Source organism: Arachis hypogaea, chromosome 1, assembly GCF_003086295.3.
Source record: "Arachis hypogaea cultivar Tifrunner chromosome 1, arahy.Tifrunner.gnm2.J5K5, whole genome shotgun sequence".
In the NCBI taxonomy this organism is placed as follows: Eukaryota; Viridiplantae; Streptophyta; class Magnoliopsida; order Fabales; family Fabaceae; genus Arachis; species Arachis hypogaea.
Window position 1 is genome coordinate 37000659 of NC_092036.1, and position 72089 is coordinate 37072747.

General features: G+C 39.4%; 2 protein-coding genes and 4 long non-coding RNA genes across 7 annotated transcripts; 2 read left to right on the top strand and 4 right to left on the bottom strand.

The window, feature by feature from the left end:
* Window positions 1-33866: 33866 nt before the first annotated feature.
* LOC140173511 (uncharacterized) lies at window positions 33867-36549 on the bottom strand. Of its 2 annotated transcripts, XR_011862624.1 has the most exons (7): window positions 35954-36549; window positions 35567-35622; window positions 35350-35448; window positions 35184-35233; window positions 34904-34947; window positions 34775-34825; window positions 33867-34144 (listed from the first exon to the last, which is right to left on the bottom strand). It is a non-coding gene; the product is annotated as an uncharacterized lncRNA (long non-coding RNA). The 2 variants fall into 2 exon arrangements; XR_011862623.1 differs by lacking the exon at window positions 33867-34144 and having other exon boundaries at window positions 34586-34825; window positions 35954-36404.
* Window positions 36493-38510, top strand: LOC112802256 (uncharacterized). The gene is made up of 3 exons (XR_003202248.3): window positions 36493-36925; window positions 37282-37438; window positions 38034-38510. It is a non-coding gene; the product is annotated as an uncharacterized lncRNA (long non-coding RNA).
* A 781-nt stretch (window positions 38511-39291) lies between these two features.
* LOC112802261 (uncharacterized) lies at window positions 39292-40228 on the bottom strand. The gene is made up of 2 exons (XR_011862627.1): window positions 40090-40228; window positions 39292-39636 (listed from the first exon to the last, which is right to left on the bottom strand). It is a non-coding gene; the product is annotated as an uncharacterized lncRNA (long non-coding RNA).
* Window positions 40229-40451: 223 nt separating this feature from the next.
* On the bottom strand, window positions 40452-41705 carry LOC140173029 (uncharacterized). Its single transcript, XR_003818397.2, has 2 exons — window positions 41431-41705; window positions 40452-40766 (listed from the first exon to the last, which is right to left on the bottom strand). It is a non-coding gene; the product is annotated as an uncharacterized lncRNA (long non-coding RNA).
* Window positions 41706-57601: 15896 nt separating this feature from the next.
* LOC112715027 (protein FAR1-RELATED SEQUENCE 5-like) lies at window positions 57602-58798 on the bottom strand. Its single transcript, XM_025766793.1, has one exon. The coding sequence runs from the start codon at window positions 58796-58798 to the stop codon at window positions 57602-57604; it is 1197 nt and encodes a 398-aa protein (XP_025622578.1).
* A 3963-nt stretch (window positions 58799-62761) lies between these two features.
* LOC140181832 (protein FAR-RED IMPAIRED RESPONSE 1-like) lies at window positions 62762-63645 on the top strand. The gene is made up of 3 exons (XM_072227287.1): window positions 62762-62984; window positions 63074-63252; window positions 63313-63645. The coding sequence occupies exons 1-3, from the start codon at window positions 62762-62764 to the stop codon at window positions 63643-63645; spliced, it is 735 nt and encodes a 244-aa protein (XP_072083388.1).
* Window positions 63646-72089: the final 8444 nt, after the last annotated feature.

The following is a 72089-nucleotide window of genomic DNA, read 5'->3' on the forward strand; positions in this document are numbered from 1 at the left end:
AAATTTGGAGGCACAAGTGGGTCAACTGAGCAAGAAAATTACTAAACTCCCTCCTAGTACCCTTCCAAGCAACACAGAAGAAAATCCAAAAGGAGAGTGCAAAACCATCAACATGGCCGAATTAGGAGAGGAGGAAGAGGCAGTGAACGCCACTGAGGAAGACCTCCATGGACGTCCACTGGCCTCCAATGAGTTCCCCAATGAGGAACCATGGGAATCTGAGGCTCAAAATGAGACCATAGAGATTCCATTGGACTTACTTCTGCCATTCATGAGCTCTGATGAGTATTCTTCCTCTGAAGAGGATGAGTATGTCACTGAAGAGCAAGTTGCTAAATACCTTGGAGCAATCATGAAACTAAATGACAAGTTGTTTGGTAATGAGACTTGGGAGGATGAATCCCCTTTGCTCACCAAAGAATTAGATGACTTGTCTAGGCAGAAATTACCTCAAAAGAGACAAGATCCTGGGAATTTTTCAATACCTTGTACCATAGGCACCATGACCTTCAAGAAGGCCTTGTGTGACCTAGGGTCAAGTGTAAACCTCATGCCTCTTTCTGTAATGGAGAAGCTATGGATCTTTGAGGTGCAACCTGCAAAAATCTCACTAGAGATGGTAGACAACTCAAGAAAACAAGCTTATGGACTTGTAGAGGATGTTCTGGTAAAAGTTGAAAACCATTACATCCCTGCTGATTTCATAGTCCTAGAGACTGGGAAGTGCATGGATGAATCCATCATCCTTGGCAGACCCTTCCTAGCCACAGCAAAGGCTGTGATTGATGTTGATAGAGGAGAATTGATCATTCAAGTGAATGAAGAATCCCTTGTGTTTAAAGATCAAGGATATCCCTCTGTCACCATGGAGAGGAAGCATGAAAAGCTTCTCTCAAAACAGAGTCAAACAGAGCCCTCACAGTCAAACTCTAAGTTTGGTGTTGGGAGGCTGATGAGCGGATATTTTATACACTTTTTGGGGGTAATTTCATGTAGATTTTAGCATGTTTTAGTTAGTTTTTAGTAGAATAATATTAGTTTTTAGGCAAAAATCATATTTCTGGACTTTACTATGAGTTTGTGTGTTTTTCTGTGATTTCAGATATTTTCTGGCTGAAATTGAGGGAGCTGAGCAAAAATCTGACTTAGGCTGAAAAAGGACTGCTGATGCTGTTGGATCCTGACCTCCCTGCACTCGAAATGGATTTTCTGGAGCTACAGGAGTCCAATTGGCGCGCTCTCAACGGCGTTGGAAAGTAGACATCCAGGGCTTTCCAGCAATATATAATAGTCCATACTTTGAGCGAGGATAGACGACGTAACTTGGCGTTAAACGCCAAGTTCATGCTGCTGTCTGGAGTTAAACGCCAGAAAAACGTCATTATCCGGAGTTGGACGCCCAAAACACGTCACAACCTGAAGTTTGACGCCAAGAAAGGCCTCCACACGTGAAAAGCTTTAGTCTCAGCCCCAGCACACACCAAGTGGGCCCCAGAAGTGGATTTCTGCACCAATTATCTTAGTTTATTCATTTCCTGTAAACCTAGGGTACTAGTTTACTATTTAAACAACTTTTACAGACTTATCTTGTACCTCATGACATTTTCAGATCTGAATTACATACTTTGTGACGGCATGAGTCTCTAAACTCCATTGTTGGGGGTGAGGAGCTCTGCAGCGTCTCGATGATTTAATACAATTCCTTTGTTTTCCATTCAAACACGCTTGTTCTTATCTAAGATGTTTATTCGCGCTTAACCGTGGAGAAGGTGATGATCCGTGACACTCATCACCTTCCTCAACCCATGAACGTGTGCCTGACAACCACCTCCGTTCTACATCAGATTGAATGAATATCTCTTAGATTCCCCAACAGAATCTTCGTGGTATAAGCCGGATTGATGGCGGCATTCATGAGAATCCGGAAAGTCTAAACCTTGTCTGTGGTATTCCGAGTAGGATTCCGGGATTGAATGACTGTGACGTGCTTCAAACTTTAACCTGCTGGGCGTTAGTGACAGACGCAAAAGAGTGATTCTATTCCAGTAGGAGCGGGAACCAACCGGTGATTAGCCGTACTGTGACAGAGTGCGTGCATAGTTTTCACTGCGAGGATGGGAAGTAGCCATTGACAACGGTGACACCCTACATAGAGCTTGCCATGGAAGGAACCTGCGTGTGAGAAGAGGATTTCAAGGAAGAGTTGAAGTCAGAGGGCAAAGCATCTCCAAAACTCCAACATATTCCCCAGTACTGAAAATCAAGTAACTCTATTATTTTAACTTACAATTTTATGAAATTTGCAGTTTGGCTTTTTACAAATAAATCCAAATAATCCTATTGATATCCTGACTAAGACTAATAAAATAAATATTGATTGCTTCAAACCAATAATCTCTGTGGATTCGACCCTTACTCACGTAAGGTATTACTTGGACGACCCAGTACACTTGCTGGTTATTTGAACGAAGTTGATCTTGGACCAGCTCTATTATCATATTCCATAAAGAGATACAATTTCGTCCACCAGAGGCCACGACCAACTTCTAAGTTTGGTGTTGAACCCCCACATTCAAACTCTAAGTTTGGTGTTGGGAGGTTCCAACATTGCTCTGAGCATCTGTGAGGCTCCATGAGAGCCCACTGTCAAACTAATGACATTAAAGAAGCGCTTGTTGGGAGGCAACCCAATGTTATATTTTATTTATTTTCCTTTGTTACTTTATGTTTTCTGTAGGTTGATGATCATGAGTAGTCACAAAATCAATTGAAAAAGCAAAAACAGAAAGAAAAATAGCACACCCTGGAGGAAGAACCTGCTGGCGTTTAAACGCCAGTAAGGCTAGCAGATGGGCGTTTAACGCCCAGTCTGGCACCATTCTGGGCATTTAACGCCAGAAAGGGGCACCAGACTGGCGTTAAACGCCAGAGAAGGGCAAGAACTTGGCGTTAAACGCCAGAAATGGGCACCAGCTCGGCGTTTAACGCCAGATTTGGCACAAAGAGCAATTTTGCTCGCTACTTGGTGCAGGGATGACTTTTCCTTGACACATCAGGATCTGTGGACCCCACAGGATCCCCACCTACCCTACCACTCTCTCTCTTCTTCACCCATTCACCAATCACCTCAACACCTCTTCCCCAAAAACCCTTCACCTATCAAATCCCATCTTTCTCTTCACCACTCACATCCATCCTTCATAAAACCCCACCTACCTCACCATTCAAATTCAAACCACTTTCCCTCCCAAACTCACCCTCCCATAACCGAACCATAACCCTCCCCCCACCCCTATATAAACCCATCTTCACTCCTTCATTTTCACACAACCTAAACACTACTTCTCCCCCTTTGGCCGAAACACATAGCCATCTCATTCTACTCTATTTCTTCTTCTTCTACTCTCTTCTTTCTTCTTTTGCTCGAGGACGAGCAAACCTTTTACGTTTGGTGTGGTAAAAGCATTGCTCTATTCCTCACAGTCATTTGTGAAGAGGGCGCCCAATGGAAGAGAGATTCAAGAGGAAAGCCGGTTCAATTGAGAAGGCATGACCTCAAACCCGTGGCTAGAGGATGGTTAGAGTTTATCCAACGCTCAATCATTCCCACTAGCAACCGGTCTGAAGTTACTATAGACCGGGCTATCATGATTCATAGCATCATGATTGGAGAAGAAATAGAAGTTCATGAGGTTATATCCCAAGAACTTTATAAGGTGGCGGACAAGTCCTCTACCTTGGCAAGGTTAGCCTTTCCTCATCTCATTTGTCACCTCTGTTATTCAGTTGGAGTTGACATAGAGGGAGACATCCCCATTGATGAGGACAAGCCCATTACTAAGAAGAGAATGGAGCAAACAAGAGACCCCTCTCATCATCAAATCCCTGAGATGCCTCAAGGGATGCACTTTCCTCCACAAAACTATTGGGAGCAACTAAACACCTCCCTAGGAGAATTGAGTTCCAACATGGGACAACTAAGGGTGGAGCACCAAGAACATTCCATCCTCCTCCATGAAATAAGAGAAGATCAAAGAATCATGAGAGAGGAGCAACAAAGGCAAGGAAGAGACATTGAGGAGCTCAAGCACTCCATAGGACCTTCAAGAGGAAGAACAAGCCGCCATCACTAAGGTGGACCCGTTCTTTAATTTCCTTGTTCTTTATTTCCCTGTTTTTCGAAAATTTATGCTTATGTTTATCTATGTTTGTGTCTTGTGATCATTAGTGTCTTAGTGTCTATGCCTTAAAGTTATGAATGTCCTATGAATCCATCACCTCTCTTAAATAAAAAATGTTCTTAATTGAAAAAGAGAAGAATTGCATGAATTTTGAATTTTATAATAGTTTAATTATTTTGATGTGGTGGCAATATTTTTGTTTTCTGAATGTATGCTTAAACAGTGCATATGTCTTTTGAATTTGTGGTTCATGAATGTTGGCTCTTGAAAGAATGATGAAAAGGGAGACATGTTACTGAGGATCTGAAAAATCATAAAAATGATTCTTGAAGCAAGAAAAAGCAGTGAATACAAAAAAAATTTAAAAAAAAATTTTCGAAAAAAAGAGAGAAAAAGAGAAAGAAAAAGAAAAAGAAAGAAAAAAGAAAGAAATAAAGTTGTGATCCAAGGCAAAAAGAGTGTGCTTAAGAACCCTGGACACCTCTAGTTGGGGATTCTAGCAAAGCTGAGTCACAATCAGAAAAGGTTCACCCAATTATGTGTCTGTGGCATGTATGTATCCGGTGGTAATACTGGAAGACAGAGTGCTTTGGGCCACGGCCAAGACTCAATAAGTAGCTGTGTTCAAGAATCATCATACTTAACTAGGAGAATCAATGACACTATCTAGATTCTGAGTTCCTAAAGAAGCCAATCATTCTGAATTTCAAAGAATAGGGTGAGATGCCAAAACTGTTCAGAGGCAAAAAGCTAAAAGCCCCGCTCATCTAATTAATACTGATCTTCATAGATGTTTTGGGAATTCATTGCATATTCTCTTCTTTTTATCTTATTTGATTTTCAGTTGCTTGAGGACAAGCAACAATTTAAGTTTGGTGTTGTGATGAGCGGATAATTTGTATGCTTTTTGGCATTGTTTTTAGTATGTTTTTAGTATGATCTAGTTAGTTTTTAGTATATTTTTATTAGTTTTTAGTTAAAATTCACTTTTCTGGACTTTACTATGAGTTTGTGTGTTTTTCTGTGATTTCAGGTATTTTCTGGCTGAAATTGAGGGACCTGAGCAAAAATCTGATTCAGAGACTAAAAAGGACTGCAGATACTGTTGGATTCTGACCTCCTTGCACTCGAAGTGGTTTTTCTGGAGCTACAGAAGCCCAATTGGCGCGCTCTCAACGGCGTTGGAAAGTAGACATCTTGGGCTTTCCAACAATATATGATAGTCCATACTTTGCCCAAGATTTGATGGCCCAAACCGGCGTTCAAAGTCACCCTCAGAATTCCCAGCGTTAAACGCTGGAACTGGCACAAGGATGGGAGTTAAACGCCCAAACTGGCACCAAAGCTGGCGTTTAACTCCAAGAAGAGTCTCTACACGAAAATGCTTCAGTGCTCAGCCCAAGCACACACCAAGTGGGCCCGGAAGTGGATTTTTATGTCATTTACTCATCTCTGTAAACCCTATGCTACTAGTTCTCTATATATAGGACCTTTTACTATTGTATTTTGATCTTTTAATCATGTTTTTATGATTGAACCCTCATTGGGAGGCTGGCCTCACGGCCATGCCTAGACCTTGTTCTTATGTATTTTCAACGGTGGAGTTTCTACACACCATAGATTAAGGTGTGGAGCTCTGCTGTACCTCGAGTATTAATGCAATTACTATTGTTCTTCTATTCAATTCCGCTTGTTCTTGTTCTAAGATATCACTTGTTCTTCAACTTGATGAATGTGATGATCCGTGACACTCATCATCATTCTCACCTATGAACGTGTGCCTGACAACCACCTCCGTTCTACCTTAGATTGGGTGGATATCTCTTGGATTCTTTAACCGGAATCTTCGTGGTATAAGCTAGAACTGATGGTGGCATTCAAGAGAATCTGGAAGGTCTAAACCTTGTCTGTGGTATTCTGAGTAGGATTCAATGATTGAATGACTGTGACGAGCTTCAAACTCGCGATTGTGGGGCGTTAGTGACAGACGCAAAAGAATCACTGGATTCTATTCCGACATGATCGAGAATCGATAGCTGGATAGCCGTGCCGTGACAGGGTGCGTTGAACATTTCCACTGAGAGGATGGGAGGTAGCCACTGACAACGGTGAAACCCTTGCATACAGCTTGCCATGGAAAGGAGTAAGAAGGATTGGATGAAGACAGTAGGAAAGCAGAGAGACGGAAGGAACACAACACCTTCATACACTTATCTGAAATTCCCACCAATGAATTACATAAGTATCTCTATCTTTATCTTTATGTTTTATTCGTATATCACCCATACCCATTTGAGTTTGCCTGACTAAGATTTATAAGGTGACCATAGCTTGCTTCATACCAACAATCTCTGTGGGATCGACCCTTACTCGCGTAAGGTTTATTACTTGGACGACCCAGTACACTTGCTGGTTAGTTGTGCGAAGTTGTAGTGATCACAATTTCGTCCACCAACCTTCGTAGTAGAAGCAGGCAAATTCTTAGGCTTCATGCTCACACAAAGGGGAATTGAAGCAAACCCAGACAAATGTCAAGCCATACTCAACATGAAGAGCCCAACTTGTGTCAAAGAAGTATAACAACTCAACGGGAGGTTGGCCGCCCTATCCCGATTCTTAGCAGGAGCTGCGATAAGATCTCTCCCCTCCTATGCTACTTTAAGAAAGGGAAAACAGTTCGAATGGACGACAGAATGTGAGCAAGCCTTCCAAGACTTCAAGGAGTTCTTAGGACGGCCACCTATCCTATCTCGACCACGAGAAGGAGAACCGCTCATATTATACCTCGCAGTAGGAAGCCGGGCAATAGCCTCAGCACTAGTCAGAGAAGACGAACATGGGCAACAACCCGTCTACTTCATTAGCAAAGCACTACAGGGATCCGAGCTGAACTACCAGAAAATAGAAAAATTTGCTTATACCCTCATTCTAACATCTCGACGACTTTGCCCGTACTTCCAGGCTCACACCATTAAGGTTCGAACTAATCAACCCATAAAAGGAATATTACAGAAAACAGATCTGGCAGGCAGAATTCTACAATGGGCAGTCGAGTTGTCAGAATTTGACCTCCAATATGAAGCTCGGACGGCCATCAAATCACAGTATCTGACCGACTTTATCGCAGAATTCACAGATGCCCTAGAAACCCCCACAGAATGGAATCTTTACGTGGACGGTTCTTCAAATAAAACCGGAAGTGGCGCGGGCGTGATAATAGAAAGCGACCAAGGAACCCAAGTTGAGCTCTCCCTCAAGTTTGGGTTCCCGGCCTCAAACAACCAGGCAGAATAAGAAGCATTATTAGCTGGTTTGAAGCTGTCTACAGAGATCGGAGCTCAAAAACTCAACATTTACAGTGATTCACAAGTGGTCACATCACAAATAACAGGGAGCTACCAAGCCAAAGATCCCACCATGAAAAAACATTTGGATAAAACCAAGGAACAGCTCGGACAAATTGGGGAGTATAAAATCTGTCACATACCCCGCGAGCAAAATGCCCGAGTGATGAGTGGATAATTTATACGCTTTTTGGCATTGTTTTTAGTATGTTTTTAGTATGATTTAGTTAGTTTTTAGTATATTTTTATTAGTTTTTAATTAAAATTCACTTTTCTGGACTTTACTATGAGTTTGTGTGTTTTCTGTGATTACAAGTATTTTCTGGCTGAAATTGAGGGACCTGAGCAAAAATCTGATTCAGAGACTAAAAAGGACTGCAGATGCTGTTGGATTCTGACCTCCCTGCATTCGAAGTGGATTTTCTGGAGCTACAGAAGCCCAATTGGCGCGCTCTCAACGGCGTTGGAAAGTAGACATCCTGGGCTTTCCAGCAATGTATAATAGTTCATACTTTGCCCGAGATTTGATGGCCCAAACCGGCGTTGCAAATCAGCTTCAGAATTCCCAGCATTTAACGCTGGAACTGGCATAAAAATTGGAGTTAAACGCCCAAACTGGCATAAAAGCTGGCGTTTAACTCCAGGAAGAGTCTCTACAAGAAAATGCTTCAATGCTTAGCCCAAGCACACACCAAGTGGGCCCGAAAGTGGATTTTTCTGTCATTTACTCATTTCCGTAAACCCTAGATCACTAGTTCACTATTAATAGGATCTTTTGACATTGTATCTGTACCTCATGACACTTTACACGTTTCTTTGTGTACTTCCTACGGCATGAGTCTCTAAACCCCATGGTTGGGGGTGAGGAGCTCTGCTGTGTCTTGATGGATTAATGCAATTACTACTGTTTTTCATTCAATCATGCTTGCTTCCATTCTAAGATATCACTTGTTCCCAAACCTGATGAATGTGATGATCCGTGACACTCATCATCATTCTCAACTATGAACGTGTGCCTGACAACCACCTCCGTTCTACCTTAGATTGAGTAGATATCTCTTGGATTCCTTAATCAGAATCTTCGTGGTATAAGCTAGAATTGATGGCGGCATTCAAGAGAATTCGGAAGGTCTAAACCTTGTCTGTGGTATTCTGAGTAGGATTCAAGGATTGAATGACTGTGACGAGCTTCAAACTCCTGAGGGCTGGGCGTTAGTGACAGACGCAAAAGAATCACTGGATTCTATTCCAACCCGATTGAGAACTGACAGATGATTAGCCGTGCTGTGACAGAGTGCGTTGAACATTTTCACTGAGAGGATGGGAGGTAGCCATTGAAAACGGTGAAACCCTACATACAGCTTGCCATGGAATGAGCCTTGCGTGCTTGAAGAAGAAGACAGTAGGAAAGCAGAGATTCAAAAGATGGAGCATCTCCAAAACCTCAACCTGTTTCCCCATTACTGCAAAACAAGTACTCACTTCATGTTCTTTTGCTTTTTACAATCAACCTTGATAATTATTGATATCCTGACTAAGAGTTACAAGATAACCATAGCTTGCTTCAAGCCGACAATCTCCGTGGGATCGACCCTTACTCACGTAAGGTATTACTTGGACGACCCAGTGCACTTGCTGGTTAGTTGTGCGGAATTGCAAAAGTGTGATTGCAATTTCGTGCACCAAGTTTTTGGCGCCGTTGCCGGGGATTGTTCGAGTTTGGACAACTGACGGCTTATCTTGTTGCTTAGATTAGGACTGTTTTATTTTAGTTGGTTTAGAGTCTTTTATTTGAGTTTAGTTTCATATTTTAAGTTTGGTGTCAATTGCATGCTTTTGTTTTCTTTTGAATTTTTCGAGTTTGCATGTCCCTAGTCCCTTTTTTATCTTTAAAAATTCTAAGTTTGGTGTCTTTTTTTTGTTTTCCTTTAAGTTTTCGAAAATTTCTGTCTGATTTTCTAAAATTTTAAGTTTGGTGTCATTTGTTGTTTTTCTCTTTCCTCATTTCAAAAAAAAATCAAATCTTTTTAAAAATAATTTTCAATCATATCTTTTCAATTGCTAATTTCAAAATCTTCTTAATTGACTAATTGATTTAGTTTTCAATTTGCCTTGATCTTATTTTAGTTTTCGAAATTTTATTTTATTTTTCATTTATTTTATTTTGTTATTTTCGTCACTTTTAATTAAATAAAAAAAATTTTACTTTACTTGTGAATCCATATCATATTCCCTTTCTCCATCATGGACCTAAGTGGAATTAAGCAGTCCAGAAGGACTCTGGGGTCATATGCTAACCCCATTACAGCTACATATGGGAGTAGCATCTGTATACCTCCCATTAAAGCAAGCAGCTTTGAGCTAAATCCTCAACTCATTATCATGGTGCAGCAAAATTGCCAGTATTCCGGTCTTCCACAGGAAGAACCTACTGAGTTTCTGGCATAGTTCTTACAAATTGCTGACACAGTACGTGATAAAGAGGTAGATCAGGATGTCTACAGACTATTATTGTTTCCATTTGCTGTAAAAGATCAAGCTAAGAGGTGGTTGAATAACCAACCTACAGCAAGCATAAAGACATGGAAACAGTTATCAGACAAATTCCTGAATCAATTTTACCCTCCAAAAAGGATGACACATCTAAGGCTAGACATCCAAGGCTTTAAGCAAGAGGATAATGAATCCCTTTATAATGCCTGGGAGAGGTATAGAGGTATGCTAAGAAAATGCCCCTCTGAAATGTTTTCAGAGTGGGTACAGTTGGACATCTTCTACTATGGGCTTACAGAAAAAGCTCAGATGTCTCTAGACCACTCAGCTGGTGGATCTATACATATGAGGAAGACGATTGAAGAGGCTCACGACCTTATAGATACTGTTGCTAGAAATCAATATTTGTACTCTAGCAATGAGTTCTCTACAAAAGAAGAAGTTATGGCAGTAGCCACTGATCCTAATCCTCAAGAACAGATGGTTGAGCTAAATCAGCAAATACACCTGATGACAAAACAGTTAGCAGAATTTAAAGAGATGCTCCAAGAAACTAAAATTGCTAACAAGAATATGGAAGCACAATTGAATCAGACAAGACAACAACTATCTAAACAGATAACAGAAGAATGCCAAGCTGTTAAATTAAGGAGTGGGAAGACATTGAATGTATCAAATCAAAGCAGCAAAAAGCTAAGAAAGGAACAACTAACAGAGGATGATCAACCAACTACCCAAAATCCCTCTGAGGACAGTAAGAGCCCAGAGAGGAATGATTCTGGCATTCAAACGCCAGAAAAGGGTTGCAATCTGGCGTTAAACGCCCAAAAAGCACCCAATCCTGGCGTTCAAACGCCACAAAGGGGTCAGACACTTGCAAGTGCTGATAACAACCCCCTTAAGCAGGCTTCTCCAACCACTTCTGTAGGAAATAAACCTGTAGCAACTAAGGTTGAAGAATATAAAGCCAAGATGCCTTATCCTCAGAAACTCCGCCAAGCGGAACAGGATAAGCAATTTGCTCGCTTTGCAGACTATCTAAGGACTCGTGAAATAAAGATTCCATTTGCAGAGGCACTTGAGCAAATACCTTCTTATGCTAAGTTCATGAAAGAGATCTTAAGTCATAAGAAGGATTGGAGAGAAACTGAAAAAGTTTTTCTCACTGAAGAATGCAGTGCAGTCATATTAAAGAGCTTACCAGAGAAGCTTAAAAATCCTGGAAGCTTTATGATACCATGCACATTAGAGGGTACTTGTACCAAGAAAGCTCTATGTGATCTTGGGGCAAGTATCAACCTAATACCTGCATCCACTATCAGAAAGCTTGGCTTGACTGAAGAAGTCAAACCAACCAGGATATGTCTCCAACTTGCTGATGGCTCCATTAAATACCCATCAGGCATAATTGAAGACATGATTGTCAAGGTTGGGCCATTTGCCTTTCCCACTGACTTTGTAGTGCTGGAAATGGAGGAGTACAAGAGTGCAACTCTCATTCTAGGAAGACCTTTCCTAGCAACTGGACGGACCCTCATTGACGTCCAAAAAGGGGAATTAACCCTGAGAGTCAATGAGGATGAGTTCAAGTTGAATGTTGTCAAAGCTATGCAGCATCCAGACACATCAAATGACTGCATGAGCACTGATATTATTGACTCTTTGGTGGAGGATGTCAATATGACTGAAAGTCTTGAATCAAAGCTAGATGACATCTTTAAAGATGTTCAGCCTGATCTGGAGGAAATAAAGGAAATAAAAGAAATTCTGAAAATTCCTCAAGAAGAAGATAAGCCTCCTAAACCCGAGCTCAAGCCACTACCACCATCCCTGAAATATGCATTTCTGGGAGAAGGTGACACTTTTCCAGTGATCATAAGCTCTGCTTTAAATCCACAGGAAGAGGAAGCACTAATTCAAGTGCTAAGGACACACAAGACAGCTCTTGGGTGGTCCATAAGTGATCTTAAGGGCATTAGCCCAGCAAGATGCATGCACAAGATCCTATTGGAGGATGATGCTAAGCCAGTGGTTCAACCACAAAGGCGGCTAAATCCAGCCATGAAGGAGGTAGTGCAGAAAGAGGTCACTAAGTTACTAGAGGCTGGGATTATTTATCCTATTTCTGATAGCCCCTGGGTGAGCCCTGTCCACGTTGTCCCTAAGAAGGGAGGCATGACAGTGGTTCATAATGAAAAGAATGAACTTGTTCCTACAAGAACAGTTACAGGGTGGCGCATGTGTATTGACTACAAAAGGCTCAATACGGTCACCAGAAAGGATCATTTTCCTTTACCATTCATAGACCAGATGCTAGAGAGACTAGCAGGTCATGAATACTACTGCTTTTTGGACGGCTACTCAGGTTACAACCAAATTCCAGTAGATCCTCAGGACCAAGAGAAAACAGCATTTACATGTCCTTCTGGAGTATTTGCCTATAGAAGGATGCCTTTTGGTCTGTGCAATGCACCTGCAACCTTTCAGAGGTGCATGCTCTCTATCTTCTCAGATATGGTAGAGAAATTTCTGGAAGTCTTCATGGATGACTTTTCGGTATTTGGAGACTCATTCAGCTCCTGCCTTAACCATCTAGCACTTGTTCTGAAAAGATGCCAAGAGACCAACCTAGTTTTAAACTGGGAAAAATGTCACTTTATGGTGACTGAAGGAATTGTCCTTGGGCATAAAATTTCAAACAAAGGAATAGAAGTGGATCAAGCTAAAGTTGAAGTAACTGAAAAATTACCACCACCTACCAATGTTAAGGCAATCAGAAGCTTTCTGGGGCATGCAGGATTCTACAGAAGGTTTATAAAGGATTTTTCAAAAATTGCCAAACCTCTGAGTAATCTGCTAGCTGCTGACACTCCATTTATTTTTGATAATGAGTGTCTGCAAGCGTTTGAGACTCTGAAAGCTAAGCTGGTCACAGCACCAGTCATCTCTGCACCAGACTGGACATTACCATTTGAAGCTGGTTTGAAGCTGGCTACAGAGATCGGAGCTCAAAAACTCAACATTTACAGTGATTCACAAGTGGTCACATCACAAATAACAGGGAGCTACCAAGCCAAAGATCCCACCATGAAAAAATATTTGGATAAAACCAAGGAACAGCTCGGACAAATCGGGGAGTATAAAATCTGCCACATACCCCGCGAGCAAAATGCCCGAGTGATGAGCGGATAATTTATACGCTTTTTGGCATTGTTTTTAGTATGTTTTTAGTATGATTTAGTTAGTTTTTAGTATATTTTTATTAGTTTTTAATTAAAATTCACTTTTCTGGACTTTACTATGAGTTTGTGTGTTTTTCTGTGATTTCAAGTATTTTCTGGCTGAAATTGAGGGACCTGAGCAAAAATCTGATTCAGAGACTAAAAAGGACTGCAGATGCTGTTGGATTCTGACCTCCCTGCATTCGAAGTGGATTTTCTGGAGCTACAGAAGCCCAATTGGCGCGCTCTCAACGGCGTTGGAAAGTAGACATCCTGGGCTTTCCAGCAATGTATAATAGTTTATACTTTGCCCGAGATTTGATGGCGCAAACCGGCGTTGCAAATCAGCTTCAGAATTCCCAGCATTTAACGCTGGAACTGGCATAAAAATTGGAGTTAAACGCCCAAACTGGCATAAAAGCTGGCGTTTAACTCCAGGAAGAGTCTCTACAAGAAAATGCTTCAATGCTTAGCCCAAGCACACACCAAGTGGGCCCGAAAGTGGATTTTTCTGTCATTTACTCATTTCCGTAAACCCTAGATCACTAGTTCACTATTAATAGGATCTTTTGACATTGTATCTGTACCTCATGACACTTTACACGTTTCTTTGTGTACTTCCTACGGCATGAGTCTCTAAACCCCATGGTTGGGGGTGAGGAGCTCTGCTGTGTCTTGATGGATTAATGCAATTACTACTGTTTTTCATTCAATCATGCTTGCTTCCATTCTAAGATATCACTTGTTCCCAAACCTGATGAATGTGATGATCCGTGACACTCATCATCATTCTCAACTATGAACGTGTGCCTGACAACCACCTCCGTTCTACCTTAGATTGAGTAGATATCTCTTGGATTCCTTAATCAGAATCTTCGTGGTATAAGCTAGAATTGATGGCGGCATTCAAGAGAATTCGGAAGGTCTAAACCTTGTCTGTGGTATTCTGAGTAGGATTCAAGGATTGAATGACTGTGACGAGCTTCAAACTCCTGAGGGCTGGGCGTTAGTGACAGACGCAAAAGAATCACTGGATTCTATTCCAACCCGATTGAGAACTGACAGATGATTAGCCGTGCTGTGACAGAGTGCGTTGAACATTTTCACTGAGAGGATGGGAGGTAGCCATTGAAAACGGTGAAACCCTACATACAGCTTGCCATGGAATGAGCCTTGCGTGCTTGAAGAAGAAGACAGTAGGAAAGCAGAGATTCAAAAGATGGAGCATCTCCAAAACCTCAACCTGTTTCCCCATTACTGCAAAACAAGTACTCACTTCATGTTCTTTTGCTTTTTACAATCAACCTTGATAATTATTGATATCCTGACTAAGAGTTACAAGATAACCATAGCTTGCTTCAAGCCGACAATCTCCGTGGGATCGACCCTTACTCATGTAAGGTATTAGTTGGACGACCCAGTGCACTTGCTGGTTAGTTGTGCGGAATTGCAAAAGTGTGATTGCAATTTCGTGCACCACCGAGCTGATGCACTCTCAAAACTAGCTAGCACCAAACCAGGAGGCAACAATAGGAGCCTCATCCAGGAAATGTTGCAAAACCCGTCAATCTCGGAAGAAGAAAAAGTCCTGACTATAACAAGTCAGGGCCAAGGATGGATGACCCCCATAATCAACTACCTCAAAACAGGAACGCTCCCCGCAGAAGAAAAGGAGGCAAAGAGGTTAAAAAGGGAGGCACAGTACTACACCATCATAAACAACATCCTGTACAAAAGAGGAATCTCAACACCTTTACTAAAATGCGTGCCGACCTCCAACACAAGGGAAGTGGTAGAAGAAATACACGGCGGCATTTGTGGCAATCATCTCGGAGCACGAGCTCTCGCCAAAAAAGTACTCCGGGTGGGATTTTATTGGCCAACTCTACAGAAAAAAGCTACAGAATTTGTAAGACATGTCCACAATGTCAGAAACATGCCAACTTTCACATCGCCCCGCCAGAAGAGCTCATTAGCGTGACCTCGCCTTGGCCGTTTGCAAAATGGGGACTCGATCTTCTCGGCCCCTTCCCACAGGGATCAGGACAAGTTAAATTCCTCATAGTAGGGGTAGATTACTTTACAAAGTGGCTCGAGGCAGAGCCCCTAGCCAATGCCACCGCTCAGAGAAGCCGAAAATTCTTATATAAAAACATTGTCACAAGGTTCGGGGTTCCATATTCAATAACCACAGACAATGGCACTCAATTCACAGATGCAGGCTTCAGAAAATTAGTGGCTGACTTGAATATAAAGCACCAGTACACATCCGTCGAACATCCATAAGCCAATGGACAGGCTGAAGCCGCTAACAAAGTCATATTGGCTGGATTAAAACGGAGATTACAAGACACAAAGGGAGCCTGGGCAGAGGAGCTTCCACAGGTTCTATGGGCATACCGAACGATGCCACATTCCACCACAAAGGAATCCACTTTCCGATTAGCATACGGAATGGAGGCAATGATTCCAGTAGAAATGGAAGAAGGATCGCCCAGAGTAGTTCACTACAATGAGGAAGCAAACTCCCAACATCAGAGAGAAGAGCTCGACTTGCTACCCGAAATCCAAGAAAGAGCTCGGATCAGGGAAGAAGCTCTAAAGCGCCGAATGGCCTCCAGATATAATCAAAGGGTAGTGCCGAGAAGTTTTCGACCAGGAGAAGGAAAGTTGGCAGCAAACTAGAAAGGACCCTACCGAGTTGTAAAGGTACTTGGAAAGGGTTACTACAGACTGTCTGAACTCGATGGACGAGAGCTTTCTAGGTCATGGCACGCCTGCAACCTAAGAAGGTACTACAGCTAAGACAAAAGATCTCATCATTTGATGCACTCTTTTTCCTGAAAAGGTTTTTTAATGAGGCACTATGTTGAAGATCTAGGTCATGCCCGACTTAAAGGGATAAGAAAATTCCCGCATGTATATATTTGCATTTTTTCTTTGAATAAAGTCTATTTAGATATTCTACAAAGAATCCAAGACGCATTAATCTGAAGTATTCATCGTCCGATTATAAAGCGACAGATCGGCAGAAAGTGAAAAACAATTTCACTGCACGACCACGATAAAGATAAATCGTCTGATAAAGGTGAAAACGCGATTCACCCAAAGGACGATCTAAAGATGCCAACCACTTTCTACAAATTGTCAAAGATGAACACATAATAATGTAAGAAGTTATCGAAAGTGATCTAAAAAAGAACCTGACGAGGTCTTACGGATCGCTAAAATAATAACTTAAGGACTGGTCGAACGAACCAAGTCAAACCAAGTTATAAGTAAACCCTGGAAAGAGGTCTGGCCAGCCCTATTAAAGAGGATTACTTTAACTTAGAAGGGCCTGACCTAACAAAGTCAGCCCAAAATAGAAAGTTATACATGTAGTCCCTGAAAGAGATCTAACAAAGATCCAAGAAAGAGGACTACAAAAAATAACTTAAAGGAGACCGACATAACCAAGTCAGACTCCTATCACTAAAAAGTTATACAAGTAGTACCTGAAAGAGATCTAACAAAGATCCAAGAAAGAGGACTACAAAAAATAACTTAAAGGAGACCGACATAACCAAGTCGGACTCCTACCACTAAAAGTTATGCGAAGTAGTCCCTGAAAGAGATCTGACAAAGATCCAAGAAAGAGGACTACAAAAATAACTTAAAGGAGACCGACATAACCAAGTCGGACTCCTACCACTAAAAGTTATGCGAAGTAGTCCCTGAAAGAGATCTGACAAAGATCCAAGAAAGAGGACTACAAAAAATAACTTAAAGGAGACCGACGTAAACCAAGTCGGACTCCTACCACTTCAAAGTTATCAAAGTAATCCCTGAAAAGAGACCTAACAAAGGTCCAAAAAGAGGATTACAGAAATAACTAAAAGAGGGACCAGCGCAAAAGACCCATCAAGAAACAAGTTGGACCCCTGAGTCACAACCTCAAAGGATCAAAGCTATAAACGATAAAATAAAACAATCCGAGGAGGTCAAGCTTCAAGATTTCAAACATCAGCAAGAAGATGCCAAGTCAAAAGACTACTTTTTTTTAAAAGGCCATGAAAGGCCACCAAAACCTACTATCAAAAGACCGTAAGCTATTGTTCAAAATATAAAAGTTGCTAGATAAAGCAACTAAGAAGAGTCAGCAATTGAATAAAAAAGATTCAAAAGCCCACAAGCCGGGCCAGCTACAGATCAAAAAGCTTCAGGAACTTTCATGGCATCATCAGGACAAGGAGAAGGCGGACGAGTCTGAATAGGCACGGCATCTATAGTTCCGTCCTCCCGGTTCAGAACTTGGCAATCCGAATCAGGTGCAACCGGAGGAACAGAAGAGGTCGACACTTTGGCAGAGGACACAGGAGGAGGATCAGCATCATCATCACCCTCGTCATCAGTGACAATCTTGCCATCTCTGACAACATTGTCTAAACTGAAAAGGGTGAGATCGGCCTCGGGAGCAATTACCCGAACTTGCTCCTTCAAGTTCTCGTAAGCAGCAGTCACGCTGCCGACAAGATGACCTTGGAGCTCAGAATAATCCTCCCGAGCACTGTCTAACTCCCCCCTCAGACGCATCACCTCCCGATAAGTTGTAACATAACTATCTTTATGCATCAGGGCTGTGTCCTCGGCCAACCGCAAAGAAGCCGCCAATGAAAGGGAACTCGCCTTCTCATTCTCTAGATCCTTCTCTAACTTGGTCACCTTTAATTTGAGCTCCTCCTTCAGCCCCTTCATCCGGTCAAACTCTTGCTTTGCCTCCTCCATAAATGCCTTGGTGGCATGAAGAAGGAGACTTTGAGCAGTCCGGTGTATAGCGGCCGCCATAAACGCCATCTACATGTGATTCCGGGCCATAAATTCCAAATGGTGGAGGATGGACACATCGTCCATCGAGAGGGTACCATAGGGCCCAATTTGTTGATCTATGAACTCGATGGCATTGAAGTCAGGGGCATTAAGGTCGAAAGGTTCAACCGTCTTTTGCTTCTTACTTGGAGGGGCAGCAGATGGAACGGCAGAAGTAGGGTGAGGATCCACCAAGCGGACCCGAGGTGTCGAAATCACTTTCTTCACCATGGGGGAACTCGGCACTGATGGCTTCTCGCGCACTTGGGAGGACCCCTCCCCAGCCGCCTTGGCGGCAATATTCCTGGCAGCAGTTGCCTTCTGCGCCCTCTTAAAAGCTTTCATTGATTCATTATTCTTCATCGCCTCTGAAAATAAAACAGAAGTCAAGCTACAAATCGAACAAGTCGGAAATACAGCTACAAGTAACATAAACAAACAGCAAAGAAAACACAAGATACCCAGTTCAGTTTGAAGAAGAGAAGGATTGGTTAGAAATTTCTTTGTATCAAGATGGGGAGGTTGACCCCAGCGTTCTTCCAAAAAAGTCACAAAGGCTCGCTCAGCCTCGTCCAACATGTCCCAATAATACCTGGAGACCCTCACATCTTTTTTCCATTCCAGGGGAAAGGCAGGCTCATCATTTTCGTCCAGAAAAAAGGGCCAAGTTCCTTTAACAGCTCGGACCTTGAAAAAGTAGTTTTTAAAATCGCAGAATGACTCGTCAAACATGGAAAAAACCTTCTTTTCCTGGGTGGAACAAAAGGAGACCCAAGCTGCTTTCTTTTTCACCACTCCAGGCTTAGTCAAGACAAACAAGTAGAAGAAGAGAGATTGGGAAGCAGGAATACCAAAGCCATTACACAACAATTGGAAAATTTTTATAAAACCCCAGGAGTTGGGGTGAAGTTGAGAAGGGGCAACATTACAAGACCATAACAGGTCGATTTCAAATTGAGTAAAAGGAAGGGTGATACCCAGCTGACCGAAGAAAAAGTCGTAAGCATAAAAGAAAGGGCGACCATCAATAACCCGAGTTGAAAAACAGACTCTCTCGTCAGAAGAAGGAGGGACAAGTTCATAGTTCTTCTCATCACCAGAATTGCTACAGACACTATGAAACTGCCTAAGCTGAGCACAAAACTCAGAATCAGCCAGCGAGACACACAGGAGAACCATAGAGTCCACCTAATCGGCCATACCCGCAGGAACCTGGGAAGGCATCTCTACAACGTTATTTCAGGAAGACATGAGGCCAACTAAATCCTACAAAAGAAAAGAAAAGTGGATTACTTAAAAACATCTCGGACATGGGTCAAAACATCTCGACGGAAGGATATACCAAAAAGGGAAAAACCCCAAGACTCAAGAGAAGAAGTCTTGGAGCATCCCTTGGAGGCAGTAAATAAGAAGGGTCTTCAAAAACATTTCTACAGTCTACATCTTGGCACTCATCAAAATAAAATCCAGAAAAGAAAGCAAGGGAAGCAAAGAACGCAAAAGGTCCACCCTTCTATAGTTTATCAAGAAAAGCATTGCTCCTACAGTTTACCAACACTACTGCTACAGTTTATCAGAACACCAAAGAGACCAAACGGAAAACAGCAAAGGCACAAACTTTTCAAAATCAAGCAAAAAATCATCAGCCAAGGCACAAACAGAAACGGCGGCAACATGCAGAAGAAAAATATTCAAGCAACAAGAAAAAGGTTCACACCAAAATATTCCAGAGCATGCAAACAAAGTCAAGCACGATAAAAACAGAAAAATCCAAACTTTCTCCAAAAAAGAAGATTAAAGGGAAAACTTCATCCTAAAAGCTAAAAACAAAATACGAAATGGGACTAACCTGGAGACTAAAAAGGCTTCGAGGAAGAGTGGAAGCGTAGAGATAAAGGCTGCCCAGAAGAACGCCAAGCGACGCCACAAACACAAGAAAGTAGAGGAGCAAGCGAAAGACAGAGAGCAGATGAGAGAAACAGAAAAACGAGAGAGTAAAGGGAGGAGTTACGGAGAAGAAGTGAAGAAGAGAAACCGTTTTTTTTTTATTGAGGGATTCAAAATAAAAGCCAAGAGAGAATGGGGCAATTAAATGCCAATTAAATGCGGATGTTAAAACCGCTTGCGTTCCCAAAAAAGCGCTAATACAAAAGTGCGCGCTTTTAGAGGAAAACGTTCTACAAAAGACTCTACAAAGAAAAGGAATCGACAAAATGCTTGAGTTTGACTTCACTTAAGAAGGACCGAAGTCAAAGACTCGACCTCCAAAGGAAGAACCGATCTCAAGCAGGGGCACTGTTCATACCCTGGATCGAGCTGACCGACCCGGGATGTTTAGCGACAAGGCGACCGACCTCTTCAAGTCAGACTATCCAACCTCTTCTCAAAGAGCTCGGCCAAATCAACAGGAAAGCCCAATAAAGGGTCCAAATAGAGGAACACGACCCAAATCCAGAGGCAATCCCAGCCTACAGAGATAAAGGCGGTTCCGTTGAAGATAAGCTGACCTCACCCAAAAGATAAGATAAGATAAGATAAGATAACTAACTTATCTTATCTAGAAAGGTCACTTCTCACCATTATAAATACACTGGAGCACCCAGGTATAACTGATACTCTGATTCTACTCAATACCTGCTTAATACCCTTGCTAACTTAAGCATCGGAGTCCCTTGCAGGTACCCCCGACCCTCCGGGGACAGAGGAATCAGCACCACCACCAAGTCCAACAAGTCGGACACAACAGCTCCGGCCGTCTCCCACCAGCCGGACACGTTAGCATCGACCAGCACAGAAGATCTCATCCGAGATCGACCTCCAGTTTCAGGTAACCCTCGGAACACTTCTCAACCATGCACATAATAATATTCAACTCTACTAATTAGTATAACAATGAAAGCTTGATATTAAAATGGAGACTTATTACACCCAATTTCAATAATGATAAAGTAATTATCTAACATTTTGTATACAAGGAGGGGATTTTTTCCCAGAAAAATATATTAGTGTTAAGTTGTTAGCACTTAATTAGCAGCATTCAGGCGCATTGATATGGAAGGAAACCTTATGCAAATAGACCTAATTAACTCAAATGTGTCATTGTAGAAACTAGAAACTAGAAATATTGTGATATTGAAACCGACAATGGACATAAATGCAAAAGAAAAAAGAAACTAAATGGCTAACGTGAAAAGAGCACCTAGCATGTCTAATCAAATCAGCATGAACACAAATATTGGATTATGATAGGGGTGAAAAACTGAAAATTAAAATCTAGATAAAGAGGTTGCAGAGACAAGAGAACAATGATTCAATTGTGTAATCTTCGGAGGACCTTACAATGAGTCGGCGACGGTGAAGACGACGGCGGAGAAGACCAAAGGCGGAAGAAGAGAAACAGAGGTGAGGCCCGTTCAACTTTGAATGAGACAATAGGATGCCGGTGCCAGTTGCCTGCTCCAGTGCCAGCTGCGGCAGAGACTACCCAGTCGAAGGAGAAGAGGCGAAGGAGAAGAGAAACTGGATTTCAGAATTTGTGCGGGTTAAGTTCACCGAATCAGAAATCCAGAATTAGGATTTTTTTAGATTTGGATCTTAATTTGGATCTGGATTTGGATCCGGATTTAAAACCGTTTAAATGGATTGGATCAAAAACCAAATTATAAAATAAATATAATTTGCTTTGGATTTTTTTGTTTAAAATTGGTTTTTTTTTTAAATGGTTTGGTTTGGATTTGGTTTAAAATCCAAAATTTGGATCTTTTTGCCCACCCTACACGTCATCGTTCCGATGAGCCTTTAAGAGTTCGGATTTAAAATCACTCGAGATCTGTAATCGACTCAAACATAGAGTTCCAGACTCTTCCTGAACACCGATCTTCAAACTCTCAAATGCCTTGAGCAACTCCTCTTCTTGAAGCACCATCTAAGTGGCATACAACGATTTTTGACTTAGCGCATCCGCTACAACATTCCCTTTCCCCGATTGATAATTCAACTCAAAATCGGAGTCTTTCAGCAACTCCATCCACCTCCTCTGTCGCATATTAAGCTCTTTCTGGTCAAAGAAGTATTTCAAGCTCTTATGATCAGAGAAAACTCAGAACTTAACTCCATAGAGGTAATGCCTCCACACCTTTAGCGCAAACACAACCGCAGTAAGTTCCAGGTCGTGCATTGGGTAATTAACTTCGTGGTCTCAACTACCGTGAGGCATAAACCACCACATTCTGGTGCTACATCAGCACGCACCCCAGACCCTTTAGTGAGGCATCACAATACACCTCAAATGGTTCATTCGGTTCAGGTAACACCAACACAGGCACGGTAGTCAGCTTTTGCTTCAACGCTTGGAAACTCTCCTCACATCAGAAGTCCAGACAAATGGCGCGTGCTTGCGGGTTAACTTGGTCAACAGCAAAGCTATCTGTGAGAAGCCTTTAATAAATCTCCGATAGTATCCAGCTAAGCCCAGGAAACTTCTTATTTCAGTCACTGAGGTCGGTCATCCCCACTCCATCACTGCTTCTACCTTAGAAGGATCTACTGCTATCCCCTGTTTACTCACCACGTGACCCAGAAACTTCACCTCCCTCTTCCAGAATTCACATTTAGATAGTTTCACATAGAGTTTCTTTTCCTTTAGTATCTGCAACACGGTCCTCAAGTGTTCTTCATGCTCTTCTTCAGTCTTGGAATAAATCAGTATGTCATCAATGAAGATGACAACGAATTTATCCAGAAACGGACGAAAAACTCTATTCATATACTCGTAATGACCAACCTAAAAGACATTACAGTATACTCGTAATGACCAAAATGAGTCTTGAAAGCGGTCTTAGGAATGTCCTCCTCTCTCACCCTTATCTAGTGATAGCCGGATCGCAAATTAATCTTGCAGAAAACTCCAGCTCCTTATAACTGATCCATGAGACCGTCAATCCTCAGAAGTGGGTACTTATTCTTTATTGTGACCTTGTTCAGTTGTCTGTAATCCATACAAAGTCGCATACTCCCGTCTTTCTTCTTCACTAATAACACCGGTGCTCCCCACGGAGAAACACTAGGGCAGATAAAGCGCTTACTCATTAAATCTTCCAACTGAGTCTTGAGCTCAGCCATCTCCAAAGGTGACATTTTGTAAGGGACAATCGAGATTGGCCCTATTCTCGACACCAACTCAATCGCAAATCCAACCTCTTGGCTAAGAGGGAATTTCTCAATGTCATCAGGAAATACTTTAGGAAACTCACATACAACCGAGATTTGTTCTAATTTTTGGTCATCACCCGAAACACCCGCAGTTAATAACAAAATACCCTGACACTCGGTCCCAGAACAATTCATCACTATAGAATTCAAGTAATAGCCATTCACCACAACTGTCCTTTCTATATCCTCGAGTATAAAGTACACTGATTTTGCAGAACAGTCGAGCAGAACATGGTTCTTAGATAACGAGTCCAACCCTAAGATAAGATCAAGATCGGTCATCGGCAAACAAATCAAGTCATGTATAAAATCACGCTGCTTGACCCTAAATGAAACTTGCGGGCATCCTAGCCTAGTTACCATGGCTTCATGGGTGGCATTATACACCTTTAGGTCATACCCCCAAAACCACAATCTTCAGTCCTAACTTACTAACCTTCTCAAATGCAATGAATGAATGCGATGCTCCAGAATTAAACAACGCATTTAAAATTTGACCAGCCATTTCACATTTACCTCGGATAAGTGTCTCTGACCCCTTGGCACCCACGGCTGATATAGTAAACACTCGACCAGGCTGTTGTGCTCTCCCAGCATCCTGTCTCTGCTTCTCTGGACAGTTGCAGGCTTTATGCCCCGGCTTGCCACATGAGTAGCACAATCCGCATCTAGCCTTGCACGGAATACCAGGATGGTAACTCCCACATTTAGCACATGCCTGCTCATTCAGAGGCTGCTTTCCAAATCTCCTCCCCAAAATATTGTTGTTGTTGGGCCTTCTGAAGTTATTCTAACCCAGAGTCCCATGTGGTACGAAGCCTCCCTGCTTGAAGGGTAGACCTCTAGGAGCAAAACTCTTCCCTCGGTTTTGTGGGAATGGTCCCCTCTAGCTTCCCCTCTCTGCAGTTGCCTTCTTCACACATTCGTTGGCAACTCTGCTCTTGTTTACCAACTCGGAGAAAGTTTTGATCTCCATAGGCCCTACGGGACTGTAGATGTCACTTCGGAGCCCTCCTTCATACTTGATACACTTTCACTCCTCAAAGTATCCTGGAGCTCCTTGACGCATGCGGGAGAATCTAAACAACTCCTTAAACTTGTCTGTATATTCTGATACAATCATGGCACCCTGCTTCAGCTGCAGTAGCTCAAGTTCCTTTACCGTCCGGGAGGAATTCGGAAAGTACTTCTTGTAGCATTCCTCCTGGAAGGCATCCCAGGTGATAGGATCATCACTTGCTATAGGAGACGTCGGGTTCCCTGCCACCAATGTGATGCTTCCCTAGTAAGAAGATAAGTAGCAAACTCAACGCACTGCTCTTCAGGCACTAACTGCACTTGCAGTGCTCGCTCCATAGCTTGAAACTAAGTGCCGGCTTCAGTCGGATTGGTGGTTCCCTTGAATTTTGGAGAATTAACTTTTAAGAAGGTCGCCAACGTCATCTGACCTTGAGTCCCGTTTCCGCCATTTTCCCCATTATTATGGTTGTTCATCTGCTATTCGAGTGCCTCAACAGTGGCCTGCATAGCAGCAGCCATGTTCTGCAATACAGTCATGAAGTTCACCAAATCGTTCGGGTTAGTTTCCAGCACGTCTTCTCCCACGCCTCGACCGTGTACACGAGGCACCATCTGGTCCCTATACACCAAACAATCGATATCAAGTTGATCAGTCTCAATATCAGAAGTCTAGTGCTCAAAGTCCTAAATGCACGATCATGAACGTTTATGCCAGTTATATCAGTCAGATATCGTAATAGCACATAAACACAAACACAGAGAATGTACAGAAGCATAGTCGGTCTGTCCCTCAGGCTCTACAGGAATGAACTACTCTGATACCATAATGTAACACCCTACCACACGGAGTCTTATGCTTAAGTCATAAAACAGAGGTGGCGAGGTATTATGACCTCTAAAATAAAATTTAGTAATTATAGTAGTGTGAAATAAATTTATAACTAGGACCCTTTGAAGAAAAAGGGGTAAATCAAAACCGTTAAATTTAAAATGCGCAACACTCCAATCGATAACGTAAATGAAACAAATATAAGATAAGCTAACACGAGAAGATATACAAAAGAGTTCCAAAATAGATATATCAAGACTCGGGACTCGGCTTGCGAAGATAACCGGTCCGAGCATATAGGTATACATACATATATAAAGGAATTGCCCAAATTAAAATCCTAAAACACAAAATACAATACTTGTTTCTCCAAAATGACCTCTAAGGGGAGTCAATACAAAATACATATACAATGGAAATATAAGTATCTAAACAAGTATATAAGATCAAAATGAAATCCCCAGAGCTAAGGATCTTCGCCTAAAAGAAAGTCTCCAGCATGCCTCAGCGAAGAGCCTCACGTCCTGCATCTGAAAACCACAAAATCCGCATGGGTGAGAACCGGAGGTTCTCAGCATGGTAACAGTGCCCAAATATCTAACATGTAATGTCCTGGGAAAGCTGAAGGCAATCCTAGAACTTCTAGATATAATAAGAGCGTATAAAATATAACTAAACCATAAGAGATGAAAACAAACGACTAACTTAAGGATCTTCAGGCTAACTAAATATCTCTTTTCCAAATCATGCAAACCTCCCAACCGCCAACAGTAATTGAGATGCAATCACAAGTAATCAAACAAAGAAATGCACAAGTAGGAAGCAGGTAAGACAATTAGGCAATTAGCAAGTAATAATGCAATCAATTAGGCAATTTAGACAAATCACATATAATGCATATGATGCATGCCTGTCCTAGTGGCTGATGAGTCTCATCTGTCGGTTATAAAGCCAGCCCGACAAGTCTTGGTAGCTAACCATTGGACTGTCCCTATGTCGTGCATCCCCAACTCGAGTTATCCACAACATAACATCATATATACATATATATCCAACACCCTCACTGGTGTATATTTACGGGGATGAGCTCATTCGGAACTTTCACGATGTCCAGCCACACTTATGACATAGGGTCAGTAGAGTATCGAGTCTCCACCTGGAGTACATGGTGGCTAGCCACTGCTTTCACCCAGGGAGACTCGTATCTCAGATAAGCGGAGTGCAACAATCACAATAATCAACAATTCAGCATATATGCATATAAATCATAGCCATATATTAGCTTTCATCTCAGCCATCCGGCTTAAAATTCATAATTCGTAATCAGCCATAATCATCATTACACACCGCCATTCGGCTCATATCATATACAGCACTCCACCATCCTCTTCAACAACTCATATCATCATCATTCATTATATTCATCATAACATCCTCTTTCTTCACCCATAAGTTACCCTCTCCCCTAGCTTACTCTCATTCACTAGGTAGTCTATATCAATTTAAGATCTAAGGGATGAAATTGGGGGTTTATAAGTGTGAAACACCACCTCCGAAGGTTATAAGCTTGTTGAAAATGTGAAAGAACTGAAAACAAAAGCTTTGGAAAAGAACTGGGTCGCGTGCGTACGCACAGGTGTGTGCGTGCGCATGCCCAGAGCCATTTTCAGAAAGTGTGCATGCGCACAGGCTTGTGCGTACGCCTAGAAAGTTAAATTTCCAGGGTTGAGTACGCGCACAAGGTGTGCTAGCGCCACCACCAGATTCACATTCCCGACGTGTGCGTGCGCACAGGCCTGTGTGTACGCACATCTCGCAATCTTTCGTTAGTTGTGTGTGCGCACAGGGCGTGCTAACGCTCCTATTAATAGCCCTGTCCCCGCGTGTGCATACGCACAAGGCTGTGCATGCACACAGGTCCAAATTTTCGCGGGGTGTGCGTGTGCACAGGGCTGTGCATGTGCACACAAACCAGAAATCACAAATTCTGCAGAATTTGCAGAATTCATATTTTTGGCCCAAACTTCCAACAATCGTATCTCCTTCCACAAAATTCAGATTTTCATCAAATTTAAACCATTTTAAAGCTTATGAAATCATCTTTGTTTTGATATAAAAGCATCAAATTCCGAAAACAATAGCCCAAGATATGATCCGTTGAAGTTCATCAAAATTTCATTTTTACCAAAACTTATAAATTCCAAATTTCAATACATAACTTCCCAATCCATTCAAAATCAACCAAAAACTCAACCATCCCACATCAATCATTTCCAAACCCCTTCCAATCATCAACCAACCAATTACACCATATTTAACCAATATCTCAATTTGATAATCATCCTTCCCTCTCTTAATTTCCAAAGCAAACAATCAATTTCATCAATCACCATATATTTTCACAGGTTAATATCATACTCCAAAAACATGCTCATCAACTAGAGCTTCAACCTTTTCATCAATTAAACATATCAATCCATGTATCCATATCAATCCAATTCATTCCTCAAATATATCAACATGTCACAATCCACTAAGTTCATGCATAACAACACAATTTACATCATTCATCAACTACCTCATTATTTCAAAACCCTATCCTAAGGCCACTAGCCTACGTTTTCACAACCACATTATATTTTAGATACAAGAAACCGAAACCATATCTTGGCCGATTCCCGTTCCACCTGGAACACTCTCAAATTCAACTTCCAAGGTTTCCAAAGCCTCACCAACAAATTTTCCAACACAAAGCTCCTTTCCATGCTTTCCAAAATCACCAATCAAGCTCCAAAACACACATATACAATGCCTAAGCCACAATATCACATCAAAACACAATAACTCAATACCCAATACTTTAAATTCAATATTTCCATTAGGGTTGGAGATATCTTACATTTCCCAAGGATCTAGGAAGCAAGGACAAGCCTTTTCTTCAAGTTAATTCGAGCCTATAACATCCAAACTAAAAAATCTCAACACTTTACCCACTAATTTTCGAAAATGAGGGCTGATAATTCGAAGATGAAACTATGACTTACCTCAAGATTGATTGTGTGGGTTTTGTAGAGCTCGACGCCGCAGTCGCATGGCCGCAAACGGTGCATTAATCGGAGCTTCGGATCAAAAGTTATCAACAATGGAAGATTGAGGTGAATAGGAGTAAGGGTTTTCTTGTTTCCCTTCTCATAACCAACGTGTCTGTGTGTTGTTTTGGGAAGAAGAGAGCTGAGCTCTCTTAATTAAGAGGGACTTGGTTGGGCCTTGGGCCCAACTTGGGTCCGGTTAGTTCGGTTTGGCTCGTTCGACCCAATCTTGGGCCGATTTTTTTAAAATTAGTGTCAAAATTCTCGTTTTAAAATTCTCTATCACATTAAACCATAAAAATCTCATTTCTCACTCCCTAGAATATATTTTAATTTATGGGTTAATTAGCCATTAATTAACCGAATTTTACATACTCATCATCAATTCATATCATATATGGATAACAATTTATTGTATTCTTTTTCTGTTGTCTCTTTCAGTTACATCCAAAACTAGAGCTCTCATTTTTTTGGTCTTGGTACTAGTGCTCTCCTTTGAGCATAAACATCACACAAAACATTCATGCATGGGAGCAACCTGACCTTATGATTATTATTCACTAGGTTATAACTTCCTAATCTAACAACATTCTATTAATGAATTGAGGAAGGATTTCAAAAAACTGAAGGAGATAAAGCAAAGAAAAAAAAAGAACATAATTGTATTTGTACTTGTGAAACTTATTGAGTAGAGAACATTCCAAGAATTTCAAGAAACCAGCCTACCAATAACTAGCTAATCAAACTCACTTTACTTCTTCTATTTTTATCTATTTCAAGTTTTGTTTTCTTTTTGTTTTTTAGTCCATCCTTCAAGCTTTATGACCTGGGATTTGGACTTGTCCCTATTCAGATAAAGCTAAGGGTATCACAAGAATTCAATTTCTATTTTCAAAAATAACAAACAATCTTTAATATTAACACAGAAACTTTATAATAATAATAATGTAAATTAAAAAAGAAGAATAGCATCCAAGAAGTCCAAATGCTTATTGCATTGCCACTATTGGTATCATAAAAAAGGGTTGCACATAAAATTGAACAAGAATTTGAGTGAATATAGAATCAAAACATGTTCAATTGGGTGAGTAGTAGTATGTAAAAAAAGGGTTAAACATGATGTTGACTATGTGGTGAGCTTAGTCTTTTTCATTGTTGGCATATAAATATAAAAGCAGTGAGATTTAATTAAACCTGATGATTCTTTTAGCAAATCCGATTACAAGCAATGAGATTTAAAACAATGCAGAGTTGGAGCAACTGATGATGGAACTCTAATCTATTGTGGATTAAATTCAATAATGCTTAGATTCAATATGATGGAACTCTAAAAATACTAATAAAATATCTATACGTACCTATGGCATCAACAGTCCAATAATGTTTAGATTTGCGTCCATGTTTACGTTTAGGTTCGGATGGATGCTCAGATATATTGGAGCAACTGATGATGGCTCAAAAGAATTTGAAGCTGCCAACTTATCTCGGAAGGAACTTGCAACTGCTGCTGACTTATCTCGGGAGGAATTTGCAGCTGCCAACTTGTCCCAGGAGGAATTTAAAGCTGCCAACTTGTCTTGGGAGGAATTTGTAGCTGCTGCCGACTTGTCTCAGGAGAAATTTGTAGCTACTGATATGTCTCGGGAGGAATTTGCAGCTGCTACGGACTTGACTTGTGATGCATTTGAAGCTGCCCACTTGTCTTGGGATGAATTTGCAACTGCTATTGACTTGTCTTGTGAAGAATTTGCAGCAGCTGCTGCTTTAAGTAGATTCTTGTACCTCTTTTGCTTTGTCATATCAGCATAATAGGTCAAATCAATAATTAATAAATATAGAATAAAATGTGCATCAAAGCTTAGTAGTTCCATTAAATCAATTAATGAATTTAAACATATTTATGTAAAATTTACAAACAAAATTAGTTATAGGTTTTAAATCACAAGATTTTCATTTCTGTCCTTTTTATTTTTATCTTAAATTTCAAGCATACTTGAATAGACCTGTAGCTAAGTTTGAACCTCCCCTTAATCTCACCTACTCTACCGTCTTTGGCTTAGCTCAATTTGAAGACCTGGTAACTAGTATATATCAGCAGGCGCTACTATAATTTAATTTTGTTAATAGGCACTACTATATGTAACCTACTAACATTAGTTGATCTCACAGGAACACTAAAATAATAGTTGGAAATAAAATAATTAATAAGTATAGATAAAATGTGAATTATAACTAAATGAAAACTTAAATATAAATTTCATACCATAAATTAATTTAACCTACTAACTATTCTGACATGTGTTCGTCTTCTCCAATGTCATCATCTAGTAGTTCATCATCTACCTCATCTCTTAACAATGATAGATTATCACCATTTTCAAATAAAGAATCCAAGTTTTGCTCTAACCATGGCTCATTCTCGCATGCCTCATCATCTTCATTTTTCCCATATCATATGAGTCTCTTGGCTTCAAATGCACGACAACACTCTAATCTTTATTCACTTTATCATTGACAAAATATACCATTTGAGCTTGTGAGGCTTCAATATATAGATCATCCTCCTCTAGGTCACCACTGTGTATTACTCGTGAAAAATTAACAGAAGTAAAACCTCAACTATCCTTTCTACAACCCCGTTCTCTAGTGGTGTCAGCCTATTTACATTTGAATAAAGTAACCCGAAATTGGCCATTGTAGTTTAGTTCTATAATATCTTCTAATTTTCCATAATATGACAAATAAGCATTCCTAACATTAGCATCACTAACGCTAGCAACACAAGGAGTTGAAGACGATAAGAAAACTCCACTATTCTGGGTCTTTAACCCATTGTCTCGATTCATAGTTCAAAAGGAGAACCCATTGATACTAAATGTAGAAAACCTCTTGGCATATCGTGATGGACCCCTTGCTAAGTATCTTAAATCCTCATGCATAGTATTCATAATGTCTGGGTTCATAAGCTATTATGATAGAAAAACATATTAGTTATTATATCTATAAATACTGCTTAATATTAGCAAAAAATTATCACTTTTCTATTTACCTACATAAGAAACCAAGTAACAAAATCTTTATTGACTCTTTTTTCTATCTCTACATTTGAAGGCCTTCTACCTTTAGATCATCTTCGTACAAAATCTTTGAAGTCACTGTCAGATATGAAAGTTTAACTCTAACTAAACAATTATTTTCAAGTAAATACATAAATCCTTAAGTGCTTACTCAATGAACAGTTTGACATATGGACAATTTAGAACCACATAGCGATATGCTTGTTTTTTTTTTCATAGGTGACAACTCAAATACTATAAAAGCTCCCTTAAGGTTATCCATTTGTGGAAAAAGTGAATCAACATATGTTATATAATTACCATACGGATGATCATCAACACGTGGTGGCCTATTAAATCTTATCTCAATCTCTTCTAAGTATCGAGAGCAAAATGTAAGAGCTTCTTCAGCCACATATCCCTCAGCTATAGAACCTTCTGATTAAGCTTTGTTTCGTACATAGGACTTCAAATATCCTAAATACCTAGTTTGTATAATTGGCTTTAGTAAGCAAGATATAACTAAGTGACAGATTAAATGAACAATGATTGAAAAGAGATATTTACCTCTCAATAGGATACATCCACCTATAGTGTATTGCTCCTCTAAGTTTTACTTCATCAACTAGATGATAGGTTAAATGAACCATGATTGTAAAGAAAAGAAGGAGAGAACAACATTTCTAAATGACAAAGGGTAAGGATTATTCGAGGTTGGAGCTTCTCAAGTTCTGTAAGACTTAAGCTTTTAGAGCACAACTGTTGAAAGAATGAAGACAACTCTATTAGCACTACAATAACTTTATCTGGTAGCACATTACGTATGCAATGGGTAATAGTTGCTCCATAAGGACGTGAAAATCATGGCTCTTCAATCCAGAGAGCTTTCTTTGCTTCAGGTCAACACACCGAGAAATATTACTCGAAAGACCATCTGGTACTCTAGTATTCTTTATAGTACGCAAGAATATATCTTTCATGGAATTTGACATTGTGAACAAAGATGGATGATATCTCCCATTTTCATCTGGCCATAAATCTTTCCTTATACCCATTTCTTTCATCATTGTTATATGGATCTTCGGAAAATCTATCATGAAGTAAATCGAATGTCTTCCAAGCTTCAAAATCTTGTGGATGCCTCATCTTCGAATCTTTCTTTTCTGTCAAAGCATGCCATCGCATTGATTGAGCAGTCTTAGAACACATGAATAATCGTTGAAGTCTCGATTTTAGTAAAAAGTATCATAAGATCTTTGCCAGTTTCTTCTTTTTAGCATCGCTCTATTTAGATGTCTTGCATCTTTTGCATTCTTGCAAATCTTCATCCTCCCCCCAATATAACATGTAGTCATTAGGGCAAGCAGGTATCTTGGTATAATTAAGCCCTTGTTTGTTTATGATTTTCTTGGCCTCATAGAAAGTATTTAAAATCTTTGCATTTCCAAAAGCATCTTTTATTAACTTGAGGATTTCGGTTATGGCTTTGTCGCTTATTCTGTATAAGCACTTTATGTGATGCAGATTAAATAAGAAAGACAATTTTGAATACTTTGTGCACCCTTCATACAATTGTTCATTACCATCTTTCAACAACTTGTAAAATTCTACATTTTTTCCATTGTGCTCTTCATTTCTGCATTGTCTCCATCTCCATCTTCTATGTTGTCTTCATCTTCATCTCCATCTTCTATATTGTCTCCATCTTCATATCCATCTTCATTCAAGTCAAGTCCAGCAACTCCAAACGCGTCATTGAGCTTGTTACCATTGGATGTTGAGATGTCAAATCATCTTGTACAATATGACTAGTTTGATGAGCTTGTGACCCAACTCCAACTGCTTCTTCACCATGCCAATACCAAACTTTGTAGTTTTTTGGAAATAGCTTGACTATTAAATGTTCAAAAACTTTCTCTCTTGTTTACCACTTGCCAAAACCCCACACCGGACAAGGGCATTTAATTTGACGACCCCCGAGAGATCGATGCTCAAAAGCAAAATCCAAAAACTTGTTTAGACCATCTTTATACTCATGCGTGTTTTGTAGTTTTTCAATGCATGACTTATCGATTGACATGAATAAGAGGCACCACAAATAGGAATTTTAAAAAATCTAATCAATAAAAAACTATATATATATATATATATATATATAAAGAAAATTAGATATTAAAAACTTACTTGCTTAAATAGTATTCTAAAAGAAAATATAAAAAAATTATAATTACCTCTTTCAAATGATAATTCTGTGGAAATCATAATAGCTTTGTGAATTTTTCTTTCTCAAATAGTTATGTATATGAAAATTAATTTTTCCTACAAAATATAGAAGGAAAATAAATGAATAAAGATAGTTGCATCCTAATTAATCACTGAAATTAAAATAAACTTAATAATTTGAAATGCACAGCTTAAATCTTAACAATAATTCATTCCAAAGTCATCAAATTCGGCAGCGTTGTTCTGTATTGATTCTTGTTCCATAAAATTCAAAAACAAAGGGCAATATTAATTTATTTTTTTCATAAAACTCAAAAATAATAGTTAGAGAAGAAAGGAGGAGGGAATTAATTTAGGCACATCTATAATTCTTGTATTCTTTAAAAATAAAAAGAAGAAGAAAAAAAAGCAAGGTTTGAGTTCACATACAATAATGTAACAAGGGTTTGAGTTCACGCACAATGACTGCCACAGATCTATAAAGATTTGAACTGATGAATATATATAATTAATAAGACTAAGACTGGTGGTCTTCTAGCTAGTTCTGGACTATATTCACATTGCTCAGAACCACCATAACCATTAACTTTTACTTCATTGCTTAATTCCAGCAGTAACACCAGTGCCACCTAAAACAGTATATCAATTACAGATTCATTGAATTTCTCCTAACTTAAGAATTTTCTCCAATATGCAAACAACAAAATCAATTTTTAACAATATCACCAAATCAAATGTGTTGCATTAGCATCAATTTTTAACCATAGATAAGAAATTGAAGTTAGATGAAAAGAAATCCTCAACGAAGATAACAGCCAAAGGAAATGTCATAACAAGGCTTTCCATAATTGCGTGCTCCGCAAGTTTAGGGGAAATATCAATTTTGATTACTTGTAGCAAGAATCTAAAATAGTTTTCTTTTATTTTCTAGAAAGCATTCTGCTTCACCTAAACACATATATTCAAGTTTAGGGGAGCTATTGAGCTTACCTTGGTAGTAAGAACTAAATAGTTTTTCTTCTTTTTACGAACAAAGATCCTGTCTAAAAACTTTTAAGGCTAGCAAATGGTTAAAATAACAAGTCATTTGAGATCTCATTTTATTATTAACTTTGAAAATCATGGTCTAATGTTCATAATAATCTCAATGCTTTTTTACAAAAATGAGCAATAAGAAGAAAGGGTCATCTAAGAAGTAAACAGTAGAGAGTAAAAATCAAAATTGAACAAGTGAACATCAGATCTAGAAAAGCAAGGACCTTTTTAAGTCTTGCAACTTCTTCAAGGGTCTGTGAATTCACGACGGCAGCCTGCACACAGCACAAAAGCAGTATATTCACAATGTTTATAATTTATTTTTTAAGCAGTATATTCACAATGTTTATTACACAGTGAATGGAATGGCCCTCCAATGTGGTTGTTGCTAAGATCACTGCACAAGAAATAGAAATTTTAATTTCTAGTTCAAATAATTACACAATTAGTGCTTAAGAGTTACTAAACTCTCTCAATTAATCAAACAGAACAATGTTTAACATGTCACTCATCAGTAAACACAATAATGAAGTCAAAACAGTAGAAATTTCATGAAATATTTACAATAAATTTGCAAACTCAATTTCACATGGGCATCAAGCTAAAGTAGACAATAATAAAAACAAGTTATACCTCTCCAGTAAATTTCACTGTTGTAAACTTATTGTCAATCCCAGAGGTACCTTCAAAGACCGAATCAATATAGCAAAACAGTGAATAAACTTCATCCCAGTTTTCATGATAGCATCCCTAAATGATAATAGCACGTGCATGTTGGAGTTAGGCAATAACCACTCACCTGAACAACAGCTTTCTCACCATCAACTTCTAGAACTTGTCCATGCCGTGAAGTTTCATCCCCTAACCGAATATTAACAATCTCTTGAAATTTTGGTCCCTATTGCAGTTGATCAGTATAAAATTCAATCACACCACGCAGAAAGTGATACATTTCATTGAGAAAAGTTCAAAACTCTAGAATATGCAATAAGCATAGCATCAAAACTAGTCATTACCTTAACTTTATCAAGAATAATCAACGGTCCAGCAACACCAGACACAGTTATGTATTCTGCAACATCAAAAAACAATCTTATTATTGCCAATGTGATAAACTGATCAACCCAATAACCATTCAAAAATACTTTTCTTTCCCACAATGACAAGCACAAAATAGAAATGGTGATTTGCTAATTCATCAACCAGTGAAACACAATGTTTACCACTTCATAGCATTTGATATTCAATAACCATCTACAGTTTAGGAGCATTATTTTCCTTTAACTATTTTCTCAATTAAATTGTTGCTCGTCACTTTCAAAATTTTCTTCTGAACCCTAAAAGTTGAAATCGGACAAAACATCCAAATTATGTATTGCGATACAGTAAGAGAAGGAACGAACCTCTACACCAGTTTTGGCTTAGAAGTTGACAAAGGAATTCCTCTACTGCGGAATGCAATCCCTAGCGGCGGATCTGAATGGTAAGGAAGAAAAGGAGAGGAAAGGAAGGAAAGGAAGCTGACCTGGATTGTCGTAGAGGAAGGCGTTGACGATTTTGGTGGAGACGACACAAAGGACGACAAGGAGAGGAAGCTGGAAGAGACGTTACCGGAGGAAATTGTCGCTGTAGGAGATGTCGTCAATGGAGATCAATGCCGGAGGAGATGTCACCGGAGAAGATCGTCAGGGAACATAAGAGGATCGGAGATCGTCGCAGAGGCCATCCAGGAGAACAGCGTTTCAACAGTAAGGGTTTATGAAATTGGGGAAGTTTTATACTTAGGTGATAATGGTGGTTCAAAACTGCCTTAATTATAAAAACCGCCACAATTCCAAAAATAATTATGGCATCAATGAAAAATGCCGGAATATCCAAATATTATGGCGGTTCTTCAAAACCGACATAATATAAATGCCATTTTAACCTGTTTTTTTTTTTTGTAGTGCCTGTGTATTATTCCCTCTCATTTTCTCATCTATGTTCATCACTTCACCCCAATTCTCATTTGGATATGCTCTGAACTTAACAGAATGAACATTCATTTTATTTCCAATTTTGGCTTATTAACAATGTGTATTAGTCTTTACTTGTCTTCCCCTTAACATATGTTATTATGTTTTGATATTTCTTCATGCGTCGTTTAGGAAAAGAAAATTTAAAAGCTGAGTAATTTTATGGTTCTCCAAGTCTTTTGCTGATGGATTTCCAAATATTTTTATAAAAAATGCAGAAGAGCTCCGAGGTCAACATGTTGCATTTCTGTGAGAAAAACTTTGAATTCAGAACTGTGGCATGCTTGTACTGGCCCTCTTATCTCTTAGCCTCAAGTGGGAAGTCTTGTTTATTACTTTTCCCAAGGACATAGTGAGCAGGTACATGTCTTCTTCTGATAAAATTTTCAGTGCTAATTCTAATGCTAAATCTTCATTAGTGCTTCAATCAATCTGAATTAAACACTAAAGATGCTGGCATAGTAGTAAAGACACAATATCTTCATTAATATCCTTTTTCATATTAGGGAGAAGGATTCCCTTTTGGGGTAAAAATATTAATGATGCAGAAGAATTGCTAGTTGTTACTAGTGTCACAAGCTTCTTTTGTGAATTTAGCCATTCAAGATTTTGGTTTATCTTAGGAACTTTTCAATTCTGATTGGTTGAGCTTAGTTTTGTTGACTTAAGCCATGTGTGTTTGGTGTGGACCCTTTTGTGTTGTGAATCTAAAACAGGTGGCAGCTTCCACCAGAAGACCAACAACATCTCATATTCCAAACTATCCAAACCTTCCATCTCAGTTGCCTTGCCAAGTTTAAAATGTCAAACTATTCAAACTGATGACTTCCGTGCTTGCTGTCTCTCACCACAGTTATGGTTAGCTCTTGGAAGGTATCTTATCTTACTCTGAAGAAGTTGCTTACTCGCTTCTTTAGTTATTATGAAGAGGTTCAATTGATTTTATTAAAATGGCTTTGGTTCAGTGGCATTGTTTTTGGAAGATATCTCTTGTCACATTATATTATAGGTAGCACTCCATGCATTTAATGTGCATATTTTGTTTCAGTAACTGTGTTGGCCTACAAATCGTTGTTAATTTCCTATTTTTATTAGAATTCTTAGTATTGATTCTCATGCCATATGGTTGGAAGATGTGATATGAGTTTTTGAAAGAGTATGAGAAAGACTTCTGAAGATATTTGCAGTTTATGTTTGAGTGAAAGAGTATTGTGTAATGTGGTTCTCCTCTTTAGGTCACCTAGTTTGTGCTCATTTTAATTGCCTGATAGTTGGGTTTTACTTTTGAATTAGTTAGCTAAACATATGTGTCATTCCTTGTGTTTTTTCTTCAATTTGATTTTCTGGTACGTGAGTGTTTCTTATCAATTCTTTGGTTCAACTTAATGGGTTCTTGTGAGATTTCATAAAAAAACTGTGTCTAATGCTTGATCATGTGTTTCTTGATCTATTAATTCTTTGTATCTAGGATATTTATAGGGCAATATGGGAACACAGCAAATCACAAGCTTGGCCGCAGAGGATCTCGTCTCTCAAAGCTAAGCACTACTGTTATCGGAGAAAGTCCACAAAAATCAAGTTCAAGAGTCCACAAATCTGGAACACTGTACAGTCCAAGAGATTTTGTGAGGCTCTAAGTAATAGCAAAAATTATGAAGAAAGTCTTGAATGGGGCAAACTTACTTGATCTGTCTGCCAGCTTTGCTGAAGGAAGAAGTGGCAATCATGAATTAAGTTTTTTTAATTCTTTTTTATTTGTTAGTTCTAGAATTAAACCGCCATATAAGTGATGCTTAAGTAGCAAGTTCCTTCATTACTAATTTTCATATGGGGTATTCGACCTCTTTGCTTTTGAAATTTCAAAACATTTCAACCATATAAACTGTATCATTCTTTGTAGGTCAAATATCTCGATTTTATTTTATGGTTACACTTAAATTATCCAAGTTCATGTCTCATCTGTGAGATATAAGGATGTTTTCCTATTTGAGATATTAGAGGATAATCGACCAACAATGAAACATGAAGTTCCGTGCAATTCACCAATCATCAATAATACCATCTAATCAATAAGCGGAGCAAGAACACAAATTAGTTGGACAACACAACTCTCTATTGTCGTGAAATGTTTATCAAGCAACCAACTTCTTTTGTATCTTGTATCTTGTACATACCACTCTACCTCGTAGATAACTTCACATCAGAACACTAACTCTTATCACCTGTAGAAAGAATTTGGTATAAATAAATGCTCCACTTTTAAGTGTGTACTCGTCATAGCTCTATTATTGTTAGTTGTGCTAGCTCTAGCCTCTAGGTTCCTTTTGCAGAGGTGGAAGATTTGTTTTCCACATAATTAGAGGCCTGATTGTGTTGGCAAAATCTTATCTTGAGATTAAATATTTCAAGTGAAAACAAATCTTGCGGGTTTTCGCCAAGCTCAGTTGGTGGCATAAAGCAATTTTTGAACCAAAAAAAAGAAATTTCCCACTAAGTGGGAGACCTAGTAGACCAAACAATGTCATTGTGCTCTATTATAAAAAATAAATATTAATTAATATAATATAAATGTAAAATATAGCAAGTTTATTTTCTTAATCAATTTAAATTATGTTTTAAATATCAATTTAGTTGTCCAATAATTTGATTTTATTGTCAGTACAAACAAGATAGATATAGGAAATTATACATATTTTGTTTACATTGTAAATCATGTATAAACATAGTTTCTTTATATAATCAATAAACTTGTATTCCTTATCTATAAGGAGGATTACTATTGAAACCAAGTATTCTCATTGAGGGAATGTTTCACAAAAGAGGACAACTTTGGTAAAAAAGAAAAGCTTATGTGGTAGATTGCTTAAGCTTCTCTTCTACAAGCTCAATGCAATGGGACAAAAGAAGTTCAAGTGGATTCAAAGTACACACAATGTCAACTGCAAGCTGATTATAATCATCCTTGTTCTCTGTCATAATCCCACTCACCAAGGTGCGGAAAGGATGCAGCCATTCATTGTAGGCCTTCACTAAATTGCTCCTAGATAATACTCTAGTGCGGTTTGTCTTTCCTGATACAAATAAGGACCAAAACCTTCAATTCTAAGTTTGATTGAATCTGCCAACGACAAAGATGTGCCAAAAGCAAAATTTTGTCCTACTAGACAGGATCAACAACGTGATCAAACAATGAAGTGATATCATAAATTGTTTACACTTTTTTAATAAAAAGTTAATCTTATCTCCTGTTATAGAAAAATCCATCATTCAAGCGGTTCATTAACTATAGTTCGCTACTCATTAACTACTACTCTCTGAGCATTTGCTGATAAATCATAGACATTATAGAGAAATTCTTACAAACTACTAGTTTAACATCTCATTGTTAGGCACACTAACAATATAAGCAGTCTTACTTTGTTTAAGATATATTCATCTATCTATGGATCCCACCAAATTTTACGTATGCGAAAATAATACATTGTAAACTTGTGCTATAATCTATACGTTTTGATGTTACATACCTATAGATTCTATCATCAGTACAAATATGTATAGGTTGAGAGCTGACAAAACCTGTTTGGGATGATACATAATGTCGTAAGAATGCTATTAAGGTAGATGCACTTCATTCAAGCTGCCAAAATAAAACACATGAAAGTGATGAAACATGAAGGAATAATATTGCATCCTTCACCTCAGGGAGGGAAGGAGGTCCACCCCGTCGGGGCCTTAGAATTGACTCCACCAACTCAAGAACAATTGGAGTCCAAAATGGATATCGGGATGTGTTTCATTATTAGAGTCTAGGCATTCTTTTATGGATGTACTGTTGCAAAATTTCATGTGCATTTTTCTCTGGACAATATCGATGAAAATGGCAATATGCAATAATAATAATAATAATAATAATAATAATAATAATAATAATAATAATAATAATAAACTGTTGTCAAATATTGGAATTAGTAGCTAAAAATTTTCTATCAAATAAGAGGGACAAATCTTTCAAATTAACAGACCAACTTATTGCAAACTTCATATATAGAATTTGCAATCCCAACAGCTCTGTGAAATACACTCTACGGTTCTGCATCATCTGCGTCATCTGAATCCAAAGTCACAGCCTTCAACACATTTAGAATGATCGAAACAACCACTTGTACTTGCTCAAAATGACGCCTCTTGATGGAGGTAAAGACTAAAAAGAAGAAATAAGCATAAGCAAATGCTTGCAAGTAATATGGATCCAAATCATTGTCAGTATGTGTGACATATATACTCATCCCAAAAATAACATTTCGCCTTTGAAGTTCATCAACAAATGCACTTCATGAAGTCAATACAAAACAAATATTAAGTCGTTAGGAATGTTCTCCACTGGTTTTTATATGAAATAAACAAGGCCAAAAGCACATTATGTTGCAAGAAATTCATATCAAGTATCATTCTTCTATCACATTTGTAATTGAAATCTGATTGGCAGTATTTTTGTATTTTTTAAAAAATCATTTTTAAGTTGATCTTATCATTTGCTTAGAAAGCTCAATTGGTCGTACTCAACTCCAGCATTAAAGCCAGGATCAAAAAGCTAAAAGAAACGAGTATCTTCTATACACAATTCATTAATACTTCTCCTAATGAGGCCCCATTTCCAGGCAAAATAGCAACCCCAGAAGCTCCAGCAAGGTAGCAACAATCTCCAAATTGATGCTTAAATTTTTCATTTTGTCAAAATTAACAACAACTAATATAAAATCCCAGAAATCAAACTAAATTATATTAATTACAAAAATCACAACAATGCTATAATAATTAAAATCACATAAATCACAGAGAGAATGTTATCGAAGGGAGAGGCTGACAACGGTGATGAAGAACGAGGAAGACGGCGACGCTATCTGGAACGCACAAGATGGCGACGCTCTCTGACGCAACAACGTTCTCCTCGGTTGGTGAGGCGCGTGCGAAAACTGCGGTGACATTGGCAAGGCGCCGTGGAGGAAGCTTATTTGTCTTCTTTACCGTGAAAAAGAGGCAAGATTGAAGAGAAGAGAGGGAGATATAAAGTGATACGAAGGGATATGAAGGGATACGTGAGAAACCAGCAAACTAAACAATAAAGTGATTTTTTTTAGTATAATTCATATTTTTTTGTATGAATGATTTATTAGGGTTTATGGAGAGATAAATAATTTTGTTAAATGTGTTTTTATTTTTGTTTTTTAGATTATTTAAATTTTGAAATGGTAAAATTAAACAATTTGATTAATCTAAAAAAGTATTTTTGTTTAACATATAAAAAAGGGTATTTAACTTTTACAATATTAAATAAAAAAATAATTTTTATTTTTATTAAATTATAAAGATATTTTAGTAAAATTAGTGATATAATATATATATTTTAAAATAAAATTAGGTACTGAGGTAAAAAATAAATTTCACGTAGCTTGTTGTTATTTGTCCATATTTTAAACGTATTGGTACGTATAAATTTATGATCATTCTGAAACAACATCTTCAGTTTATCACTATAATTTTGATTATGACCATCTATCACAAAATTATGTATGTTAAATCAAGAATTAATAAATTATCTTGTAATAACAAACATAATCTATAATTTTCTATTATAACTTATTTTCTTGTGAACATTGTAGGATTGAACGTCAAAGATTATAATTAGCAATTTATGATTATTCAAACAAAAACAACTGATGATTAATTCAATCATAAACAAAAATCAGATCAAATACAAAAGGAAATTGTCGCACATTACTATATATCATATTAAAAATGGAAGAATTTCCTCTTTAATGCCAAACGACTACAACAATTAAAGGTACAACGACTAACTTATTAAAAGAGAAATTATTTCAGCATTGAAAAAGAGATATCAATCTTTATAAAAGAAAAACTCGTCCAAAGAAAAAGATAACTATTCGAGCCATATCTGATATCATACATATAGTTTTTGATTTCTTGTAAAGAGTGTAGTTTTTTGCTTTCATTTTTTAAAATTCTATTTAATGTGTAAAAAATTAATTAAATTTAATTAGTTTAGCAAAATTTTTATAAAGTAATTAATTAAATTTCACATAACTATAAAAAAATACTTCATATAATTAAAAAATTGACTACAAACAACGTCTTTAAAAAAGATTGGAATCATGTAGAAGTATTCCCCTCTCTTATTGAAATTAAAGTATAAGTTTGTGGCGTTGAAAATAAAATAGGCGTTGAAAATAAAATAAGATTACAGGTACAACTTTCTTTCTTTTACTTGGGCTAAATAGAAGGCCAATACTATAATGCTCAAAGGAAAATTTTTCAGTTAATGCTAAAAGTATGTGTAATAGAAGAAAAAAGAACACGTGTTTACCTTGTTAATAAAGTTTGTAGCATGCCCAGAAAATACTGTATAAGGTAATTAATTAGTTGAAGATGATTATGATCTTGGGCTTTTTTTGATGGTCAAGCAATAATTTGGTAAAATAATTGGGTTGATACCATAGTTTGGTGTTTTTGGTTGTATTATAGAAAAAAAAATGAAGTGGTTAAAATATATGATGGATTATATTGACGATGGAGTTATAAAGATTTTTTTTGATATATTTTTGAAAATTTTTTGTTGAGTTGATAATTTTTTGTCAGTTTAACAAAATATGCAATTTTTTTTATTGAGGGAGATAGTAATTGTTAATTTAGTTATTGAAATTGTTATGATAAAAGAAACTAAAATTATTAAAAAAAATAATTATTATACTAAATGTGTGTTTAAATTGTTTAGATTTTTAGTATTATTTTGGATTATAAATTAATAATTAGTATCACCCTCAATAAAAAAAAAATGAACTGCATACTATGTCAAACTGACCAAAAATTAACAATTTAATAAAAAACTTCCAAAAATATATTTACAAAAAAATTCATTTACAACTCCATAATCATTACAACCCGTCATATATTTTATTTACTTCATCTTTATTCAATAATACAACTGAAAAAACCAAACTTCAGTGTGAGTCCAAATATTTTTTGGATCCTAAAAAAAACTCAATACCATAATCATCATTATTAATGCAATTTCTCTTCATCGACTGATTAATTGTACTTAATTCTCATTCACCCGCATACTTTCAGTATTAGCAGACAAATTTTTCTTTCCACACGATAGTATAACCCTAAATAGAAAAGATAAAGTATTTCTTATTTTACTTGGAGAACTTGTAAAGGGATTCAAGAGCCGAAGAGTGATGCCAAAAGGATTAGGTAAAATTTTTTTTTCCAATAATAATAGTGTTGATTGAACAATAGCTAGTAACAGGTCATTTATTGAAGATGTTGGTCACATGCTATTTTTTTTTTTTTATGACTAGGCACATGCTATTTTAAAAGAGGTGATTTTATCCCAATCATTTAAAACAAGGGGGATTATAGGGTATAGATCGGGGGATACAGATATTCTCGTTAGAGTTATCTGATGGTGACAGGTGTCCAAGGGGAACCTGCTTCTAACTGTTCGCTGAAAGGGGTGATATGAAGCTTGCACGAGCCGAGTAGCTGTGCTTGGACGGGAAGAAATCGGCTCCGTTTGAAAAAGAGGTGCTGTGCTTGGATGGGAATTGGGCCTGGCTGAAATGGACTGCATACAAGGCCTTGGATGAAAGTGGGCTGTGAGAGAATCATGATTGAATGGGAAGGATGGTTTCAGTAAGTAAGTAATGGGTGTATGACCCCTTGATCCGAGAAAAAAGAAAAAATAAATAAAAGATTGCATAACCCAATTGAAGGCAGAAAAAAAAAAAGAGAAAGATTATATGCAGTTGAAATTTTTTGGTGACCACTGAAGACCTAGTTTATTTAGGAGACAGTAGTTATTTTGGATAATTTTATATAATTTAAAAAGTAATGAATAAAGATATGATTGAACAAATATTAAATATCTGAGTAGGCACTACTGGATTAATAGTAAAAGTATAATTCATACAGGGTGTGTTTAGAAAGCCGTTGGAAGGGAAGAAGCACGTATAAATTTTTTGAAAGCACGTATTATTTTGCTGCCCAAAACCACGTATACAAGAAGCAACTATTTTTAGCTTCTGCATTTTCTTAAGGTGCTTTTAGCCATAAATACTAACCATTTATTTACCTTTCACCAACTTCATCCTTTATATATGTTATTGTATTAATTTATAAAATTCTTGTTATTTCTATTTATATGAACTCTATTTTTTTATTATTTATTTTTTTTTAAATATTTGTTTGACATTATACACTTTTATAATTGTGATTTTTGTGTATTATGTTTGTTATTATCCTTTTATAATATGATTTATTGATTCTATTAGGTAAAGTAAATTAAACAAAAAAAATAACTGTAAATAATAATAATAATAGAAAATTATGACATACTAAAAAAAGAGTACTAAAAATATATTATATAAAAAGATCATCAAGAAATTTCAGATTTATTTCAATCACTGTAAATAATTATTTAATTTTTTTTTATCATTTTCAGTACTCTCCTTTGTAATTGTAATTCTCGTATACTATGTTTTAGTCTAATTTTTTATAATACAGATAATGATTCCAGTGAAAAAGTTAAATTAAATAAATAATTAATCAGAGATAATAATAAAATCATAAACATTGGATTTCAAATTAATATTAAAAATAAGATTATTGAGAGTATTAAAAAAAGAGTTCAATGTAAAAAAATACTAAAGTAACATTTAATACTTAAAAAATGTAACATATTTGATTAAATATATATATATATATATATATCTAAAATTTATATTTTTTTATTTAAAAATATGTTTTGTCTATTTTATATGCTATTTTTATTTTAGTAAGTAAATATTAATTTTATTATAAAGTTAACTAATAAAATCAATTTAAATAACTAAATTGAAATGTTAGGACAATATAAAAAAAATTTAAGTTGATGTCCATTTTAGTAATTTTTTATCTAAAAGTGATTTTGAATGGTATAAGCCAAACAACATTTATTTTAATATAGTCTATTTTGATACAAAAATTACTAAACATAAATCACTTTAACATAATCTTACTTTTGATCAATATCAAGTTTGCAAAATCAATTTTATACAAACTCCTGTTTGCAAACTGTAATCCAAACACACACAGAGTATCAGAAAAATGTTGAGATGTAAAAGTATGTTGAAGTGAATACAGTTTAACTGCACGTTAGATGTGTTGATTCTATTTATATGTTAGAACGTTGACTAAATAAGATAGTGAAAGATTCAAATATGTAAGTATACCGGTTGGCGATATAATGATTGAACGCTGTATAAGACGGCTATTTTTTCCAGGTATGGAAGTAAGAGTAGTGATATAATGAAACACTATAATTTTTGGTATTGTACGAAATTGCGGAAGGTATAGAAATCGGACGGTCCAATTAGTGAACCTCAATTTCTTTTATTTTTTTTAACACAAATAGGACAGTCCATTTTGTGTACCTTCTACTAATAGGACGCTTCGATTTCTGTACCTCTATCAATCGGACGAGCCGATTTCTGTACTTCTAAAAAATCGGACGGCCCGTATTCTATTTCTCTAATTAAACGATTCCACCTTTGAGAATAACACCCCATCAATCCACATTTTTATAAAACACCATTGTAACTCCAATATAAAAAACAAAAACTTCATATAAGACTTGTCTCGGGTGTGCCGGTGTAGGGTATGTTGACTTCTAACTATTACTATTAATTAGAAGAAGGCAATAGGACGAGCCACTTTGTTTAGTGTAGATGTGGGTATGCCTTGGTAGTGGATAAAGTGTTGGTAACGCGTAGATTGTAAAGTCAGCTAGCAGTTTGTTGTGATGCTCGTCCGAGGGTGGAGCGAAAATTCTGAAGAGCTATGCGGATCGGTCTGGGTCAGGAAGGAGCTTTTCGATTCGGTCAAAGGTTTCAAAAGAGTGCAAGACATAATAACGAGATAAACCGAAGTCCAGGTGCATGAATAATGCATGTGATGGCTTCATTCTTACGGGTTAAAGTAAACCATAAGAGGCAGCACGTCGATTACAATCCGCACACAGGAGATTCATGAAGCCTGAGTGATGGAGTGCCAAGTTTGAACCTCAAAGCAGAAACCCAAAATCGTAGCTGTTATAATGAAAGACCGGTGCGGTAACCAGTTACAAGGCGGTCCATTGATGGGGGACCGTATGTCTGCTGATGCACTTGTGGGTCCTGGATGCAAATTAGGAAGACCAGAGCCCATAGGTTTCAAACCCTAAACCAGGGACACTTATGTTCGGTTTGACCAGGGACACTTATGTTCGGTTTGACCAGTGAACAACCACGAGGATTGATAGATCAAGCAACAATGGTTGATTAATTGGCTTAGTTAGCCAAACAAAAAAGAGTGTTTTGGTCAGTATTCTTCATCGTATTCTTCATCAGTACCATGATAATGTCCAGAAGAATCATCTGAACTGTCCCCATCCGAGTCTTGACCCTCACTGTCGAAGATACGGTTGAACTCCATCGGCCAACGTTGTGCAACGTTCTACCCTGAATCCATACAAATAAAAGAAATGCAAGTCATGATCGCAGCAGATATACACTAAAAACTAGAACCACAAATATACAACGAAGGAAATATTCACTTCCATAAATAAGGTATACAACCACTGCATTGAATCTATTTTAACATAGAATTCAACAAGGACTATTTCAAATTGACGAAAAGCAACTCATTATAATTCAATACAACGTTAATAACTGGTGAATCCAACCACACGTTGACAACAAAAGAAAAAAATTTTAAGCGCATAACTAACCAATCAGCAAATTGGCTACCATCAACTCTCTTTCTTAACTGAGTAAACTTAATTCAGCTATTTCTGGGTTCAGTGCGAAACATGGTTCATACAGGTGTCACCACCCTCACCAGAGCTCATCAATTGTAACTATTCTTAACTAATAACATCAACAAAAATACTAACAAGCTAAAGCCCATCTTCGGGACAAAGCGGTTCTCGTCACACCTATTAATGAAAGGGTGGAGCACCCTCTCCACCTCATTACCATAGGAATTAACATACTTTAACCAATAACATGTATTACGATATCACAACCTGTTGAACATCTTACTATACCTCCTATACAAGCTTCATTGTGAATCCCATACATGGCATGAAACAAAAAATCTAACCTTCTTTATCCTGCCTACCATCCAATCAATTTCCAGAGTAATAAATAACGTCTTTGATTGAACTAAATTAAATGAAAACTACACAGCAGTGGAAAGGGTTGATGGTGATGACTCTGTCCATTAGCAGAAAAATTTTAATGCCCCTGTCTTACTTTTTCTCGAAAATTAAAAAACTCTCTCCTCCTATCTCTTCCTTTCTCTATCAATCTCATTGATTCATTCATTCTATCTCTGTTATATGTCATTATTAATGACTAACAACTAATTTTACAATCAAAATATACAACATAACATTCTCCAAGTTTATTTTAATTAAATTAAATTCAAAATTAAAATACAAAATTTGAAATACATCTATGTTTGGAAATCATTCTCTATTCTTCTCTACCTTTATATAAAACAGAAAATAAAGTTAAGAAGTTACTATAATTTAAATAAAAAAGTTAAAGTATACGTACTTCTTAATTAATTTGAAATTTTTACTGCCTATATTATTAATATATGTTTTTTCTTCTTCCGTTTTAAATATTTATTGCATGTAATTTAAAAAAAAATGTTAATGTTGTAATTAGAAGTTAGAATCACGATACAATTGTTCTACAATAAATAAATTAATTTCATTAATTTCATAACTATGAATGGAAAACTTTTTTGGTGCGAAGGCCTAATTATAATTTTATATTTCTAGAAAAATAATATTATTGGTTAATAGCGATTAAAAAAATTAAGTAGGCAAAAATGTGCAACAAATTTAACTCCTAAATAAATATAAAAATAAACACACTAAATTTCTTCAAATTTTAGATAACGAATATTAAAATAAAATAAAATAATTAAACTCTTCCATTTGAAAAATAATACTTAATAATTTGTTACTTAATTTTGTTTAAAATCCTGTTCTAATTAGCCGAAGGATATTTTGTCCCGTAATTCTATGTTATGAAAAAAAGTTAAAGCTATAAATTGTACGTTTTATAATGTATACAGTAGTGATAATTTAATTTGTTGACCTTTTTCAAAATAAAAAAGAAGGTGGAAAAAAATTGTTAAGTTATTTTTAATTTTTAAGAATGATTTCCTGTATTCCTGTTATATATTTATTTTAACGAGAATGTTATTGTCTTGATCTTTACGAGGTATAAAGCCTAAATCCAATATGAAATCCTGTGGCTTATAATCTGTTATGTTTCTTCCATGCAAATAAATTTTGGTACTTGTTTGGATAAAACCTTTCTCCACATATTAACGCTGGTATCGCGACAGTAAAAATAACAAGGTTCCCTTACGTGGCTTCGCGTGGCGTCGGGTTGCATGGATCGTCACAGCTCTTGTTCAAGGTAGGCTTCGATCCGGGTGGGCTGGCGTACGGTGGGAGCACCGCATGCAGGTGGCATGAGAATGCATGTCGGCTTCGCCACGGCATATGCTTCTGCTCTATTTTCACGTTCTTTGCATGGGGAAGCGATTCAACAAGGCATGGAAAGTTAGCGTTTGACCTGCCCGAGCATCTATAGGTTCAAAGTATGCGTGCTCTGTAGAGGCATGATGAGCCTACTTTAGTCGGCGAAAGTGGTTCTGAGTGAGACCTTGCGGCCCCCCACTCCTTCTTGGTCATCGTTTAAGTTAATACTGTTAGTGTTTTCACACCGTGGTGCGCTAGTTATGGTATCTCGTCAGGAAAGTTAATGGTCGTGCAACAGTGGCCATGTCGACAGTCGCTCTTCACGCTGAGCCGTGTGTTGAGCTTGCGGTGTTACAGCGTATAATACGTGTCTCTTGTGACGAGCTACGGCATGAAAGTGCTGATGAATTATTTTTAACGTATTAAGCATGTATGTACGAGAGAAGAAGATTGACCGGCGAATATCGATCAGGGGACAAGTACATATGATAAGAATGGTTAATTAATTAGTACATACATATATCCAATTATGAGATGAAGCATACATGAAAAAAATGTCAAATTATTCGTTGAAGAGGTAAGTAGTGAAAAACCTATACTAGTAAGAATTATTGAGAGAAATAAAAGTAAATGGTCTCAACTCGAGATACACCAAGAGATTATTATTGTCACCGGTTGCTATTCAACAACGTCGCTCACTCGAGGAGGCAACTTATTGCAGGGAGTCGGTAAACTTGCATTCACTGACGCTAAACACACTGGAAGAGCGGCATTCTTGCATGTCACCCCGGCCTTCTTAAATGTGAAATTTGCCGAGGCACGCACCCATTAATGGTTCGGACATAATAAGATAGGTAAGTGATTCATGTGCTTGTTTCCAATGTCACCCAATCCCAAGAAAATATTGAAGGGCTTTATGTGTCTGCCTGACAGGTATTTGTAACGTGTATGGTGTTTGTTTAGTCGGGTGAGACTCTCCCCATTATGGAGTGCCATGGTTTTGGAGGTTCTCTAAGCCTCTCTTCTACTCTAACCCTGAATGGCTTTGTGTGATGCATTGTGGTGTGGAAGCCTTTGGGGGATATTTATAGTGCCACTTGGTTAGGCAGTTTTTGGACGGACGAATTTGCCCCGATCATAACAATGACTCTTTACATTGTGCATCTCATATTAGCCAGCCTCGTGATGCATGTACAATTGGGTCAAGTTGCGGGTCCCAGGAGGTCCTACACGGCCTCGTCTTGTTCCGTGTGTGTTTTTTGTTAAAGCAAGTATGACACGATAGCATGATGGACAACATATTGTTTGTACTGTAACACGCATTGGATTGTGATCCCTGTGAAAAGACTATTTCGTCCCTGGCTAATGTGGTTTCCCGCCACAAATATGAAGACCTCATGGTCATACTAATTTAGTTCGAATGAGGTTGAAAAATATGTATAGGGTTATTTCCGTCAAAGGGAAAATAATGTTTATGACTATGTGAGGCTGGGGTTAGGTAGTAGGAGTCGTTCACGAAGGTCACAACACTTCCACGAGGCATTGCATAAATGAAAAAGAACTAGGGCCTTTTAACCTCCTCGACGAAAATGGTCTCCATGTTGGCCAATGGCAGTGTGCGGGTCTGATGGTATTATTCCTTTGCCACTGTTTATCGGCACGCCAGAATCTTGCCACCGAGGAGGACAACACAGGGCAGACTCGTTTCGTTGGGGGTCCGTGAATGGATCCCTAAGTGGCGGACACATTGCTTACCAGTCTGCAGAAACCACGTGAAAGATTCGCTCGTCCCTCAAAGCCATGTGAGTTGATTCCTTCCAAGTTTAGCTGTGATCTCTTTCTTCTGAACCCTTACGATGTCAATAGTGTCAGGGCACTCGGGTCCGTCTAGTCGTTCCCTTCAAAAGCTATCCCTAGTAAGTATCTTGCTGGTGTTAAAAACATGGTCTTTTCGAAAGACCTTAATGTCCCTGTTGTTGCATTAGGGTTCCGTGAGCAAGTGTAGGACCAAGTTGGCCCTATGAGTGTCGTTGTTGGTGCAGGCCCAAGCATGCCTGGCCCAACAAAACAAGCTTGTTTAGAAAGTAACCAATCTGGGCTGTGATAGCGAGACAATGTGTGGGCTAGCGGGTTCTACTTGACAGAAGCATGTACCCACTTATACTTCTGGGCCTCTGAACGCGATCGCCGGGCCTGAAAATTTGAAAGAAGAAGGGGTGTAGGGCAGCCACCGTCGATAGAGGTATTTGTATGGCTTGGGCGTATAACCCCTGGTCCTATACTAACCGTTTAAATTCTTGGATATTGCAGGCGCTCCCGTCGTTTGTCCTTCAACGAGAAGTCCCTTGGGAACGTTCGGAACATACCGCTTCCCGTATCGGTACCGGTTGATGGCTCGAGTTCTAAGTGTTCATCGTCGTGTGCGAGGAAGAAGTCGTGTTCTAAAACTAGGAGGTAATTAAAGATATGGAGTTAATTATTTAAGGGACAAAATATACATTGCATGGTATGTACCTGTGAATCTATGCTAAAGTTTTATTCTTAATTGAATTTTACAGGGGCTTTGTAGGCGGAGATGACGATAAAGTCGCATCATGTGGAAGTTCCCGATCCTCCCATGCTCCAAAAAACCAGGTACCTCTTACTTGTGAACTTTTGTTTTTGCATCCAAAATGTCGGTTATTTGGAAGTGCAAGATTGTCTGATGTGGTACGTGTTGCTGCAGGACGGCGAAGCCATCGCGATGAGTATGGTGACAAGTGTCTCCGGGATGCAGACGGAGGTGAGGAAACTTTCAGCCATGATATCCCGGCACGATGCACTTGTACAAGAGGTGAGAGATGCAATCAAGCAACTGAGAAGAGACAATCCTGCTGTGCCCCTGAACCCGCTTCCCTTCTGGCACTGCGCCACTTGCACATGTTGCAAGTGGGAAGCCACTCCGACGTCAAAGAAGAGGACCATCGATAGCCAACTACGTACTCCGGGGGGCAGGGCAAGGGTTTCTCATCCCGTCCTACCATGGACACGACGTTCACGGTTGATCATATGCCATTCAAAACTCCGCGGAAGAAGAAACCTACAAGAAAGAACCTCTGGCCCCACAAAAAGTCACCAGCAAGCCCCTCGCCGGAAGTGGTTTGGTCTTCTGGGATAATGGGGTTTAGTTTCAGCATGCATATTAATTATTCCATTAAACGTTCCTTAGAGATAGCCTAACAAACCATTTCGTTCTAGCAGGTCGATTTGACTTCCGATAAAGTGTGTGATAGCTCTACAATGAGGAATCCCCCTAAAGAAGGCACTGGATGCCTGCGTCGTACCAGTAGGGGTCAGACCAATTACTATCCCACCGAGAACGACGATGTGCTCCGTGGTTGCCAAGGGATGACGATGAAAGTCGACCGCATTCCCCACGTCGACATTCAATCTGTTTTTAAACTAACGAAAACACACTCTACTCTAGTATACGAATTCATAATTGCTAGTAGAACTTTCTTTGTGACACTTTGCATGGATTTCGCAGACCATGAACTTGGCATTCCAACCGCAGAATGACATGAATCTTTCTCCTATTGAGCTGGCCGTGGCGGCTTACGTCTTCTGCAGGGATCTCCCCCCAGGTTAGGACCATGAGGCGAGCTTGCAATAACGGTTATGTGGTTAGAATGTTTTTCCGATATTGGAATTTTTTGACATATGTGCATGGTGTACTTACAGTGAACTACTAGTTAATGTCGGCGACTGCATCGCTAACAGGGCAGCCCTGATAACGCTTGTTTCGAGAGCGGAGGTTATGGATGATGTAGGTGCCTTTAAAGAACCTGCTAGTATAACACGATCTTAACGGCGTGCCTTTATGCGCGAACTGATGATGACACACTGACCCTATTCTTCATTGATCACTTCTTTCGCTGCAGGTTCTAAATGTGGTCGTCCGTATGCTCACAAGGACTTCAAAACAAACTCAATGGTTCCTCCCCACAAGCATCATGGTTTGTCATCTTCTTACTTTTGAATTTTTTGAGCAGCAGTTAATTTGTTGAGAACAATTAATGAAGTTTTCCTTTCTGAATTATACCAGCAAGCCGCACTCGAAGGCCGTATGCTGACCTCAGGCACTGCCACCTCGCTTCGGAACAACTACATGCGGTGCAAGGTGGACAGGGTCACCAGGGTATGTTACTTAACCGTTATACTTTCGACTTAATTCTTTCACCTTACGCATGAATTCGGATGGCCTGTTCAATTTATGTCTAGATACATCAACCGATGTGGTGTGATGGTCACTGGTATCTGATGATAATTGACGTCCCCCGCATGAAACTGATTTACTTGGACTCGCTTCGAGATCCTGCCCAAGCAGAAGCAAGGAAGACCGCAATGACGCGCGTGGTGAGTAACACAGTTTAATTCCCAATTTTTTTTATCGGTGTTGACGTTGGGTTATTGTTCGTTGTTATAATCTTCCTGTTTAAGTAGGCATTGTACCTTGAAGGGCTAACCCTGGGACACTCTTGGCTCTCTGGCAACTGCTCCGTTCGACCCAGGTTTTCAACGTTCGATTTTGAAGATCCTAAACTGCCCAGCAGGATCAAAAATCGTGAGAAACGAATATCCTCAATCCACATGCCTCGCACATGCATCGTTGACTCAAGAAAATCAAAAGTGTCGTACGTCATGGTAAAAGTGGCATCTTTGATGGAATACATACTGACTTATGTTTTTTGTGACTGTTCAACAGAATGGATTGCGGCGTGTGGGTGGCACAGTGGATGATTAGGGAACATTTGTGGGAGGATTACAGTGTCCAGGTATTTTCCTCTTTCACCTGTTCATCCCATGATAGGCTCGCGATGGTTAACCACGTAGTTAATTTGTGTTCGGTTTATTCTGTGTTATAGAACATCAGCAACGCAACGTGTATGTGCTTGGCGGTAGATCTGGTGATGAAGTCGCACAATGAGATGGCTGGCGACATTGTTTCCAAAGCGATTGCTCACTGGCAGGTGGAGGCCATGTAGCCAACGCAGCAACAAAAAGTCCCGATCCTAGGATGTCTGCGTACCATTTTTTGGAACACCTACAACAACCGTGTGGCCATTTTGGAACAAACCGGAGCCGCACCTTACGTTCATATTTGGGTTGCATTAAGCACTTATGGAGGTTAAACTACCAACTTTTTGTTCGAAACTTTTCACCTGGCAAAGGAAAGCTTCTTCCACTTCGGAATTCTATACCGTGTCTCTGCCAATGGGTAATGTGGCTTTCATGGCGTGGAAGACTTATAGCACTATTCTGTATGAAGATATTATGCAACTCTAACCACAAGATACATTTTGTAACAGTCACGATGTTGGTAAAATAGGTATTGTTATTAACCAAACCATGGTCTAGATATTGAAATCCGTGTTCAGATCTGTTGTATTAGTGTATATTATACGTACTTACTTGGAAATCATTTTAATGGACCTTATGCACTTATGAAAAGAAATATTGCCTACATTGGCTATGTTTAAAAATTCTGTTCAAAAAAATGTATAATTAAGTAAACAATGACTGAGTTAAGAACTGAAATTAAATTAACTCGAATACAAGCTTATATGAAGGGTTGAAAGGTTTCTACATATAATTTAGTTTGCAAATGGGTTGCTAACATGGAGGTTAGGCCGGTGGGCTGTGAGTATCTTTCCTTTTCCTCATGGCCGGGGTTCGAACCCTTGTTGTTTTATTTTGCGACCCAGGTACAATGGCCCAAAAATAAAAAACACGTTATTGTTTGTCTCAAAGAAGAAAACGTTATTGTTGTAGCAAAAATAAATACGTGCTTGTTGGCCCAAAAAAAGAAACGTTATTGTTGTCCAAAAAAAACATGTTATTGTTAGCCCAAAGAAAATGTAACTGTTGCCCAAAAAAATGTTATTGTTGGGCCACCAAAAAAATAACATTATTATTGCCCAAAAAAAAACGCCATTGTTGGCCCACCATATATAATTGGCCACTTTGAAAGAGTAACCAATAAAAGGGTTTGGCAACTTGCAACCCAAACATTACAGCCAAAGTATTTCGACACAAAGAAGACTTCAATGCAACGTACACCTAAGATATTCCATGTTTCAACACCAATAATTTCAAGTTCAAATCCTACATTAACTCAAACAAAGCATAGCCTTTTTGAAACAGTACTCATTAATTGGACTTGGCAATTGGCAACCCAAATATTACACCCAAAGTTTTTCAACACGAAGATTACATGAAAGCAACGTCCACCTAAGATATTCCAAATTTCAACACCAAGAAGTTCAAGTTCAAATCCTACATTAACTCAAACGAAGCAACCGGCATCCAGTTATTCTACTAAAAATGAGTATTCTCCATCTTTATGAAGGAAGCAAATTACATCAAGTGGTCCTGCATCTGTCCTTCACATTGAGAATCTATATCTACGAAGCAACTTACTGCAACTAGCCCTGCACCTCTCCATGAGCTTGGTAATAAGTTATCATCATCCGGCTCCTCAAAGTACAGTGGAGAAATCTGCAATTATGCAGAAAATGGAAGATAAGGACATAGTGAGACGAGCATTTAAGACATTCCAGAACATTTACAACTAGCCAAATTACGTCGTGTGAAGGCAGATCCTTGATGGAGAGACTCGTGTGGAAATTGATTTTGACCCAAATTATTATGTAGACAAAATTGAAAAAAACCAACTAAAACCTCTAACGCTGTGTGTTCGCTAGCAGCACTAAGAGAGTGACCACCAACACACTATGGAATCGTAGATACAAAAAGTCAGGAAAACAGACCCCACACTATTGAAATTTGAGGCGACCACTAAGCAACACAGACTTTACCCAACAATACAAAATTTGGCAACACAGAAAGTCTTTGTTACCTGTTATCCGGCGCTTAAAATCAAGTTCAACGCGTGGGAAATCCACCCGGCCTTTTGTTGGAGGAGAAAGGACCAATCACATTCCGTTTGACAACAACAAGCACATGGTTTAGTCGACAGATCAGAATGGCTAAAACAGCAGTGTAGAAAAAATCGGAGTACATCTCACGAGAACCCGCGTACCTGGAGCAGCCACCGTTCAAACAAATCTTCATTCGTTGCCCTTGTCGGAGTCGACATACTGCAGTGGCCTTCATGCGGCGGTGGTTCGCTTTGGTGCCCAGGGCAAGGTTGGGATGCATAGAATTGGTGGATGTGTTGGCCCCCAAGGAAGAAGGTCCCCCCACTTCCCCCGCCACAGAATGGAGGACGCCAAGATGGACTACCGCTCCAATTCACCATGGAGGATGTATTCATCGCTGCGCTAGACACGTTATTGAGACCACCTTCGCCTTGAGTCGAGGTTTGATCCTGCAAGCATGTTGGCATGTTTAAAATTTTGTTCAGAATACAATCCATAAGCCAAAAAATTGATACCAATAATTTACTTCGGCAAGTACTAAACTGCACAGCCACCCGTGTTCATCTAAAACAAATTAACCCTTCTAATTTAATTTCGTTACTTGTCTCATCCTATACGAACTGAACGAATCACGACATAGTTTACAAGTATATTCCACGAAGAGTTTTACAACCGGGACAGTTATTATTGGCAAATGCAATGTTCAAACAAGTCCTACCCATGAATAACATCATAAATGGTCTTGTAACCCAGCGAATAACATGCAAAATAATCAAAATTAAGGCATCTACCAAATTATGTCACTGTAAAACAAGACTAAGCTCAACGGCAAACCCTGTTTCGAATAAACTAATAGCACAAATGAAACCTGTGTAGCAACCCATTTTAACTGGACAAGATGATCTCTAAGATTACCTCAAACGCATAACTGCGCTCGGTCGGTTGCGACGCTGAAGATGCTGAAGGGCCGTGAAGCGAACATTTCCCAACCGTTGGCGAGACCCCGTTACCTACCCCGGACACACCTCGTGCACAGTCCCCGCTGCATGTCCTCTTTGTATGCCCTGGGATGCCACATTTGGTGCAGCAACGTCTCTTCTCTCGGAAATCTGGTTGACTGCCTGGGTCGAAATCCTTCTTCCTCTTAGGGGCACCTTTTGTTCTTGCAACAATCGGGTCCTTCATTGGGCTCCATGCCGACATACCGGGCTGACCACCTGCCCTCTCATAAATTCGGTGACGTAGCTTTTCTAATACACTTGCGATGCTCTCCCTGGCGAATTCAAAGTCTTCCACCTCTTCCGAACCAAGTCTGGCGACCAAGCTTGTAGCCGAATAAAGTGCGGCATACCTAAGAATGCGACCCTCGTGTCCAGGTCTCGTAATCACCGGCATCCGGCTAGAATCTTTTGCATCCTTGCATCATCTTCTCAATATAAGACTGTCCGGTATTTGTTCCAAACCCTCGTATTTCATCACGCAGAAAATGTGACTACATGGAATACCCTCGCTATTCTACATCGAACAGTCGCAGTGAATTTTCTTGTCATCGGGGTCGAACAAAACCTTGTGAATCCTACCAGGGGCGCCCATCCTTGAAAATTTGTAGACAACCGTTGTGCTGATGCTATCTCTCCCACGAAACAGCAAGGTCGCAACACCCTTGATTTGTTTCTTCACCTCTCTAAAAACTGCCCGCGTGTACAGTTTTGATGCAAAAAGCTCAATGGAGTCAAGCCCGGTTGTTAACACGGGGCTATAATACGTAGAATAGAACTGTGCCGTGACTTCATTGTTTCGATAATCCTTTACAACGCGATCTAAGCTGTGCACCAGCTCCAAAATGCTATCAGTGGATTTCAGGAACCCCTTTATGTATGCATTAATTCCCTCACACCTGGAGGTTGTCCTGTATCCCGCACAGAACGTGCCCCGGAGATATGCTGTTGCCCAACTCTCTTTGAGCTCGTACGTGCTTTGAACCCAACTATTATTTTGAAGGCCAAGTGACTCCACCGCCTTCTTCCAATATTCCTCAAAGTCCTCTACCTCGAAGTTGGCATACATAGCCTTCTTAAAGACCTTCCGGAATTCAGTATCCTTAACCCTCTGAACACAATTTTTCTCCAAGTGCCACCCGCACAGCCGGTGCCTAGTTGCCGGGAACACCTCCGCGATGGCTGCGCGCATTGCTTTGTCCCCATCTGTGACAACAACGCACGGCATCTTCTCTCTCATTACATCTACAAGGTTTAATAGCAACCAGCGGTAAGTACGAACTTCCTCATCCTCCAGTAGCGCAAATCCAAAAATGGCTGTCTGTTTGTGGTGATTTGACCATGAGAACACTACAAGCGGTTTCTTGTACTTATTAGACCGATAAGTCGAATCAAAAGCCATAATATCTCCAAATAACTGATAGTCTGACATCATCTCACCGTCGACCCAGAGAATGCTCCCTAGCCGATTATCCGCAGTTCGCGTGTAACGGGCGACAGTCGTCATGTCGGCATTCGCCTTGCCCTCCAAGTAACTGATGCCATCATTGATTCGGGCCAGCCTTTGCCCGTGTACGTAACTATACAAATCACGCTTTGTAAATCGCAGCATTCCATACCCTCCAGATTGACCAGCCATATAAGCCATTATCTTCGAGGTTGGTATCCCAAACTTCTTCATGCTATCAACTTGCGCTTTGTCACCGTTACTCATCTTCGAGGTTGGGGAAGGCGTACAGAGAATTTGTTTTTTGTGCCTGAAGGGAGGACACGTGTAACGTTGGGTTTATAACGGAAAAGAGTTTGAAGGTGTGGGATTCAACGTTGGCTTCGAAGGCTTAGAAGGGGAGCCTAGCCAATCATATTCGTTAACGAGGGATATGGAAGCAGACCCGGGTTGATGGGTGGGTCATTGTGGCTGTGGGCTTTGGGAGAAAAATATTTTTGGGTAAATTTCTAAAAGGAAAAAAAATTAGGGTTTAGTGTGGGAAAAGGCAAAAAGTCTCCAGCACTAGTTTCCTAACCATAGCCGCACCCACTTTCTCCGTTGCAAAGGTGGCTATCACCTCTGCTTCCCTGATTCGAAGAGTCGTTGTTGCCGGCGGCAGTTGCGCAGGTCTGGGCACCGTGTTAGGGTCGCAGCGGAGGGCTGAGGTTGTGGTGCAGTCATTGTCTCCAGTGTTGAACGAGGTTCCGCACGCTGAAGGATGAAGTGGGTCGTACTTGCCGTCTAATGTGGAGATCTGGGCACCGTTCAACGGAAAAGAAGGGTCTCGAAGGTCCAAGGAATCAAAACGCTGCCGCTGAAACAAGGCATCACAGAATCTGCACTTTCTCACTTTATTTTTCCTGTCAGATCTCAGGTTTTCACTGAGGATTATCACTTTCCCCCGGAATTCGGTTCTCGCGTTAACTGGACGCTTATACAATTCAAAGTCAGGTGTGTAGTATTTTCGTTCCTTTATTTGAATTTATCTGTAAATTTGTGTTTATTGTGAGTGGTAATACTACTGTGGGTTATGTACTTTAAATGAAGCTTAACGATACAGTCGCTTCCATGGTCGCATGGAGAGAATGGCGAAAAGGAAATTTGGAATTTGGATTTTATGATTTAGATTTGCAATCTGTTCGGGCAGGGAGACATTTCTGCGCCCTGGATTATCGACCTTTTTAAAATGAAAAAAATTATAGTATCGATTCTTACATTAGTGTAATTTGTAGCGTTGCTAAATTATTTATTTGTTCGTGGTTTTATGAGGTGATAGAGCAAATTGGAAGAGGAGCAATTGGTTCTGCTTTTCTGGTTCTTCACAAGTATGTGAAGAAGAGGTGAGAACACACGAAAGCCCATGTTATCTTAATGTTTTTCTTCAAACAATGCAGTATGAACACTTAGAGAAGGATGAAGATCGTTTTGTCAGTGAAAAATTGGACAATCCCATGAACAAAAAATCAATCTTATGTTTGAGTTCGGTTGTTTTATTCCTGTAGCTATGATGTGAACTGCCAAACCACACAACTCTTTTCATCTAAAGCTTATATTAGTACATTCTATCTTACAAGTCAATGTTTGATCGTGTGAATATTTTGTGGAAGTCTGTTCAGGAAATATATCTTCCGAGTCAATTTGAACATGAGAACATAGTTAGATAGCTTGGCACAGAGAAGATATGCTCGAAATTTTTGACTGAATAAATATTAGTTCTTTATCTATTGAGCTAATGTGGCAACTCTATATAAATTGTTATAGTTTGATTATGTGAATGATGATTGTATTTTAATTTTTATTTCTCAGGACAATAACAAGGTATACATCTTTCTCGAGCTTTTAACATAAGGATCATTGGGAAGTGGTTTGAAGTATCTCCATGATCATAACACGGTTCACAGGTAACATTGAACTTTTTAATTCTATCTTACTGCAATGTAATAAGGTTTTTACACCTGCAATAATCTAATGAGAAAAAAAATGAATTTCTTATAGGGACGTCAAGTGTGCTAATATATTGGTTGATGCAAATGGATTCGTGAAGCTTGCATACATGTAATTGTGTATGTTATAATTTTATTTTAATATGAATTGTAAACTTAATTTGCCTAACTAATTGCACACACAATTCGCTTTCTCCAAATATATCTTTGTTTAGAATAGTATCATTCAATCTATTTATAGTTTATGGCCACAATTTAAGTGTTGCTAGATTATATGTACAGAAGTCATGCCAATTTAAATATTCGTTTGGGTTTGTTAGTATCACTATATTTCTCTTCTTTAATGGTCTATGAAATTGTTTAGTTATAAACTTTGATGTTTGAAGTTGTTTGTGAACCTCTAATATTAAGTTATGGATTATTTATTAATGTGAAATTTTAAATATTTTTAAGTTAGAAATTATTGAATTTATATATTTATAATTATTTTTAGATTTTTTAATTAATTTATTTAAAATTTAATTAAACCGGTTGAACCCCAGCTCAACTGCGGTTGAACCAGTGAACCAGTTACCTCGTCGGTTTATTGACTGGTCCGGTTCTCGCAAGCTTGGTTTAGACATGGCTATTGTTCCAGGCATGTGATTGGGGATTAGGGAACATCTTCGGATCAAATGATGGTTTCCATCTTTCCAGAGTAAGCCGAACAATGTACTTGCTACACGATTATGACTACTCTGGTAGGGGACCTGCAAGAAGCTCCAACGCCAATGCAATTCTTTCAATTTATGTCTATCATACCTCTTCACTTATTGGAGTTTGTAGGTGTCCTTTTAATTTCTATTGCAGCCACGTTCTCTTCATTGTTCCTAACCCCTAAGGGAATCTTTAGCTGTTATAGTAGGAAGCTGTTAAATGTGTCATTATAATGATTCAGATGTGCTGAGCTGTTTATACTTGTATGCTGTTATTATTAGACGGAAGAGATTCTGAAATTCCCTGCAGCTAATGGAATTTTCTGTCATACTGATTTGTAAGTTGGCAATAAATATTATGGAATTTTCTTAATTACTTTTAGATTATGAACTCATTTACATATGAAGACTTGTGTATCTGTTGAAATTGAATACCCTGTGTTGTAATTTTGAGACAAGGTATGAGATTGGCAATGTTTTTAAAATTTACCAGCTGAGAAAGTATGTAACCCCTGCGGATTGGTGTTAGTAATCATTGGCCGCTGTTGTGGTTAGGAGTGCAATTGCAAAGTTCCTCTGTAAGACGGCTGTTATGCTACGGTTATGTATGTATTTCAGGTTGATGTGTTGTCTTTGTAATATGTCATGGAGAATATAATAGGAATAGAACTCAGCATGAGATTTCCTTGTCATGATTGAAATCATTTTCATTCATGTAGTTATTTGTCCATAAGACGTTAGGGTGTTGTCCGTTACAGTAGTGTGTGTGCATGGTTGTTTGGACTTATAAAATTTGTAGTATAATTTGACAAGAACTTTCATCTGCGGAGTCATTGATCGTAACTTGTTGATCGCCTTTCATGTTTTCAGCCTAGAACTGTGAACCGATAACTCCGATGGATTTCAATGGGATGTTTGGAGCCGAAGTGGAACTGTCAGATGAGAACAGCTCGGATGGATATTGTGGCCGTTATTATGCGAGTGACGATGAAGGTGAGGAGGACGAAGGTGGTCAGGACTGCGGTGGTGAGGAAGGTGACCCAACAGGTCGCAAAGAAGATGAACATGGTAACTTCTCAGGTGGTGCCAGTCATGCAGGGGATGGTGAGAAAAATCGGCCGGTTGTGGCAGAGGATTTCCTAGGCATGGAGTTTGTTGGCGAGCAGGATGCCTACCTTGCATACAAGGAGTTTGCTAGAACAAGGGGCTTTGGGGTCCGCAAGGGAGATATGAGGCGTGTTGATGGGGTTTTGGTCAGGAGAGACTTTTTCTGCCACCGCCAAGGCACAAGACATCATAAGCACTATGATCGACCTGAGCGAGTTAGGGAGGAGAGATTGGAGAGTCAAACTGACTGCAAGGCGAAGTTGAAGATTTACTATGATGTGCAACGCAGTGTGTAGAAGGTCAGGACTATCTTCGATGAGCACAACCACGAGCTTGCTCCGGCCATGTTTTCCCACCTCTTGCCTAGTCATCGCAAGATGAGTAACGGTGACAAAGCGTAAGTTGATAGCATAAAGAAGTTTGGGATACCAACCTCGAAGATAATGGCTTATATGGCTGGTCAATCTGGAGGGTATGGAATGCTGCGATTTACAAAGCGTGATTTGTATAATTACGTACACGGGCAAAGGCTGGCCCGAATCAATGATGGCGATGCTGCAGCAACAATCAGTTACTTGGAGGGCAAGGCGAATGCCGACATGACGACTGTCGCCCGTTACACGCGAACTGCGGATAATCGGCTAGGGAGCATTCTCTGGGTCGACGGTGAGATGATGTCGACTATCAGTTATTTGGAGATGTTATGGCTTTTGATTCAACTTATCAGTCTAATAAGTACAAGAAACCGCTTGTAGTGTTCTCATGGTTAAATCACCACAAACAGACAGCCATTTTTGGATTTGTGCTACTGGAGGATGAGGAAGTTCGTACTTACCGGTGGTTGCTATTAAACCTTGTAGATGTAATGGGAGAGAAGATGCCGTGCGTTGTTGTCACGGATGGGGACAAAGCAATGCGCGCAGCCATCGCGGAGGTGTTCCCGGCAACTAGGCACCGGCTGTGCGGGTGACACTTGGAGAAAAATTGTGTTCAGAGGGTTAAGGATACTGAATTCCGGAAGGTCTTTAAGAAGGCTATGTATGCCAACTTCGAGGTGGAGGACTTTGAGGAATATTGGAAGAAGGCGGTGGAGTCACTTGGCCTTCAAAATAATAGTTGGGTTCAAAGCACGTACGAGCTCAAAGAGAGTTGGGCAACAGCATATCTCCGGGGCACGTTCTGTGCGGGATACAGGACAACCTCCAGGTGTGAGGGAATTAATGCATACATAAGGGGGTTCCTGAAATCCACTGATAGCATTTTGGAGCTGGTGCATAGCTTAGATCGCGTTGTAAAGGATTATCGAAACAATGAAGTCACGGCATAGTTCTATTCTACGTATTATAGCCCTGTGTTAACAACCGGGCTTGACTCCATTGAGCTTTTTGCATCAAAACTGTACACGCGGGCAATTTTTAGAGAGGTGAAGAAACAAATCAAGGGTGTTGCGACCTTGCTGTTTCGTGGGAGAGATAGCATCAGCACAACGGTTGTCTACAAGTTTTCAAGGATGGGCGCCCCTGGTAGGATTCACAAGGTTTTGTTCGACCCCGATGACAAGAAAATTCAGTGCGACTGTTCGATGTGGAATAGCGAGGGTATTCCATGTAGTCACATTTTCTGCGTGATGAAATACGAGGGTTTGGAACAAATACCGGACAGTCTTATATTGAGAAGATGGTGCAAGGATCCAAAAGATTCTAGCCGGATGCCGGTGATTACGAGACCTGGACACGAGGGTCGCATGCTTAGGTATGCCGCACTTTGTTCGGCTACAAGCTTGGTCGCCAGACTAGGTTCGGAAGAGGTGGAAGACTTTGAATTCGCCAGGGAGAGCATCGCGAGTGTATTAGAAAAGCTACGTCACCGAATTTATGAGAGGGCAGGTGGTCAGCCCGGTATGTCGGCATGGAGCCCAATGAAGGACCCGGTTGTTGCAAGAACAAAAGATGCCCCTAAGAGGAAGAAGGATTTCGACCCAGGCAGTCAACCAGATTTCCGAGAGAAGAGACGTTGCTGCACCAAATATGGCATCCCAGGGCATACAAAGAGGACATGCAGCGGGGACTGTGCACGAGGTGTGTCCGGGGTAGGTAATGGAGTCTCGCCAACGGTTGGGAAAGGTTCGCTTCACGGCCCTTCAGCATCTTCAGCGTCGCAACCGACCGAGCGCGGTTATGCGTTTGAGGTAATCTTAGAGATCATCTTGCCCAGTTAAATGGGTTGCTACACAGGTTTCATTTGTGTTATTAGTTTATTCGAAACAGGGTTTGCCGTTGAGCTTAGTCTTGTTTTACAGTGACAAAATTTGGTAGATGCCTTAATTTTGATTATTTTGCATGTTATTCGCTGGGTTACAAGACCATTTATGATGTTATTCATGGGTAGGACTTGTTTGAACATTGCATTTGCCAATAATAACTGTCCCGGTTGTAAAACTCTTCGTGGAATATACTTGTAAACTATGTCATGATTCGTTCAGTTCGTATAGGATGAGACAAGTAACGAAATTAAATTAGAAGGGTTAATTTGTTTTAGGTGAACACGGGTGGCTGTGCAGTTTAGTACTTGCTGAAGTAAATTATTGGTATCAATTTTTTGGCTTATGGATTGTATTCTGAACAAAATTTTAAACATGCCTACATGCTTGCAGGATCAAACCTCGACTCAAGGCGAAGGTGGTCTCAATAACGTGTCTAGCGCAGCGATGAATACATCCTCCATGGTGAATCGGAGCGGTAGTCCATCTTGGCGTCCTCCATTCTGTGGCGGGGGAAGTGGGGGGACCGTCTTCCTTGGGGGTCAACACATCCACCAATTCTATGCATCCCAACCTTGCCCTAGGCACCAAAGCGAACCACCGCCGCACGAAGGCTACTGCAGTATGTCGACTCCGACAAGGGCAACGAATGAAGACTTGTTTGAACGGTGGCTGCTCCAGGTACGCGGGTTCTCGTGAGATGTACTCCGATTTTTTCTACACTGCTGTTTTAGCCATTCTGATCTGTCGACTAAATCATGTGCTTGTTGTTGTCAAACAGAATGTGATTGGTCCTTCCTCCTCCAACAAAAGGCCGGGTGGATTTCCCACGCGTTGAACTTGATTTTAAGCGCCGGATAACAGGTAACAAAGACTTTCTGTGTTGCCAAATTTTGTATTGTTGGGTAAAGTCTATGTTGCTTAGCGGTCGCCTCAAATTTCAATAGTGTGGGTTCTGTTTTCCTAACGTTTTGTATCTACGATTCCATAGTGTGTTGGTGGTTACTCTCTTAGTGCTGCTAGCGAACACGCAGCGTTAGAGGTTTTAGTTGGTTTTTTTCAATTTTGTCTACATAATAATTTGGGTCAAAATCAATTTCCACACGAGTCTCTCCATCAAGGATCTGCCTTCACACGACGTAATTTGGCTAGTTGTAAATGTTCTGGAATGTCTTAAATGCTCGTCTCACTATGTCCTTATCTTCCATTTTCTGCATAATTCCAGCCATCTCATTGTGCGACTTCATCACCAGATCTACCGCCAAGCGCATACGCGTTGCGTTGCTGACGTTCTATAACACAGAATAAACCGAACACAAATTAACTACGTGGTTAACCATCGCGAGCCTATCATGGGATGAACAAGTGAAAAAGGAAAATACCTGGACACTGTAATCCTCCCACAAATGGTCCCTAATCATCCACTGTGCCACCCACACGCCGCAATCCATTCTGTTGCACAGTCACAAAAAATATAAGTCAGTATGTATTCCATCAAAGATGCCACTTTTACCATGACTTGCGACACTTTTTATTTTCTTGAGTCAACGATGCATGTGCGAGGCATGTGGATTAAGGATATTCGTTTCTCACGATTTCCAATCCTGCTGGGGCAGTTTAGGATCTTCGAAATCGAACGTTGAAAACCTGGGTCGAACGGAGCAGTTGCCGGAGAGCCAAGAGTGTCCCAGGGTTAGCCCTTCAAGGTACAATGCCTACTTAAACAGGAAGATTATGACAACGAACAATAACCCAACGTCAACACCGATAAAAAAAATTGGGAATTAAACTGTGTTACTCACCACGCGCGTCATTGCGGTCTTCCTTGCTTCTGCTTGGGCAGGATCTCGAAGCGAGTCCAAGTAAATCAGTTTCATGCGGGGGACGTCAATTATCTTCAGATACCAGTGACCATCACACCACATCGGTTGATGTATCTAAACATAAATTGAACAGGCCATCCGAATTCATGCGTAAGGTGAAAGAATTAAGTCGAAAGTATAACGGTTAAGTAACATACCCTGGTGACCCTGTCCACCTTGCACCGCATGTAGTTGTTCCGAAGCGAGGTGGCAGTGCCTGAGGTCAGCATACGGCCTTCGAGTGCGGCTTGCTGGTATAATTCAGAAAGGGAAACTTCATTAATTTTCTCAACAAATTAACTGCTGCTCAAAAAATTCAAAAGTAAGATGATGACAAACCATGATGCTTGTGGGGAGGAACCATTGAGTTTGTTTTGAAGTCCTTGTGAGCATACGGACGACCACATTTAGAACCTGCAGTGAAGGAAGTGATCAATGAAGAATAGGGTCAGTGTGTCATCATCAGTTCACGCATAAAGGCATGCCGTTAAGATCGTGTTATACTAGCAGGTTCTCTAAAGGCACCTACATCATCCATAACCTCCGCTCTCGGAACAAGCGTCATCAGGGCTGCCCTGTTAGCGATGCAGTCGCCGACATCAACTAGTAGTTCGCTGTAAGTACACCATGCACATATGTCAAAAAATTCCAATATCGAAAAACATTCTAACCACATAGCCGTTATTGCAAGCTCGCCTCATGGTCCTAACCTGGGGGGGAGATCCCTGCAGAAGATGTAAGCCGCCACGGCCAGCTCAATTGGAGAAAGATTCATGTCGTTCTGCGGTTGGAATGCCAAGTTCATGGTCTGCGAAATCCATGCAAAGTGTCACAAAGAAAGTTCTACTAGCAATTATGAATTCGTATACTAGAGTAGAGTGTGTTTTCATTAGTTTAAAAACAGATTGAATGTCGCACGTGGGGAATGCGGTCGACTTTCATCGTCATCCCTTGGCAACCACAGAGCACATCGTCGTTCTCAGTGGGATAGTAATTGGTCTGACCCCTACTGGTACGGCGCAGGCATCCAGTGCCTTCTTTAGGGGGATTCCTCATTGTAGGGCTATCACACACTTTATCGGAAGTCAAATCGACCTGCTAGAACGAAATGGTTTGTTAGGCTATCTCTAAGGAACGTTTAATGGAATAATTAATAAGCATGCTGCAACTAAACCCCATTATCCCAGAAGACCGAACCACTTTCGGCGAGGGGCTTGCTGGTGACTTTTTGTGGGGCCAGAGGTTCTTTCTTGCAGGTTTCTTCTTCCGCGGAGTTTTGAATGGCATATGATCAACCGTGAACGTCGCGTCCATGGTAGGACGGGATGAGAAACCCTTGCCCTGCCCCGGAGTACGTAGTTGGCTGTCGATGGTCCTCTTCTTTGACGTCGGAGTGGCTTCCCACTTGCAACATGTGCAAGTGGCGCAGTGCCCGAAGGGAAGCGGGTTCAGGGGCACAGCAGGATTGTCTCTTCTCAGTTGCTTGATTGCATCTCTCACCTCTTGTACAAGTGCATCGTGCCGGGATATCATGGCTGAAAGTTTCCTTACCTCCGTCTGCATCCCGGAGACACTTGTCACTATACTCATCACGATGGCTTCGCCGTCCTGCAGCAACACGTACCACATCAGACAATCTTGCACTTCCAAATAACCGACATTTTGGATGCAAAAGCAAAAGTTCACAAGTAAGAGGTACCTGGTTTTTTGGAGCATGGGAGGATCGGGAACTTCCACATGATGAGACTTTATCGTCATCTTCGCCTACAAAGCCCCTGTAAAATTCAATTAAGAATAAAACTTTAGCATAGATTCCCAGGTACATACCATGCAATGTATATTTTGTCCCTTAAATAATTAACTCCATATCTTTAATTACCTCCTAGTTTTAGAACACGACTTCTTCCTCGCACACGACGATGAACACTTGGAACTCGAGCCATCAACCGGTACCGGTACGGGAAGCGGTATGTTCCGAACGTTCCCAAGGGACTTCTCGTTGAAGGACAAACGACGGGAGCGCCTGCAATATCCAGGAATTTAAACGGTTAGTATAGGACCAGGGGTTATACGCCCAAGCCATACAAATACCTCCATCAACGGTGGCTGCCCTACACCCCCTTCTCCTTTCAAATTTTCGGGCCCGGCGATCGCGTTCAGTGGCCCAGAAGTATAAGTGGGTACATGCTTCTGTCAAGTAGAACCCGCTAGCCCACACATTGTCTCGCTATCACAGCCCAGATTGGTTACTTTCTAAACAAGCTTGTTTCGTTGGGCCAGGCATGCTTGGGCCTGCACCAACAACGACACTCATAGGGCCAACTTGGTCCTACACCTGCTCACGGAACCCTAATGCAACAACAGGGACATTAAGGTCTTTCGAAAAGACCATGTTTCCAACACCAGCAAGATACTTACTAGGGATAGCTTTCAAAGGGAACGACGTGGTAGACGGACCCGAGTGCCCTGACACTATTGACATTGTAAGGGTTCAAAAGAAAGAGATCACAGCTAAACTTGGAAGGAATCAGCTCACATGGCTTTGAGGGACGAGCGAATCTTTCACGTGGTTTCTGCAGACTGGTAAGCAATGTGTCTGCCACTTAGGGATCCATTCACGGACCCCAACGAAATGAGTCTGCCCTGTGTTGTCCTCCTTGGTGGCAAGATTCTGGCGTGCCGATAAACAGTGGCAAAGGAATAATACCGTCAGACCCGCACACTGCCATTGGCCAACATGGAGACCATTTTCGTCGAGGAGGTTAAGAGGCCCTAGTTCTTTTTCATTTATGCAATTCCTCGTGGAAGTGTTGTGACCTTCGTGAACGACTCCTACTACCTAACCCCAGCCTCACATAGTCATAAACATTATTTGCCCTTTGACGGAAATAACCCTATACATATTTTTCAACCTCATTCGAACTAAATTAGTATGACCATGAGGTCTTCATATTTGTGGCGGGAAACCACATTAGCCAGGGATGAAATAGTCTTTTCACAGGGATCACAATCCAATGCGTGTTACAGTACAAACAATGTGTTGTCCATCATGCTATCGTGTCATACCTGCTTTAACAAAAAACACACACGGCACAAGACGAGGCCGTGTAGGACCTCCTGGGACCCGCAACTTGACCCAATTGTACATGCATCACGAGGCTGGCTAATATGAGATGCACAATGTAGAGAGTCATTGTTATGATCGGGGCAAATTCGTCCGTCCAAAAAATTGCCTAACCAAGTGGCACTATAAATATCCCCCAAAGGCTTCCACACCACAATGCATCACACAAAGCCCTTCAGGGTTAGAGTAGAAGAGAGGCTTAGAGAACCTCCAAAACCATGGCACTCCATAATAGGGAGAGTCTCACCCGACTAAACAAACACCACACACGTTACAAATACCTATCAGGCAGACACATAAAGCCCTTCAATATTTTCTTGGGATTGGGTGGCATTGGGAACAAGCACATGAATCACTTACCTATCTTATTATGTCCGAACCATTAATGGGTGCGTGCCTCGGCAAATTTCACATTTAAGAAGGCCGAGGTGACTTGCAAGAATGCCGCTCTACCAGTGTGTTTAGCGTCAGTGAATGCAAGTTTACCGACTCCCTGCAATAAGTTGCCTCCTCGAGTGAGCGACGTTGTTGAATAGCAACCGGTGACGATAATAATCTCTTGGTGTATCTCGAGTTGAGACCATTTACTTTTATTTCTCTCAATAATTCTTACTAGTATAGGTTTTTCACTACTTACCTCTTCAACGAATAATTTGACATTTTTTTCATGTATGCTTCATCTCATAATTGGATATATGTATGTACTAATTAATTAACCATTCTTATCGTATGTACTTGTCCCCTGATCGATATTCGCCGGTCAATCTTCTTCTCTCGTACATACATGCTTAATATGTTAAAAATAATTCATCAGCACTTTCATGCCGTAGCTCGTCACAAGAGACACGTATTATACGCTGTAACACCGCAAGCTCAACACACGGCTCAGCGTGAAGAGCGACTGTCGACATGGCCACTGTTGCACGACCATTAACTTTCCTGACGAGATACCATAACTAGCGCACCACGGTGTGAAAACACTAACAGTATTAACTTAAACGATGACCAAGAAGGAGGGGGGGCCGCAAGGTCTCACTCAGAACCACTTTCGCCGGCTAAAGTAGGCTCATCATGCCTCTATGGAGCACGCATACTTTGAACCTACAGATGCTCGGGCAGGTCAAACGCTAACTTTCCATGCCTTGTTGAATCACTTCCCCATGCAAAGAACGTGAAAATAGAGCGGAAGCATATGCCGCGGCGAAGCCGACATACATTCTCATGCCACCTGCATGCGGCGCTCCCACCGTACGCCAGCCCACCCAGATCGAAGCCTACCTTGAACAAGAGCTGTGACGATCCATGCAACCCGACGCCACGCGAAGCCACGTAGGGGAACCTTGTTATTTGACTGTCGCGATACCAGCGTTAATATGTGGAGAAAAGTTTTATCCAAACAAGTACCAAAATTTATTTGCATGGAAGAAACATAACAGATTATAAGCCACAGGATTTCATGTTGGATTTAGGCTTTATACCTCGTAAAGATCAAGACAATAACATTCTCGTTAAAATAAATATATAACAGGAATACTAGAAATCATTCTTAGAAATTAAAAATAACTTAACAATTTTTTTCCACCTTCTTTTTTATTTTGAAAAAGGTCAACAAATTAAATTATCACTACTGTATACATTATAAAACGTACAATTTATAGCTTTAACTTTTTTCATAACATAGAATTACGGGACAAAATATCCTTCGGCTAATTAGAACAGGATTTTAAACAAAATTAAGTAACAAATTATTAAGTATTATTTTTCAAATGGAAGAGTTTAATTATTTTATTTTATTTTAATATTCGTTATCTAAAATTTGAAGGAATTTAGTGTGTTTATTTTTATATTTATTTAGGAGTTAAATTTGTTGCACATTTTCGCCTACTTAATTTTCTTAATCGCTATTAACCAATAATATTATTTTTCTAGAAATATAAAATTATAATTAGGCCTTCACACCAAAAAAGTTTTCCATTCATAGTTATGAAATTAATTTATTCATTGTAGAACAATTGTATCGTGATTCTAACTTCTAATTACAACATTAACATTTTTTTTTAAATTACATGCAATAAATATTTAAAACGGAAGAAGAAAAAACATATATTAATAATATAGGCAGTAAAAATTTCAAATTAATTAAGAAGTACGTATACTTTAACTTTTTTATTTAAATTATAGTAACTTCTTAACTTTATTTTCTGTTTTATATAAAGGTAGAGAAGAATAGAGAATGATTTCCAAACATAGATGTATTTCAAATTTTGTATTTTAATTTTGAATTTAATTTAATTAAAATATACTTGGAGAATGTTATGTTGTATATTTTGATTGTAAAATTAGTTGTTAGTCATTAATAATGACATATAACAGAGATAGAATGAATGAATCAATGAGATTGATAGAGAAAGGAAGAGATAGGAGGAGAGAGTTTTTTAATTTTCGAGAAAAAGTAAGACAGGGGCATTAAAATTTTTCTGCTAATGGACAGAGTCATCACCATCAACCCTTTCCACTGCTGTGTA

Bases quoted from the DNA above. Each gene is read 5' to 3' on its own strand.
- LOC112715027 (XM_025766793.1), bottom strand. From the start codon at position 58,798: ATGAGTAACGGTGACAAAGCGCAAGTTGATAGCATGAAGAAGTTTGGG.
- LOC140181832 (XM_072227287.1), top strand. From the start codon at position 62,762: ATGGCTTATATGGCTGGTCAATCTGGAGGGTATGGAATGCTGCGATTT. The intron at 62,985-63,073 runs GTGAGATGATGT...AACCGCTTGTAG, and splicing joins GAGCATTCTCTGGGTCGACG to TGTTCTCATGGTTAAATCAC. The intron at 63,253-63,312 runs GTGTTCCCGGCA...AATTGTGTTCAG, and splicing joins TGCGCGCAGCCATCGCGGAG to AGGGTTAAGGATACTGAATT.